Source organism: Primulina huaijiensis, chromosome 6 (assembly GCF_012295235.1).
Source record: "Primulina huaijiensis isolate GDHJ02 chromosome 6, ASM1229523v2, whole genome shotgun sequence".
Taxonomy (NCBI): domain Eukaryota; kingdom Viridiplantae; phylum Streptophyta; class Magnoliopsida; order Lamiales; family Gesneriaceae; genus Primulina; species Primulina huaijiensis.
In genome coordinates, this window is record NC_133311.1 from 16,610,624 (window position 1) to 16,672,636 (window position 62,013).

Sequence of the window (62,013 nt, forward strand, 5' to 3'; positions counted from 1 at the left end):
AAGAGTTATAAAACCCGAATGAGCTACATTTCTTTGAATCCTAAACCAAATTTCATATCACAAATCATGACATTATAGTTTCCGACTTTTAATTTCTTGATCTTTATACATAAAATCCTTTTGTGGGTATAAAATTATTCTCCTGTTGCAACAGTTTCCAAATTCTTGCAAAGATATATATCGCCATGGCAGTTGACATATGCTCTGAACTCTCAAGTCCATTCGCCACCCCAAGAACTCCACTTTCTCATGATCCGATAAGAGAAGAAGACGAGGAGAACATCGCGGCCTTTGATTTCAACTTCTGCATCATCCAAAACTTGTCGCAACCAATCTCCTCCGCCGATGAACTCTTCGCCAATGGGAAAATCCTGCCTCTCAAATTCAAGAAAGTTCAAACCCATCAATCAGATCCAATACAACCCCATTCTAAACCCAGAAAAATCACAATTACTCCACCACACCAAACCATCGAGAATCCAATCCGAAACACAGAGAAAAAGCGATTGATCGAGTTCTTATCCACCAGTTTCGATTCTGATGATCAAGAGTATAATAACAGGCGATTCACAAAACCCTTTTGGAAGTTCAGAAGAAGCAGCAGCGCCTGTGAAAATGGAAGAAATAGTATTAGCAACGGCGGGTTACTTCGATCTTTACATTTTTTAACACGAAGCAACTCAACAGGTTCTGCTCCGAATCCAAATCCAAAACACAAAGTTATGCAGAAGCAGCATTCAATGAAAGAATCTTCAAATCTACGTTCATTTCCGATTCAATACTACCCTTATTACAACAAATCCGAAAGACCTTATTTGAACAAGAGTTCCAGCAGATCATATGGCAATGGTGTTAGAATTAGTCCCGTTTTGAATATCCCTCCTACTTACGTTGCTAAAGGTACAGTAAGTTTCTTTGGGATCGGTTCTTTTTTCTGTAGTAAAAAATCTAAGAAGAAGAAGAAATGATTCTTGAAATAATCAATCAAGTTTATGGTTTTGTGTACAGTTCACTCTTTTTTCTTTTTCTTTTTTAGTTTTTGTACAATGAATTATATCCATCCCTAATTAATTTTTGTAAATATTGATCTCACATAAAATTATATCGATTCTCATCACGAGTTATAGTACATGTCTCAAGTGTATTGAAAAACAAAGAAATAATTTCTTTTATTTTAATTATTTGCCAAATGAATTATTGAATGGCTGGCATTTGTTGTTACTTGAATTTAGAGGGTTTCTTCTTTGCTGGCCATATGACATGGATTAGTTAAAAATGTATGGTTAGAGTTTACCTTTAATTCAGGCCAATCATGTACCACCAAAGGAACAGAACAAGACAAGAGTAGTGAGTCTTACATATAATATATGAGATCACAAGGCACACCTTGCACAACTAGTACTCAACTATCAACGTGCCAATATTGATCTTCGATCTTTAATAATACGGATTTGATACTTGCTAGCTATTTTAAATGGATTTATCTTGCCTAAGAGTGAGAAAAAAATATCGAAATTTTTGATATATCGAAGTTATCGTGTCGAAAAATATCAAATTTATCGAAATTCTCGTTATACCGAATATTAAAATAAGATATGATATGAAATTTGATAAATTTCGATATATATCGAAATATAAAAATAATATATAAAATATATATGTAAATTAAAAAATATATAATATTTTTAAATAATAAAGTTATGAATTAAAAAGAATATAAGGTCTTTTCGGTATAAAACGATATATATTGATATCGTACTGAAATCTCGGTATACCTCAAAATTTTGATATAATCAGTATACTAGTTATACATACCGAAAATTTCGGTATACCGAGATTGGGTATACCAAAAATTTGAACACGATATCGGTATATATTTTTTTATACCATAATTTTCAATATAGTATACTGCCATTGAAAATTTTGGCATAAATATATAGTTGTTGAAAAATTATTTAAAAATGTGTTAAATATTTGTGTTNATATATAGTTAGAATAAATTCACTTTTGGTGAATTAATTAAATCGATGTATTTAATATTATATATACTTATGTTAAATATATAAAATTGATGTATTTAATTAGTTCTCCCTAATTAAATATTATGGTTATGTTTTTACATTCTTGTTTCACTCAAGTTTTATGTGTCATTAGAATCATACATCAATATAATTACAATTATATATAAGTTATGTAAGGATTCGAGCTACAAATTTCATTTCGTCAATATATTTGGGAGTTTAATAATATTATAAAAATAACAGAAATAAATTTTTTATATGGATTATTAAAAATACGAGTGTAATTACAAGGGCGAGCTGTTTGATAGGTTGTAATAACTTGGAAGCCAAACAAACAGATGCCTAGAAACGAACATAGGGAAAGGTCAACACGTAGGGGTCGTTCAAGAAACAATCTCTACCACACGTGAAATTTTGCATGAAATCGTCAAAGCTTGTGGAAGTGAAACTTAAGCGAAAATTCCATTGTCCCATTCCCCTCCCTCACACATCATTCAAATATTCAGGGCTGAAATTCACAAGATTGTCATACTAGGAATAGGGGGAAGTGAGCAACAGTCCCCCATGCATGCATAAAACCGAGCAGGATAATATTCAAGAATTAGTTGATTTGTGCTCCATCCTTATGGAATCACACCTCCTTTCACCTCTATCTCAACATTTTGGATTAGTTTATGTTCATCCGAACTCGAATTTCTGGGGTTCACGGTTCACCTCACTCTACGAGCTCACGACAACATTTTGCTTTTGTTGATCCGTCCGATGATATCTTGATTTCATGAAACAAGACTGTTGTGCTAGAAATTTAGCATCATGGCGAAAACAGGATCAGTGAAAAAATATCAGAGAACCTGTTCAGAGATCACCAGCCTAAGAAATTTAATCTCCATATTTTCTTTCTAGGGAGGTGTGTTACTAAAACCAAGAAAGCCCATTTGAATGTAAAATAACTTAAAATTCACATTTTGGTTCAAGAGAACTAACTGTGATTATCGTTGATCAGTATTCTGATGCAAAAGGATCATTACTCCAAACCCAGAAAACAGAGATGTCCCCAATCAAACAAGTCCAATAAACCATTGAGCTGAACTTAGAGTAGGAATACTCATAATAAGCAGATGAAATTTTGTGGCGGTATATTGATGTCATTACGCCAACACAAGCCCAAGCCAATCACAGATTATACAAGCACAACAAATAGGAATACATGCAAAGATATGCTGTTAGCGAGAAAACTTTCGCAACACGAAGCATCGTGTTCTTTGTTAATTAAGAAAGAAAGAAAGAAAAACCTGTTGCATATCTCTTTCACTATGTTGGTTTTATTTCTACCAAAGAAAACAAGAAATATAAACAATTGATCAGAACTAAATAAACAATAGCTTTCATAGAGCAAGTAATCCTTCCTTGGCCACCAAATTTTTACCAGAGGATTCGATATTTTGATAGAATTCCCCATCCAATCAATACTAGTCCGTCCTTTACAATCAACCAATTTCTTCAAGGAAAAAGGGACATCATCCAACTCCAGAGTAACTTCAGATTAAGCCAACGATTCAAAATTCAACTTTAGAATCACATCAATAAGAAATGGAAACTCTATCAAAGATTTAGAAGATTACCTTTTTGTTTTGTCACGGAGCACCTTCAGAAACTTTATACGTATCTGCCGTAATTTCTGTCAAACTCAATCCTGGGAATAGTGTCTACCCAAAACAAGAAGAAGATTTGATGAAACAGAGATTAAATGTAGTATAATCAATCGAATGATTAAATAACCAAAAACTCCGATTTCGATTGTGAGAATGAAATCAATATGAGATGCAATAAAGGGAATTCGGGATCGTGGTCTTACATCCAATTCTCTCTGGACAATTTTAGCTCTCTTCTTGGGTCTGCGCGCTGGTTTGTGACCAGTGAATGAAAAAAAATCCTCTCCGATTTCTCTCTTTGAGAGGGCAACTGAAAATTTCTCCCGCGTTAACTTCTCTGCGCAAATCGCCGCCACGTTACCACCACTTCTAAGCCTGGACAATTCGTCAGTTGCCTCCGTCGCCCCATCCGCCCTCAAAGTTTTCCCGCTAACCCCGGCGGCAGAAGAACCACCATTTGTACCGAAAATAAACCCACTTACCGGAGTCTTACAGGCAGCTCGCCTCTTCCTCAGATTCCACGGATTTTTGGCCTCTCCTTCACCAGGCATCACCGCAGAATGCCGCGGTACCGGCGGGTGCGGCGGCAGAAGAGATACAGAAACCGAACAATCCTCATGACTATCCTTAAAGGTCGCAGCTTTCAATTTATCAGCAGCCGTCTGAACATCAAGCTTCACGTTCTCTCTCATGGAGGCAAACCCGTCATCTGACACCGGCGGTGGAGCAGAACCCATTTGGAGGGATCCAAAAGGAAGCAATTTGGAAGCAGAAGAGTCTTTGTCTCTCTTTCTATCACTTGTAGTCTGCCGCTGATTGATTGATTGCTGCTGCTGGTGGTGGTGGTGGTGATCAGATGAACCAGCTTCATTGATGAATTGTCCATCAGAATCGACCTTAATGCAGCGGAGAAATTTCTGATTCCCCCACCTCAAACCGACGGGAAACGTGAAATTATGTAAAGCCTTGGATCTTTCTGTCCCCATAGCCATATCCTGCACATTCAAATTTCACACTCAATCACACGCTCAAAGGTAGAAGCTTTAGGTATTTCTTGGATGTTCCAATGGATGGAAGAAGCGGTGAGATGGAAAAAGCAGACGAAAGAAGGATTACTTGCCGTGTTTTTCCTTCTATATTTTATTTATGTTTAAAAAATGAAATTAAGAAAATCGCCGGGAAGGAGCAGCAGCATCATCATCATCATCATCATCATCAAACAATCAAAGGTACGTGGTATCAAAAGTACGTGGTTTCGGGTCGGGTCGGGTTCGCTAACCTGCGCACGGAAAATTGAAACCAACTATTTTCACCTGAAACGCCTTTTTTATATATATAAATATTTTGTTTTTGTGAAGAAATCAGCCAATTAGGTTATTTATGCTTTTGTCAGATGGAACTGTGATTTAGTTTAATATAAATTTAGACAACATTATTATAGAATGTAAATTCGGATGGGAGACTTGATATTAATCTAATCCAATCTTAATATATAAACTCTAATCGAGTTTAGTGTTATTTGAAATTCACATTAAATAATTAAATAAGGTGTTTGAATTTTATTCGGTTTATCGATTATTTTTATGTGTTCGGCATCATTTGAAAAATTGTCAAAAAAATAGATGATCTAGTAGTCGCAAATATATATTACAAGATTTTGAGGGTAAAGTAGGATACATTTTGATTATTCAAACAACGGAAATTGACTCTAAACATGATTCATTAGTATGATTTTATGTAATGTTTACATAGATTTTTGAGTTCTTTTTTTAATTATTATTTGAATAGTTTTTTTATTTAATTTGTATCTTTTCAAGAAAGTTAATCTCATATATATTTTTTCTTTTTTGAGGGTGGCGTTTTTTCCTTTGGCGGATATTTTTTTAGAAGACAAAATTTGGTGAAGTATGGTAACTTTTAAAACTTTTAATATGTTTTTTTAAAAAATTTAAAATCGATTCTTAGATTCTTTTATATATAATAATATGTACCAAAATAAAATTTGAATTTAAAAAATTAACAATCATAAAAAGTACAAATACACACACACACCATTGTGAGTTAGAAAAGTAAAAATCATATATAAGCATGTACATTTATATGTTGCATGTATTATTATTTTTTTTAATTTGATCAAATAATACTAAATAATTAACATGAAATTATTTTCAATTTAGAAGAGTTGCTCGATTTAAAAGAAAAATTTTGTTTAGATTTTTTTCTTTGATTGACTTGAGGAAGTTTTTAGTAAGGTAAAAAAGATAATTATGGAATTAAATATTTTGATGTTCTCTAAAGTAGTTACTCTAAGGGTCTAATACTTAATAATATAATAATAATAATAATAATATAGATGTGTACATATATTTACTCGTATACTCTAAGGGTGTGTTTGGTTGAGTCGATTAAACAAGGATAGATTAATAGTCAAACACTTATAAAATTTTTGGTTAAAATTTTAAAATGTTTTAATAATCATTTTGACCGGGTTTAAGAACCAATTTTGTGGATAACTATTTGATTATTAATATAACAAATCAAGTGGGATACACTATCAAAATTCAATAAATTACATTTTTCTCCTCTGATTTCTTAGAGTGTTAAGTTATTTATTGAATAAAAAATTTATTTTAAAGTGTTGTACGTTAGATGTCGAGCCCGATATTTAATATATATCATTATTATTTAATTTGATTTAAACTTTAAAGAATATAAAGATATACTTTTATTTTGAAAAAAAAATTTATTTGTATATATTTTAATAAAATAATAAAAACTAAATTTTAATGTTGGTTATGCTTATCAATAATATTTTTATTTTTATTATATTTAATTTTATGATATTTACACTTATTAATTCAAAGATTATTAATATCTTTATTATTAACATTATTATTATTATTATTATTATTATTATTATTATTATTATTATTATTTATTACTTTCAGATGTGTACAACAAATAAATAAACTTAGCAAGAGCATAATCTTAAATTTATTAATATATAAAAGTTAATCACATATTCAAATTTTTGAACCAAACCATCTTAATAGTATCACATAATGTTTGATTAATAATATATCAATCTTGTTATCTATAGCATAATCAATTATATATTTATCCATCATTTGTACCAAACACATCTTCAAGGTCTCACACGAATGAGGAAATTTCGGAAGATTACGAAGTCTTTTGAACAAGTTTTAAGCTTGACCGAAGAATCCATATCCAATCCAACATTAAATATTCCTAATAATAATGGAAAATACCATAACAAACTTTTATTAAAATTAGGTCCAACTTGCGGGGGGCAATTTAGTACATAAATTAAATATAATAATGAACTAGCCGAAGAGGATTATTTTACCTTTCCAAAATAAACCAAAAGAAGACTTTTTTTTTGAATAGAAATATTTTCGTAACTCAAATAACCGACAAGTCTCGGGTTATAATATTAATGAGCCACGACGGAAGAACGCCATCGGTCCATCTAAATAACAAAGAAAACATTAGAGCTCGTCGAGGTAGAGTATGAGTGACGTTGTTAGCCGTACGTCTCATATGTTGTATCGAAAGGAATGACTCATCCTCAAGCATCGCTCTAACTTCGGAAGCCACTCCGCCGCTGTGACTTAGATCGAAATTCTCTTCCCTCACCGCCTTAACCGCTACCAGAGAGTCAGAAAATATGCACACATTGTCCAGCCCAAGCGCCAAGCTGAAGTCCATTCTCATCCTTACAGCCAGAAGTTCTGCACAAACCACACTTCCAGGAAACCGAATTGGACAAGCTTTCGCCCCACGGACTCTCCCCTGCGCATCCCCACACCATATTTATCTCTGATAGAATCAAATCCCGCATCGACATCGAGTCTATACTGAGAGTTGAGTGGAGGTGCCCATGTAGTACACCACGCAGAATTTGTTCAATACGATTAATTAGATTAACCTGATTTGTAATATAGCCAAATTATTTATGTAATTTGCTTCATAGCTTAGCGATTGTGGGTTACATCTATGTTAAAAAAAAAAAAGACAGTTGATTTATTGACCAAGGTGATGTTAAATCTTAATATTTGATATAGTTCAAAAGAAAGTTGTTGGAACAATGATTGTTAAATGATCGATTTCTTTTCCTGAACTAATTTATTCATGATGTGGAGATGTTTATATTAAATTTTCAAACCCAAAGGCATAATATATGATTTAAATTTCTTATATATTTTTTTTATAAATCAAGTCAACAAAATTATTTATTTTCAGACTTCAAGAAACAGTTAAGTTGGCTATTTATTTTGATACTTGAAATATATGTACTCTATGAACATTGGACATGAAGTTCTATTTTGGAACAAGAAAATTTAATTGTTTCGTCATATAAAATCAGTAGTCGGCTAACAAATTTATCAACTCAATCATGATTACGTTGATGAATTCAGTGCAAAAATATGGAATCATGATTATGTTGATGGATTCTGCTTTGCTTAGTGCCTTCAGTTGTACAATCTGAAAAATACCTGGCCCTTACATCTCGAGCATCAAATTTGCTCGACTTTAACTATGTATTAGCAAATACATCAAATTTGGCACTCGAACTTTGAGGGAGCTGCTTGTGAGCTGCTCCCGAAACCACTCGATAGTCGTTGGCTCGCTTACACTCTTACTCGCTGCGGTCTACGCTTCGTAAGCTTGTGAAAGGATGTCCATAAAGCATCAAACACAGAATGAGCAGGACAAACAATGGGGTCTAATTAAAAGGAGCATTCAATGAACTTAACACGGATTGAGCAAAGCATTCTGTTCAATTGTATTAATATAAAGAGGAAGAACAAAAACAATACCCCCACCAATATTTTTCCCTATACTACCTTCCTTGTTTACCTGAATCATAACAAGAATGTTAAACAACTATCTATAATCAGAAATAACTGAAATTAACATTCTTAAAGCCACCAACTCTTCCTAGTACACCACGTTTTACCAGAAGAACATTATGATCAGATTCCCAGTTCAAAACAGCAATGCTGCGCACCATATCACACTATATTTCTCCATCCTGTGCAATGAATCAGTATCTGCAAGCACAAAAGGCATCTTCTAGCAACTGCAAATTCACCAATGATATCAAATTTTAGCACCAAGTTTAAAATAATCAAGTAGTAGTAATCAATCTATATATATTATTTCAGCATCCTTAGATAGGATAACACGTCACCTCTTTTGTCATGGAGCAGCTCCAGAAACTTTATACAAGTTCGGTGTAATTTCTGTCAACCGCAATCCAGGGAACAATGTCTGCACAAAATCAGAACCAGACTCAATGAAACAGTTATTATATACATTCTCATGAATCAAATGGTCAAATAACCAAAAACCCTTAATTTTCAGTGTTTTGATAAAATCAAATTTGAGTTTTCAATTAAACGTGTCATTGAAGTTTTCATGTGCTTACATCCAATTCCCTCTGAACAATCTTGTTTCTCTTCTTGGGTCTGCGTGGTGGTTTACGACCAGTAAATGACAAGAAATCCTCTTCGATTTCTCTCCTTGACAGGGCAACTAAGACCTTCTCCCGTTTCCTTTTCTCTCCGCACCCGTTGCCACCGCTCCGCAGCGACTTGTCAGTTACCGCGGCGGCGGCTTTAATTAGAGAAATTGCAGAACTGCGTTTCGCCCCATCTGCCCTCTTACCCATCCCCGCGACGTCGGCGCAAGAAGCTCCTTCATTTACACCGACGACAAACCCACGTGTCGGTGTCTTACACGCAGCTCGCCTCTTCCTCAGATTCCACGGCATATTGGCGTCACCTCCCACTGACATCGACGCAGGATGAGGCGTTAGCAACGGCGGAGACACAGAAACCTCTTCTCCCTCATGACCCTCCTTGAAAATCGACTCTTTCAATTCATCAGCAATCTTCTGACGATCGAACATAACGTTCTCTCTCACAGTGGTGATTCCATTTCTCTCATCTTCTCCGATTCCCCGGACACTATGTGTTACCAGTGGCGGAGTAGAACCCATCTGGTGGGATCCGAGAAACACAAAATCAGAATCAGGAGAGCCTTTCGCTCTACCTCTATCTCCCGAGGTCTGCCGCAATTGGCTTGATTGCTGATGGTGGCGGTTACCGGAAGAATCAGAACCATTTGAGGTAAATTCCAAAAGCGACGAGACCTGGCTATCAGAATTGACCTTCATGCAGCGGAGAGATCTCTGATTCCCCCACCTTAAACTGCCCGGAAACGTAAATTTATGCAACGCCTTGGAACTTTGTGCGTCCATGGCCATATCCTGGAATTCAAAGTTCACACTGAACCCACACGTTCGATGGAAAAAACTATACCGTGGAATGTATTTCTTTGATATTAGAAGAAGATGGAGAAAAGGATTTGCTTGCTCTGGTTTTCTTAATTTCTCAGGTTTATTTTGACGAAAACACCGGGGAATGCTGGGATTTATAGGCTCAGGGGCAGGGGTGGTTTCGACATTTCGTACTCTCATCTTTGAACGTTGGGCTTTGATTTGGAGCAGGACTCATTATGCGCTTTTCCGTATTTGCCCCCTATTCCACAAAACGCGAACGCGCGTTACGATTGCAATGCGCTTTTCAGTGTTAAATAACCCATGTTTTTTCTGCAAAATTCTTAATTAAACTTTTTTAATCAGAATGATCGATTTTTTGCTCAATTCATAATCCTTAAATATTCATAAAATGGAAAAAACAAAAGTCAATCTATTCAATCTTTTTTATGGAGATTAACTCTATAAACTCAAATTAAAAAAAAAACGTTTATTTTAGTAAGGTGTATTCAATCCAAAGTTTTCATTACTTTTAATACTTTTTTTAAATGATGGAGTTTAGTGAATTTGATATATTTTTATTGAATTTTACAGAATCTCATAGATTTACAAACAGATTTCTTTAGATTTCTCTAGATTTTTTTTAGAAAATTTAGTGTTTGTATGTTAATGAATTCATGGAATTATTAAAAATTTATTGAAAATGTAAATGCAAAAACTCTATGAAAGTCATTAAAAGTGATATGATATATTGAATACACATATTTTATGTTGATATGGATTAGTAACGCTGTTAAATCGAGTATTAAATTTAAGAAATTTTTAAATTTTTTATTGCCTTCATAAAAATTAGGGTTGCACTAATCGGACCTCTTCTTCGGTTGACCCCAGTGATTATAAAAAGTGTTTTTTTGCATTAACTTCATATCAAATATATTTAAAATTTATATATTAAAATAAATTATTTACTAAATGATTTATAAAATCATATTTATAATTTAAATTTATATTTAGGAAAATTAAAATAGTTATATTTATAATTCTTGAAAATATGAAAATAATATTTACAAGAAAATCAAATATAAAAGTTTTAAATAATTATTACTAACCAAAAATGTTGGACTTCTATTTGATATATATAGTGCAATATTATCCCATATATCGTATCATAAAAATATTAAGCACTTTAAAAATATTAAGTATTTATTTTGAATTAAAATATTATTTTTTAAAAATTCAAGTAACACTATAAAATATTTTTAAAAGCAAGGAAAATTAAATTTATAATATAAAAATGTAAAAATAATATTTTTCAACTATAATTTTTAATTAATTTTATTATAGAAGATATATTGATCAAAAGGGTAAATTAAGGAATCATAATTTAATTTTAATATCGATGGTAATCATAATCAATCAGAATAAACATATTATTATTTATCTATCATTATTCCAAACCCTATTTAATTGCTTTAATAATCACGTTATAATTTATATATACAATCCAATCATTTAAAGTAAACGCAGACTAGTATAATTGTAAGTTTGTTTAATATTACTCTACTCACACACAAATATTATTTTATATTAAAAAAAGTTAATTTAAACTTCTGTTTTTTTATATTAAAAAAAGTTAATTTGAACTTCTGTTAAGAGTTTAATTGGTTGACCTTCACCAAATTCCATCAATTTCTTAGAGAAATTTGGGTTAAATACCTAATTTAACCTCATGTAGAATAATAAAATGTTTGATTTAACTTTTAATCACTCCTTATTTTTTCAATAACTCAAATATTTCTTCAGTTAAAAAATATTATCCTCAAATCAATGTAATTATATAAATACCATTAAAAAATATAGTATTTCTAAAAAAAAAAATGTGGAATAATCGTAATGGAAAGAGATGAAAGCGGTAGCGGAGACAAACAAACATTCTTATCGAGCTAAATCCCATTTCAAGAATAGTTTATGCATGATCTTTTAACAATTCACCAATCAAGGTATGTTGGGTGCAATAATTGTCTTTGTTTGGTAGAGCGATCGAACCGTGATGCTTAAGCTGCTGTGCGGTTTAAAAGATTTGAGTTGTACCATTACTACCAGCTATAGCTTTTGGTAAAACGGCAAGCGTTCGGTCCTACAATTGGTATCAGAGTCAAAGTCACGGGTTCGATTCACATTGATTGTAAGGAGTGCAATTATTGGGAGGGAGATTGTTGGGTGCAATAATTGTCCTTACTTGGTAGAGCGATAGAACCGTGGTGCTTGAACTGCTGTGCGGTTTAAAAGATTTGATTTGCACCATTACCATCAGCTATAGCTTTTGATAAGACAGTAAGCACTCGGTTCTACAAGGTACCAAACAAGTATCTTTGCTATTGTGGTACCAAGGTCGATCAAAAGCATATACAACAATATGGATTGTTAATTGCAAAATAATTTTCGTCTTTTTTTTTAAGTTAACTTGTTCAAGTGTATTAGAATTACACTCGAGAGTTATTTTTCGAAAACTTAGTTAGATCGGTGTCATGTTTCGAAAATTTCCCGCGAAAACAGTATCTTCATATTTGTTTAACAAAGAATGGAAACATATTGGAATAAGACCATTAATTATGTAAAAGAGCTCTTTTGACATTCACTTGTATTGTACCATAGAATTAAGTGCAATATTGAAGTGATATTTGTATGAAACATTAATCAATGTGCGTTAGTGCAACATTAATAGCATTCTCGAGGCACACTGTTCCTAGCTTGTACCTTAATTTCTTGTCATGGAGCAGCTCCAGGAGTTGCAACTTCTGCCAACCACAACCCTGGAATCAGTGCCTGCCCAATTTTGTGAAGCATCCATCATCGATAAAACCGTGACTGAATGCACTTTCACGAGTCTGAACTTTCTTAGCTCTCTTTTTGATTCTGCCTGGTGGTCTGTGGAGGTCTGTGGATCGTAAATGCCGAGAAGTACTCTTGGATTTCTGTTTTTGATGGGGAAACTGAGAACTTCGTCTCCTTCCTCTTCTCCCATGCACGATTGCTACCTGGTTACCGCCCCTTCTCCGCCTAGAGGACTTGTCATTCGCAGACACATCCCCATCCACCCTCAAACTGTTCCCGCTGAATCCCGAGGCAGAAGGGCAGCCATTTGCACCGACGACAAACCCACTCATAACCGGCGTCTTACACGTGGCTTGCCACTTTCTGATCAGACTCCTAGGCCTACATGTTTCACCTTTCACAGGCATCACCGCAGTATCATGCGTCAGCGGAGGTACAGAAACCTCGCCTCCCTCATGATCCTCCGCGAAAACCGTGTCTTTCAATTTACCCCCATCGTCTGCAATTAATCCACGGGTATCAGTCTCTATTTGTTGGATAGAACGTATCATCTTACTAATTGTTGATGATATACAATTTTAATAGCACAAATACTCTTGTGAGACGGTCTACAAGTCAATTTTACGAGAAATATTTTATTTTGATCAAAAAATATATTATTTTTTATGTCATAAATATTGATTTTTATTATAAATATGTGCATGATTGACCATCTCAAGAATAAAGATTTATGAGAACATCTCACAAAATACATACTATTTTAATAAATTGGGATTACTTTTTTGTTTTCCAATAAAATTCGACAACATATTTGTGTGTTGGAGAGAATGTAGTGTGTGAGTAGTGATCGTTAAGAATTAAGATAGAATTACTAGTTTGAGAATTGAGATGTGAGTGATTAGGGCTGTTTTCAAGAGTGATTAAGGCCCACTACATCTGAAAAAGATAGGCCCAGTAGCTCATACACGTGGGTTAGTTCGGAAATAAAAAAATAGTCGATAAGACACTGTAATGTCTAGTAAGGACGATGTTTTTCAAAAATATTTTCTAATAAAAAAAATAGTTCTCTAAATTAGTTTTTTTATAATGTCAATCATGTTATTACAATGCTATTTTCACCATTGTACTACTATTATTTACCGTATATATGTATACGTTTACATAAATTTATATATCAAATAAGTGCTTATCAAATATTTTTAATTTGTCACGTTGATCTTTACAGATTAATTTAAAAGCTTTATTATTATTTTTATTATATTACGAGAGAGTAGTAACATATAAGTGATTAGATAAACGTCTTTTTTCTTAATTATGAAATTTAGAATCTAATGAAACATACAAGAAAACTATATAAAGTACAGCATATATTTAGAAAAAATTGTTGAGAATGAGAGGTTTTTTTTCCAGCTAATGAAACAAAGAATATGGAGGTTGATTTAGAATACCAAAATTCCAACGGGACAAATATTTCTTTATCGATATCTCAATCAACCTATCGAATATTCATTAATACGTAATTGAGAATACTATGAAAAAGTTTTTATGCGTAGAAACAAGATTAGGTCTTTTATGAGACGGTCTCACGAATCTTTATCTTTAAAATGGGTTAATCCTACCGCTATTCATAATAAAAAGTAATACCCTTAACATAAAAAATAATATTTTTTATGGATGACCTAAATAAAAGATCTGTCTCACAAAATACGACCCGTAACCGTCTCACACAAGTTTTTACCTAGAAAACAAAGTATTAAAATTTTTTCTCCCATACTTGATATTTTTCTTTTTCCGACACAAGCGACTTGTAAACTTTTCCACATCATTGTTTTTAGGGAAATCTTGGAATGTATAGGTAAATAGGATATTCACTAAATATGTAAATTTACATTTCACATTCCATTATGAAAATACAGTAAACTAATCAATGCATTTGAGAAATTCTCCCCTTGTAAAAATAAATAAATAAATCAGAAAATATACAAAAATCGATCGCAAATAATTTATACGTGGCTTCACAGCTGATTCTCAAAGATGGGCTCCAAAAACTTACGGCCCGGCTGGAGCTAAGCTGAGGTGCAAATCTAGCCCAAATGTATCATCCAGACTGAGCCCATCATCAGCTGTTGAAAATCTGCTCAAACAAGGCCCGTCTAATCTTCCTTTGCCGGCCTTGATCTGTTGTTGGGGCCCAATGGTCGTTATGCTAGACACCCCTGTGCCGCCGGCGCAAGATGAGTTCACCCCACTCCTGCCACTTGTCGAAGGCGAAAACACACTGCTATGCGAAACGTGGAAGGATGGCGCAGAGCGGGGGACGTAAACCCACGAAGGAGAAGCACCCACCGCTGCAGGGATCACCATAGAGCCGGTGGCTGGCAGAAGGTGCGTCGGCGGAGCGAAGGCGGAGACCATAGGGTTACGCATGTACGAGACGGCGGCGTTTCGACTGGCCTGTAACTGTGCACGCTTGAGCTGCTGCCTTTCTTTCTTGTGAGCGTTTTGGTGGCCGCCCAAAGCCTGCGAGTTGGAGAATTCTCGGCAGCAGTATTGGCACTCGTACTTTCGGTTGTCGGACGACGGAAAAACGCCCGTTTCCGGCAGGGCTGAGATGGATTTGGTGGAGTCAACTTCTTGATGATCTTCTGCCACGTTGAAACCGAAGAGTTTCAAGCGGCCATTACTGTTGCCTGTTGTGCTGTTGCATGTTTCTTTTCGATGATCAAGATGATCTGCCATGCTGTACATATACATACAGCTGCTATTCGTGTGTGTATAGATGAGTGGCTTGTGTTATGATCTATGACAGATGAAAGGGAGACAGAAAGAGGAAGCAAATTGCTTGAGATATGGATCAAGAAAGATTTGGCATCTGAGAGGGTATTTATACAAGTTTTAATGAATTAATTATATATTAATTAGTATATAATAAGAGTTACGCTGATTATGAACAGATCTAATGATTTTTTTAGAATCCGATGGTGAAATTATGATAAAAGATTTGATTATTCTCATTTCAAGCGCTACCTTTTCTTTCTTTTTTTCAACACCAAAAGAAAGAAGAAAGATAGCTCGAGATAAACATGGGGACCCAATGAAATTGCATCTGTCTTTGGGTCACCATCATTTTTATATTTTTGTCTCAAATTCATGTATGGGAACTTACTAGATTGCCATTGAATTCTTGATACCTTTGTTTTATCCATAAATGTACTTTCACCAAAAAAAGAGATGCATGAACATGGGAGGGCAATAACCAAATTTTTAATTTGCTATTTTTGTGTGTAATTAATTAACAATTAGTGGAGTGTGCAAGTGAGAGAATGCGATGCATGTGAAGTGGTTGAACTATCAAAAGATTAAGCTTTGCCTTATTGTTTTGAGTAAGAAATCATGTCTTCCACCTCTTTCTTGTTCTTTCTTGTTAGCAAGTGCAATCAAAAACACATCCATGAAGTCTTTCTTTTAGTCCAAAAGAGAGTAGAAAAAAATTCTAATTTTCCGGATATAATTAATTTAAAAGAACATTCTTTTATTGATTCATATAATAAAATAAATCGTACGTCCCTTGTATTCCGAATTCGAGGCCTTCCTCTAGTTGCTAATAAACCCTCGTACGTCTCAATCATCATTAATTGTTTACGTTAATAAACCCTCGTGGTAGGATAAAAATTCCAAGGAAATCATTAAAAAAGGTTTATTTGAAGTTTAAGATTTGGCAAATATTTTTTGAAATGAATATATAATAAAATTAAATAAGCTAGTAAACATGTTGTTTTGTCTTGTTTCATGTTAAAAACGTAGCTTTTAAAGAAGGCGCTGTTGTTTAATTATCAATAATTGTCCAATAATCAATTAGTACGTACGATATCCATTTATATGAAATTTATCAAAAGTTGTACTAAAATTTATACGGGTAAAAGTGAAACTCAAATCCTTTTAAATCTTATAGTCTAAGCGTAACGTTTCGATTACTCTCTCGACAGAGATAATTATATATTGCACCCCAACAATCTCTCTCAATAATTGCAGTCTTTGCAATCAATTAGAATCGAACTCATGATATTGGCTTTAATAAATATCAATTGTAAGACCAAATGTTTGTTGTTTTACCAAAAGCTATAAATATTGGTAATAGTGCATCTTAAATCTTTTTAAATTGTATAATAGTCAGCTCAAACATCATATTTCGATTGCTTTCCTAACAACTTGTACTTAAGAGATTTCATTGGTTTAACTTTGTAGACATTTACTAAACGTTATAATTTACTCGATCCAATCCTTTTCCTTGACATTTTTCGTGAAGAAAAAAATGGATCATGGAAGAAATCTTGGCCTGGCCCCGTGATACCCCATGGATGGGCCCATCTCTAGGCCCAAACTCCCGGCCCATCTCTAGGGCCCACAGGTGAAGGACCCATGAGCAGCTCAGATATTCTCCTATAAATACCAGGTTTGAGCGTATGATTATTCATTCACTATATTGTTTTCAGCAGCACCTTTAGCTGCTCCCCCATATATCCTCAGTCTCTGACTTGAGCGTCGGAGGGGCTACGCCAGGACACCCTCCTGGCCCTCTTCTAACGGTCTTATTTGTGATTTCAGGCTCAGGACAATTTCAAACCTGCGTCTGGATTAGTGACCCTCGCCGAGATCGGACCCTAAATTTCCCGTGAGTATCACCCCGTTTAACTGCGTCTATTTGATCAACTCATGATGCATCGATTGAATATTCACAGCTCCATACCCTACTTATTATTTATTTTTATCTTATCTACATACGGATAGTTGAAGACTTCTACACTAACTAATCCATACGCCAAATTGTGAAGTAAAAGATATTGTCTATTTTTGGGCGTTGCTTTCTGATTAATTATATTATGTATTTGTATTATATATAATAATAAAATAAGAGGCTCTCATACTTATTTCTTAATATATCAATCAAATATATAATGTAGGACCAGACATTTGTTTGGTGCAGCTTATGCACTACGTTTCGATTTTCATACCTAACACGGACAATTATTGTACCTAACAATCTACCTCTCAATAATTACACTTCTTGAAATCAATAAAAATCAAATATGTTACATTGATTCTGATACCAATTGTAGAACCGAACAGTTACCGTATGATCAAAAGCGATAGCTGGTACGTAGTAAATGTGCGACTCTAATATTTAAAACCCCAGAGAAACTCAAACATCATGTTTCGATTATTTTACTTAGCTAAGACAGTTATTACACCAAACATATAAAAACAAAAAAATTAGAATTTCATATCCAACCATTTTACACTTTGATTTTTTTCTCCAAGAGTAGGTCAGGGTTAGCCTGGTACAATATTATTTTTTAATGATTGAGTCGGATAGGAGATCTGTCTCATAAGATTTACTGGTGAGATGATATCATATACATTTTTGTGTTTCTCCAAAGGTCGTTGTATTTTATTGTCCAATCAGGAATTAGAAGTGATAAATATTCTCTTTCAAATAAATAACATTCTTAAATCTTAAGAAACTAGTTAATCAAGTGAACTTTTATCAAGCTCATATTAATAGATGTACTTAAAGTAAGTTCTCATTTGAAAAATTAATACTTGTATAAAAAATTAAATAGTAAATATACACATGAATAGAGAGAATGCCTTGTAATGAAAACTAGGTCTTTTTTCCAATTGCATTTCAACGTTTGTAAGCCATGAGGAACCGACACAAAATGATTGTCCGGCATAGATTCCTTAGTTCAATAAAATATACATAATAAATATTTAAATATTACAAAGTCGTGGATCGGATTCAATGAGGAGATCATACCCATTTTAATTTATACAAGTTTTAAAATTATATATCTGTGTGTGTGTGATTGTGTGTATGAACCTAAATATCTTTTGAGTAATTATTCTTACATTTTTTTAAAAAAATGGAGCACCTTCGGTACGTTTCATTTAAATAAAAGAATAATCATATGTATATACCCTATTTACAATTGCAATTTTAGTCATTAAAATTAATTTGTTTTGGATTTTATATTATATTTGTAACTTGTCAATTTTTAATTTTCATTTACCAAATTCAATTTTTTGTTTTAGTATTTTTAATCTTAAGTCCCTAAATATAAAGAATATTGATTATTTGACATTTATTTTCTCATATATGCTAATGTAGCGAGAGTAAAACATATATTACACACACTAAAATTTATTGAACCAAAAATAGAGAAAAACAACAAGTTTTTTTTGTTTACTCTTATTTTAAAATATCGAGTGATGTTTTTTTTTATTTTTCCATTTTATTTTTGTTTAGATGGATTTAATGTATGTAACATAGACATTTTTTGTCACATGAACAGTGTACAATAGCATTGGTGTTAAATAAGAAACAGTCGATAGCTTTAATAACTTCTAACGGAAAAATAGTCAAATTTATTGGATGAAAATCAAACTTTGAAAACTTACAAGATTAAAATCCAAAACAAGTAAACTTGTCGACAAAGAAATTAATAGGTGAGACCAGTCAAAGAAAATTAAAAAAAACGTGGGAGAAGGAAATTTCGAGGAATTTTCAGAAGACGCGTTTTATACGCGTCTTCACACTTACATAGGCTCTATAAATAGAGCTCCCCCCTTCATTCTGAAATCATCCCTTCTTCGAGTTTTCTCTCATCTTATAACATTCTATAATATTTGTGAGGTGTTTGTTCTCCTGTATTAAGAGATTGTGTGTTCTCTTTGGAAACACAGTGAGTGAGTTGTACACCACAAAATATTATAGTGGAAATTCTTTTCATCTTGCCCGTGGTTTTTACCCTAATAATTTTTAGGGGTTTTCCACGTAAATCTCGGTGTCCAGTTTATTCTTTATTTTCGGGTTTTATTATCTCAAATTCCGCACGTGAGACCAACAAGTGGTATCAGAGCCTTGGTTTAAAATTTCTTAAAATTCTGAGTATGCTCTGTGGTTGCAGCCTAGACTGATCTTCCACATCAGAAAAGATTTTTTGAGATTTTTAATTTAAGGCGGGATTATTTTGTCCAGTCTACTAAAATTGTTGTAGACATAATGACGAGTAGGTACGAGATAGCAAAGTTCAACGAAAGCAATTTTATGCTGTGGAAAATAAAGATACAAGCAGTTTTAAGAAAGGAGAATTGCTTGGCGGATATTGGAGATAGACCGGTGGAGATTACGGATGATGGAAAGTAGAATGAGATGAATGACAACGCTGTTGTCAATTTACTCTTGGCTATAGCAGACAAAGTATTGTCAAGTATCTCTGAGATAAAAACAGCAAAAATTATCTGGGATACTCTGACAAAGATGTACGAGATCAAGTCGTTACACAACATGATTTTCCTAAATAAAAGGCTTTATACTCTTTGGATGGTGGAATCCTCATCGATGACCGACCATATCAACACACTAAATACTCTATTTGCCAAACTCACTTCCATGGGGCATAAAATAGGGGAAAATGAACGTGCAGAGCTTCTACTTCAAAGTCTACCAGATTCATATGATCAACTTATCATCAACATTACCAACAATATTCTTATGGGATTTCTAAGATTCGATGATGTCTTAATTGCGGTTCTCGGTGAAGAAAGCCGACGCAAGAATAAGGAAGATAGGTTGGTAACATCGAAGCAGGCGGAGGCTTTACCGATGATAAGAGAAAGATTATGGACCGTGACTCCAGTGGGAGCCAAAGACGAGGTAGATCAAAGTCGAGAAGTAAGAAGAAAAATATTTACTGCTTCAAATGTGGCGGTAAAGGGCACTTCAAGAAAGAGTGTACGAGTATTGACAAAAGTTCTCAAGGAAATGTGGCCAGTACTTTAGGCAGTGGTGAAATATTATTCAGCGAAGTAGCAACTGTTGCAGAAGGCAGACACAAATTTTGTGACACATGGATTATGGATTCAGGAGCGACGTGGCACATGACGTCTCGGAGAGAATGGTTTGACCATTATGAACCAGTCTCAGGAGGATCTGTATTCATGGGAAATGATCATGCCTTGGAAATCGCTGGGGTCGGTACTATCAAAATTAAAATGTTTGATGGCACCATTCGCACCATACAGGAGGTACGACATGTGAAAGGACTGACGAAAAATCTTTTGTCCTTGGGGCAATTGGATGACATCGGGTGCAAAACTCGGATCGAGAACGGGATCATGAAAATTGTGAAGGGTGCTCTTGTGGTTATGAAGGCGAAAAAGATTGCTGCAAATCTGTATGTACTTTTGGGAGAAACACACAAGGAGGCAGAACTAGCTGTTGCATCAAATGGTTCAGGAGAAGAATTAACAGTTTTGTGGCATAGAAAGCTCGGGCATATGTCAGAACGGGGGTTGAAAATTCTCTCAGAACGGAAGCTGCGCTGCCAGTACTTACAAAAGTGTCATTACCCTTTTGTGAGCATTGTGTTACCAGTAAACAACACAGATTAAAGTTTGGCACTTCTACTGCCAGGAGCAACATATTGGAGCTGATTCATTCAGATGTTTGGCAAGCACCGGTTGTATCCCTAGGAGGAGCGAGATACTTTGTCTCGTTCATTGATGATTTCTCTAGGAGATGTTGGGTGTATCCAATCAAGAAGAAAGCAGATGTTTTCCAGATCTTCAAAGATTTCAAAGCACGGGTTGAACTTGATTCTGAGAAGAAAATCAAGTGTCTGAGGACAGACAATGGAGGAGAATATACCAGTGACGAATTTGATGCATATTGTCAACATGAGCGCATCAAAAGACAGTTCACAATGGCTTACACACCTCAACAAAATGGAGTGGCGGAGCGGATGAACAAGACCTTGTTGGACAGAACAAGAGCTATGTTGAGGACTGCGGGTCTAGACAAGTCATTTTGGGCAGAAGCAGTCAAAACCGCTTGTTATATTATCAATCGTTCTCCTTCAGTGGCGATTGATCTGAAGACTCCGATGGAGATGTGGACTGGGAAGCCGACAGATTATTCTCATTTGCATACATTTGGAAGTCAGGTGTACGTTCTGTACAATGAGCAAGAAAGATCAAAGTTGGATTCGAAATCCAGAAAATGTATCTTCTTGGGTTATGCTGATGGAGTAAAGGGGTTTCGCGTGTGGGATCCTACTGTTCACAAGCTTGTCCTCCGAAACTACTATATTTCAGGTGGAAAATAAGACGGATGAAGGTCAAGGTTCTTGTGAAGCAGTACCAGAGCACGAAGAACAAGAACAAGTTGAGTCTGAGGTTTCCAATGTGAGGCAGTCAACTCGAGACAGAAGATCACCAGGTTGGCTTTCAAATTATATCACTGAAAGCAACATTGCATATTGTCTATTATCAGAGGATGATGAGCCATAGAGTTTCCACGAGGCTACTCAAAGATCGGATGTATCTTTGTGGATGATAGCAATGCAAGAAGAGTTGGAGGCATTAGACAGGAATAAAACTTGGGATCTTGTTACACTACCACGAGGGAGGAAAGCCATTGGAAACAGATGGGTCTATAAGATCAAGCGTGGTGGCAATAACCAAGTGAAGCGGTATCGTGCTAGGTTGGTGGTGAAAGGGTATGCTCAGAAAGAAGGTATTGAATTCAATGAGATATTTTCTCCTGTAGTTCGGCTTACAACAGTCAGAGTAGTGTTGGCATTGTGTGCGGTGTTTGACCTACATCTAGAACAGCTAGATGTGAAAACAGCGTTTCTTCATGGAGATCTTCAAGAAGAAATTTATATGCTCCAGCCAGAAGGTTTTGCGGAAAAAGGCAAAGAGAACTTAGTTTGTAGGTTGAACAAATCTCTGTACGGTCTCAAACAGGCGCCGAGGTGTTGGTACAAGAGATTTGATTCCTATATCATGAGCCTTGGATACAACAGACTGAGTGCAGACTTTTGTACGTATTTCAAGAGGTCTGATGATGATTATATCATTTTGCTGTTGTATGTGGACGATATGTTGGTAGCAGGCCCCAACAAAGATCATGTCCAAGGATTGAAGGCACAGTTGGCTAGAGAATTTGATATGAAGGACTTAGGACCAGCAAACAAGATTCTAGGGATGCAAGTTCACTGAGAAAGAAGTAACAGAAAGATTTGGCTTTCCCAGAAAAATTATTTGAAGAAAGTCTTGCAACGCTTCAACATGCAAGATAGTAAGCCGATTTCGACCCATCTTCCTTTTAACTTCAAGTTATCCTCTGAGATGTGTCCTAGCAGTGAAGCAGAGAGGATGGAGATGTCTCGAGTACCATATGCATCAGCAGCGGGAAGTTTGAAGTTCGCCATGATCTGTACAAGACCAGACATTGCTCAAGCAGTGGGAGCAGTTAGTCGGCATATGACGAATCCTGGACAAGAGCATTGGAGCACTGTTAAGAGGATCCTTAGATACATTAAGGGTACCTCGAATGCTGCATTATGTTATGGATGATCGGATTTTACACTCAATGGCTATGTCGATTCAGATTATGCTGATGATCCTGATAAGAGGAAATCTACCACTGGTTATGTGTTTACACTTGCAAGGGGAGCAGTAAGCTGGGTTTCAAAACTGCAGACAGTTGTGGCGTTATCTACAACATAGGCAGAATATATGGCATCTACTCAAGGTTGCAAGGAGGCAATATGGATTAAAAGGTTATTGGAGGAGATCGGACACAAACAAGAAAATGTTTCTTTGTTTTGTGATTGTCAGAGTGCCTTGCACATTGCAAGGAATCCAGCCTTTCATTCCAGGACGAAACACATTGGAGTACAATTTCACTTTGTGCGGGAAGTAGTAGAAGAAGGAAGCGTGGATATGCAGAATATCCATACAAAGGATAACATTGCTGATTTTCTGACCAAGCCAGTGAACACTGATAAGCTTGAGTGGTGCAGATCCTTAAGTGGCCTAGCAGAAACGTAAGCAGCAGGGAATGACAAGATTGAAATGATGTGTGGAGATGTGTTTGATTCTCAATCAAATCTCCAAGTGGGAGCAATGTCGACAAAGAAATTAATAGGTGAGACCAGTCAAAGAAAATAAAAAAAAACGTGGGAGAAGGAAATTTCGAGGAATTTTCAGAAGACGCGTTTTAGACGCGTCTTCACACTTACAGAGGCTCTATAAATAGAGCTCCCCCCTTCATTCTGAAATCATCCATTCTTCGAGTTATCTCTCATCTTATAACATTCTATAATATATGTGAGGTGTTTGTTCTCCTGTATTAAGAGAGTGTGTGTTCTCTTTGGAAACACAGTGAGTGAGTTGTACACCACAAAATATTATAGTGGAAATTCTTTTCATCTTGTCCGTGGTTTTTACACTAATAATTTTTAGGGGTTTTCCACGTAAATCTCGGTGTCGTCCAGTTTATTCTTTATTTTCTGGTTTTATTATCTCAAATTTTGCACGTGAGACCAACAAAACTTACCGAAGTAAAATTGTAATTTTTCTCTCGTAAAAACACATATGAATATAATCTAAATTTTCTTATATGAATCTATTTGAATCCAAACTATGTGGTAATTCAAATATTTCTAAGACTTTTCTTGAAGGGTCTCAAATTCGCACTGCCGTAGATTTTTGCGTACTCATCTTCTTTGGCTATAAAAGAAGTAAATTTTTGCATTAGGGTGAATTATGCACTGCTGTAGATCTGTGACCTTGTGGGGGTGGCAGCTCAGAGCTCTAGTTATTGCTTTTGTTGTGATTTGAAATGCTTACACGTAGTTTTCTCAAATCGTTATCAAACTCTGGCTAATGAAGTGGCATATTCTCTAGGAGTGAAATGAGGGCCCAAAAAGGTTTGGTTTTAGAGTATGAAATGTCCAAAATGAACAATCAAGTTAGTGAGTGTTCTACGAATGATCAGCAGTCAATAGCTAAGTTTTGAAGCTCAACTACTCTAAACGAAAAGTGTATCTTCCGGTCTCCGAGTTGCTAAAGTAAATGAATACATTAACAATAATCATGATTTTGATTTTCATTACTAACACATTCTCAAACGATTCTATCTTATAGAGTTTGTACAGTGCAGTTTACATATGTGTTTAGCGTGATTTGCAAATTATTATGTTATAACTAAGAGAATTTATCCAATGTACATCCAATCATCATAGTGGAAAAAAAAAAACTCTAACCCATATATAAAGTCAAGAATTTTGAAGTACTCCCATAAAGAGATGCTAATCGACTAAGACAAATCTAAGCTAAAGCAAATCACCTAATATAGCCAAAATTGAGTGGAGATGCGTAGCTACAGGTTTATATAATTATTGCAAATATTTTTAAAAAATTATTATGGATTTTTTGTTTAAAAATCTGGAAAACTTTGTAAATAAAAAATCCATGATCATTTGCAAGTATTACCTTAAAAGAATCAAATCAGAACTAAACTAGGATTCTATTCAAACAATGTTTGTATTAGAAAAATTTATAATCTTTTTTTCTAAACATTTACAAATATTACTTTAATAGAATAAATCGAAAGAAAAGCTAAGATTCTACTCAAACAATTTTTTCCTAATTCTACCCATCGATTTTACGACATTAATGGTCAAACCTACTTACTGCTCACCCAAGTATTTCTTTTCCTATCGATGTTTCTAGTACTTGGGATAACATTACGTGTTAAGCAATTTCAGGTTTAATTTTAAACGAGGGAAAATTACGAAAACATCCCAAAAGAAAACATTCTCGTGCAAAATATTAGTAACCAGTTCATTAATTTGATTTAGATAAAATTTCAACTCGAGATTGGATAAAATCTTTACAAAATAAGCTACTTTAATTTAATAATATTGAAATAATGAAGCTATGTGTTCAGATCTATATATATATATTAATTATTTTGGATGTTTGCGTGATTGACGTTGATATTAAGCTTTGGTTTCTATGGGAAGATCTCCCCAAATCTTACTAACCACATCTTGAAAGTGAGAGATATGATGAAATCAAGAAAGAAACACATTTTGGTCACTTATTTAACCAAAAAAAAAAAAAAAATCATGCATAGTTGATTGAAATATATTTGTTTAGCTAGCTAGAAACTTCATTATTATATGCATATGTAGGACTTTTCCAAAAAATTTTAAAAAAAGGGACAAATAAATAAAAATCAATCATAATATATTAAATTCTAAAATTTACAATTTTTATTAATTAAAAAATAAATAAATAAGAGACAAATTTTGAAAAGTCTTCACAACTCCATGTATGACCCCACCATGTCTCCTCTTTCTAAGTGATTCAATTTCATATCATAACTGGCAGTCGAAAATTTCGTTTCTAATAAAGATAAGCAAGGAAATTTTTGTTCCTTTTCAAAATCTATCTTTTCCTACTTTGAATTATTTGATTATCTTAATTAGCTCTTCAACATTACATTCCGAAGATGATTAATTTGCTATTATTGCTTCTAATGAAAACTTATTGATTCTCGTTTCATTTTATTCTTAGTGTTTGTAATATATATATATATATAAAAGTCTTGATAATGAGAGTACTCACTGCAGGCATTTATGATTAGATGTTCATGACATCACATCAACGATGCTCGCATAGATATCGATATTAGGCGCTTGCCATATCCGAAGATATGCTTGATAAGGTTGGTTACTCAATTATTGGGGTGGATCGGTCGAAGATTCACATCATTATGCGAGTTAAGCAGATTATCAATTACACCAAATTTTTTTTCCAATGCATCATATTTTATGTTTATTTTTTTAAGAACAATGCAGCAAATTTAATCGTCGAGAAATCATAAATAAATTCATGTGTAATGTTCGTTGAACCAACTTGTAATGCTGGATGTTGAGTTCCATAAACATCTTAAAGCATTAATATAAAGCATAATTATGACAAATAGATCTAGACTCTAGGTTAGATTAGTATCCGATTATTAGAAAATAATAAACAGTGATAAAACCTATCTAGCTACTTGTTACCTTTTTTTAAAAAAAAAAAAGAGAGAGAGAAATTCAATGTTATAGACGACAAAGCAACGTTCTAACTATACATCCAACGATACACATTGAACCAAACACGTGAGATCTACAAATAAATAAAGCATAACATTTAATCGCTAAAAAAATATTCTAGTATAATCATACTTTGTATTAAAATTTAATGTATGCAAATCATATGTGGGTTGATTACATCCTACATGTAGAGACACTAACCCCATGATAGAATCAAGTGTCCAAATTTAGCCACACATACATGAGGTCCACTAATTTTTTTAAAATCACATATATGTGTGAATCTTGTTCATCCAAACCATGTGAGGCAGTGCCCTCACATGTAACATCGAAGCTACCATCATATGTGCCACAAACTACTAGTACAATTTATTTTTTAAACACACGAGTCGATGGGTGTTCCTTTGTGGAGGGACTTTTTTTAGAAAAAAAAAAAAAAAAACCATGGTTAGTCAAGAACTCAAATTACAGTAAAGTACGGGTATCATAGGACACGACACGTTAATGTCAACTTGTTCCATTTAACATATTTCGCTTTGCTTTATGAGAATGACGTTAGTTGCTGCCTCTCATGAGTTATAAGACTCAATTCAATTACTTAGTCCATAAAATTGGACTTAATCTTTATTTAGTTATTGGGATCTTTAATTATCAAGACTCATAAATTCGAATACGCTCACATGCATATCCCTCTCTCAATATCATTCATTTTGATTTGTGATGCAGATAGCAATCTAAGAAGTTCGTTTTTTTGGACTATCGAGCATTAGTCTGTCAACCAGATATCTGTATTTTCTCTAGTTTGATAATATCTTTTTTCGACTACGTGATCTTGCTCTTGATATTCATCAATAGATTATAACTAAAAACTTTGGGCAATTATAGGATTTTTTTTTTGACAACATATATGGCCGAGGCATGAAAAAAATAGAGCTGGTAACAGATATTTTGATAATTTTATTGAAATAAATTATCATATTATCCAAATTTCTGAAATTAATAAATATGCTTATTGATTGAAATTTTCTCACATATATTATATAGAGAAAATTACATTTTTAAGCTAGAATTTGTATTTTTTTAACTTGTTGTCCTGTTAACATGAATTTACATTATTTATCTTGTAACTTACATTTGTTTTTCCATTTTTGGCACTATTATGATGATTTTTCATTTTTACTCTTGTAATTTGTTTTTTTTTTCATTTTAATTTTTTTTTATCCAAGTCCATAGTGTTTTCCGGTAAAAAAAAATAATCGAACATGAAAAAAACATATAATTTAAATGAAAATTTCAAATTACATGAGTAAAAATGAAAATTCATCGTAACATGATAAAAAAACATACAAGTTATATATGAGACATTTTCACTAGCCATTTAATCCAATATATAAATTACATAACGCATATTGTAAATGATGCCTTATATTGCACGATATTTAAATTATTATATATTGTCTGTGCATGTTCGTACGCTTTAGAGTTTAATTAATTTGGATTGACGTGTCTAAGTCTAATCTAATTTGTCAAGCTTGTTGATTAAACTAAAAATGGCCTTAAGCAATCATTTAGTTAAATAATTAGGAATGTCTTTTCTTGTTATCAATGGTTTCCACCACCTAATTTAAAACGTTTTAAGGACTTAATCATGCTTACTTTTGGTGTCTAAGTGATGTAGATATAATATCATTTGGGATCATCGAATCGCAAGCCTGGCCCGCAAATATGTATTTATTTCCAAAGTTAAATTATTATGACAACAATTGCTTATTATAATTTATTTTTGTTCCATCATACGTAAAACAACGAGTCAATTTTATAATATGGATATTCTATTTTATCATTATTTATATTATAATGTCTTTTTTTTAAAAAAAAAAGAAGTTTTGGTAAATATGAAGTGAATATTATTATGTCCATAAAAAATAATGGTTTAATAAATGTCTAATTAATTAATGTGATAATGCAAAATAAAGCTTTTTTTAGTTGGAAGAAAGTCTATTATAATTTTGTATTGAATATTATATGTCGATCCAGATTTAAGATATTGGTGTCAGATCACCTATAAATCATCGATGAGTCCAGTAAAGTTGGATCCATGAATATATGAAGTTTTTATATTGGGTGGAGTTAGCTTTAAGTTATTTAAAGTGACATTTTCTCTCCATCCAGAATTGTCAATTAAAGTCTAACTAATTAAATATTATGATTGTTATATAATTAACCTAATCTGATGTCCCAACCCCTGTCCTAAGCCTAGATTACTGTCTAGAATGTCTACTCATGATTTTTTTTTTTAAAAAAAGATTGATTAAGTAGTCCACTGGGGTTTTGAGATTCATTTAATCTGTTAAAAAGAGATTGGTCAATTGATGAGAAAAATTAATTACGTTTTTAATAATTAAATTACATTTGTTTTTGGATTGCCAATTTTAAATTGGACAATAGACGGCAACACCGACACCGCTTAACATGTGCACATGAACCTGTCATGATATAAAATTATACAGCAGGTATTCATTAATTAACCTGATCATTAATTTATCTAAATATTGGAATTAATTGTAATAACTAAATTTTAATTGATTTTGTGAAATCTTATTTAAAATTACAAATTTTACCCTCATTATATAACTTTATTGAATATATTTTTTTCCTATAAGAATCTTTCTTTTTAAATTCAATCTTATCTTTATTTATAGTTTTAAGTTTTTAGATAGTTTATCAGTCTTATGATAAAAAAAAAAAGTGTAAAAATCATTTATTTGAAAGCAAAAAAGCTATCATGTTTAGACAAACACAAAAACTCTTGCGAGACAGTCTCACGGATCAATTTCGTGGGTCGAATATCTTATTTGGGTTATCCATGAAAAAGAATTACTTTTTATGCTAAGAGTATTACTTTTTATTGTGAATATCGATAGGGTTGATCCGTCTCACAAATAAAAATTCGTGAGATCGTTCACACAAAACTTACTCTTAGACAAATATTTCAACTTTATTAGCACAACAATGCCAAGTTGATAGATTCCAGTGGCTCTGAGGTGGCAAGACGTGGACTTGAACTTACGTACTTCTTATATATGTCTGTATGCGGTGTTGTTTTACATTGAATATTAAACCTGAGATCTCTCTATATGAAAAATCAGATGTTATTATGAATTAGATTTGAATAAACTAATATATTCTAAATGAATCATGTAGTTTGAGTTCAAGTCGAGATCACAAATTCGATTAAATATTTGAGCTACGATTGATAATTGTCGATGTTTGCGTCGTAAGAACTTTAAATAAATCGAAATAAGATATTTGGGTTGATAATCTATCTCTTCATAAGACTATTTGTGACAAATCCAAGAAAACAGTTGATTTATTAATGTTGAGATCCGATTTAATAGTCATATGCATGTGAATGACTTCGGCTTGTAAGCTTTCGTATTTACCTTTAACACATGCTCAGCTTAATTAATTGCCAAAGAATCTTACGTTAAAAATCAATTATTTTACAAAATATTGAAGTTAAAATCTTTGGATTCGTGCTAGATGTCGGCAAAAGTGGGAGAGTTATCTCAAATTACAGCAAGTGGGACCAATACCAGAATCTAGATGTACAGTACATTTAGATCGACACACATGTTGATATTTTTCTTTTTCAAGAGCAATAAAGAATAAAAAATAAATAAATAAAGATTTAATTAGATTCAAGATTATTTTGGTAATTCATCATACAAAATGTAAGTTTTAATATAATCTAAAGTGTATATCCAACAATTTTCAAATTATAAAAGGTTTATTTAAATATCTAAACTTTGTTCTCTACCTAAAAAATATTAAATAGTATAGACACACTATTTTGCAGTATTGATATTTCTATGGTGTAGTTAAATAATAATAAAGTTTTAGCCAGTAAACTGTGTTTTCAAGTCTAAGAATAGATAACCTAAGATGACGTTTTCTGATCGATATGTATATACAACTTACAGTTTTTATATGCTGCATACACATCGTACACACTTATATGAGCATCGATGAGATGATACTCATCTATTGGATATGATGGAACATAGAAAAATTATACATTCGATAAGTGAGTGTCACTTCATTGATACTCACATAAGTTTACACGTTAAGTATGAAGCATGTCAAAACTGATATACACTTTTAGATGTTGATTGTCATTAATTAATCGTAGGTTTCCTGTCAATGTGCCAATATTTTAGGCCGGCTTTACGGTATTACATACAATAATATGGTTTATTTCATCCTACCCATGTGGGCATTGCCCCTATGATAGGATGGATGACCAAGATTTGCCATGTATATATAGGACCCACTTTTTTTTTTGGAAATTATATGTGTGGCAAGATCTTACCCGTTTGAAATGAAATGAGGGTATTGCCCACGTAGGTAGGATTTCATATACCCAATAATATGCATATAGAAGTAACTTAATTATGGTAGAGTATTAAATTAATTGAAGGATGGGCCTAGCTAGTAGAATCTAGCTTAGGAACTATTCTGAGATATTAATTTATGCAAGTTTATGAGACAAAGTTTGGTTCGAAGAAGACATGATGATAAATTATATATAATATAGATATCAAGATAAATCAATATATGTGGATAAAATAAATTATTATGACTAATTATTTATGAAATTTGAGACGAACGTTGCATGAAAGAATGATGTATAATATATATATATATTTTTCCGAAATACTAACAGTTTTGAGTTTATATAGAGAACAACTCTTCAATTCTGTTTTCTTGATTATATGTAGTGTCGGAAAATAATCGAGTTAATTTACAATGATAGTTCGAATTAATTTGGATATTAACCAAATTCGAATGTATTTGAAATATATTCTAAGTCAAAGTGTATTTATATTTGATAGCTTGATTTGGGCACAATTATTTATTTATCAAAATTGTGCTTTAGCACGCATTGGGCTACAAACAAATAGAATGGGCTAAAATGGAGTTCGAAACCCGGCTCAGTAGCCCATCATATGTAAGAAATTTTCTTCAAACTGAAATGCCCGGGTTTAATCAATGGATAAAACATAATTTTATTATGAGAGAGTTATGCACTCTTAACAATTTTTTTTTAAAAAAAACATAATTAAAATATCGAATCATATTTTGTATAATTTTTATTCGAATAAAATGCAGTGTTCTAAAAGACGTCGTCTAAGGTGTCGACGGTGGCCTAGCGCCTCGATTTTTACAAAAACGATGTCTATGAGCATTGTTACATTAATCGACCGCCTAGATTTATATATAATTTTTTTTAAAATTTTAATTTTTTAAGAATTATTTGTCATATTTACTCGTCAATTTGCATTGGATGAAAATAAAAAATGTATCATGAATTTTGAGTTTGATGAGAAATATGAAATTGAACAAGAATTATTAAATGTTTAAGCTAAAAAAACGCATAGGAGCCACCTAGGCAACAGTACAAGCTCACTTAGATGTTAGGCGGTGGGTGGCCGTCAAGATACCACATTTTAAAACACTGATAAAATGATACAAAATATGAAAATATAAAATTTTTAATAACATAAAATGATACGAAATTTAATCGGTTAAGCCATAAAAGGAGCATGTCTTTTATGATCAGATGGGTCGATCTGATTCATATATACATGAAAAAATAATATTTTTGATATAAAAATAATATTATTTCATGAATCGAGTTTGGTCGGAAATTCGGCTCATAAAATTAATCAATGAAACTGCCTCATTTGAGTTTTTTGTATAATAAAAATTAGAATTTACTACTTTATAATTTAAAATATTAACTGCATTGTACGTTTAGCATCCTCCTATCTGATAAATAGCGGTGGATGAACAACTTTGACATGTGTTAATAATTCCTTATTTGCACCAAGCCAACTAATTTAAGCGGTATTAAATCTCTTGTAAGTAAGTCTAACTGATATTTATCCATGATACAGATCAATTTTATTCATATTTACAATAATAAGTAATATTTTTAGTATAAAAAGTAATAATTTTTCATGAGGACCCAAATAATAGATCAGTCTCACAAAATTAACTTCTTATATCTCACACAAAAGTTTTTTTGTTCAAGCGGTTGGGCTTACGTTTTAGATGCAAGTTTTTCCTTTTTTTTTTAATCATTCCAATATAATTTTCTTAAATAAGATGTAAATCTGAAAATGATATCAATGNATGATACATATATCAAGAAAGAGAGTCGATTCACGCCGAGACTAACGAGTATAATGGATCAATCAATGGTATAATCACATCTAATTTGATATTATTTTACAGAGATTATTATTTAATCTTCGGATCGTATCTAATCATCGGCATTTTTATCCACTTAACCAAAATTATTCAAAACTTCTTTCATTCACTTAAAATTATTGGTACGAACCTTTATACATTATCTTCTTTAAAAAAAAAAACAACAATAATATTAAAACAATAATTATTGTATAATATCAAGAGCTAACCATAGCCAGTTAAGAGTGCAATGTTCCATTATACCACTAGCTATAGTCTATAGAGTATGCCATATTATTTATAATAATTTTGAATATATAATTAGACATATTAAAATTAGTTTCTAGTATAAAATTTTAATGAATAATCTTTTGAAAAATTAAGGAAAAAATAATAAATAATTTAATGTTATATTTAATTTCTTAGAGTAAAAGTTGACAAAAATATTAGTAATATATTATTTAATGCATGAAATATTATTTCAAATAGTTATTATAATATAAGAAAGAACAAATGGAGAGAGTCCAATAGAAGCTGTTTTACTTGAGCACAGCCAACCATCAAAAGGTGTCATTCACCATCGTCAACCAGTTAATTAATGGCCACCGAAGAAGTGAACCTTGCAGCGATCATCAAGAATCCATCAAACAACGCCGAGTTCATTCTTGTAAAGCAAGAGCCACCCCCGAAATTCAATGACCCTGAGTATGATTCTTATCAAGATTCGGACCTCTGGGACTTGCCTTCTGTGCAATTAAAATTAATTCTTGACAAACCATCGAGTACTTCTCCAAGGGTTCAGATTGAAGTCGAGGGCTCTTCAAGAAACTTCTGTTCCTTGAATCAATTTGACTTTGATTCAGCTCTTGATCAGGTACTTCACTTTACTGCCATTTGAGTGGTGTTTCTTTGTGGGTTCGATTGATAATTCTGACATTGTTGTTGTTAAACATGTTCTTGAAATAATGTCTTATGGAAATGATATATTGTGGAATTTTAATAATGATCGGGCTTAGAAGTGGCTCTGAGGTGTGGCTTTGTAATATCCTGTTCACTTATCACTTTTCTCATTCTTGTTAATGATTGCTGATGAGCTCTGAGAAATTTTCTCTTTTGTTCCTATATTTTCAATCGGACAGGAAAAACAATTCGGTTTTTACGTATTTTAGGTGAGTAGGCTGGGAACTGAGAAAGGCGTAACGAGGTTTGCTGATGGCAAAATTAATTTTTGCTATTTTGAAATTAAGTTGATAGGGTAAGCTATATCTGTTTTATCTTCCTTAATTATTTCACTTTTCAGGCCAGAATCGAATCGAATGGTTCTGTGAATGGATTAAATCCATTGAGTAATGTTGTTTCAAAAGTTTGTTTTTTTTAAAACTGTTACATTGTATATCTACTTGGATGCTTGTGATTGATGAACTTTTAAAATTACATTTGCACCCATCGTGCTTCCCCTTTTCGATCCAGTTTCATCATTCTACATTTGCTACTGACCCAATAGATTTGTTAGACTGAAGATATCATATATTGGAACTATTGTTTTCCGTTACTTTTAACCATTTGATAGATTGCTTATAATATGAGTAAGGCGATGCAATTAGAAGATATAATCAATCACATGAATTAGATGGGCTTAACGTCATATAAATGATCTGTTGTTTGTCTAAATATTCTCTCGCTTTAGTGTAGATTCTGGGACAAGTTGCGTTTGAGATAGCCAATGAGGTTAAGTGGAAGTTCTTAAAGCTTGTAGAGGAGCCTGAATTTGGACCTGGAATTTCTGTGAAAACTGTTTATCTTGTTGGAGAATTGGAACTTCATGATGGGAAATTAAAAGGTTTGATCGGGTTAATATTCCTGGTAACATTTATTGAATAATGAGTACTCTGATGACACATTTTGATGTCAACTTTCTTTAAGTTGAAGTCTCTGTCAAGTTTACGGGCAAGTGTATTCATAAGTTTCTTTTATGCATCAGCAAAATGCCTTGAAATTTTTATCTTAGACATTGAGTTAGAGTTATAAACTCGAGTTTGTCTGGTTTTTGAAGTTTATTGGTTCTGCTTTCTCAGGTTACTTAAAGTTGTGATTTTGTTCTTTGAAAATATTATACGGTTTTGATGTGATCAACACTCGGGGATTGATGAAATTGCAGTGTGCCAGTTGTCTTTGCTATTTTTACAATATTATAAAGCAGGAAGGTATTGGAGAAACTAACTACTTCGGTATATTTAATTGAACTTTCAAAATTAGCTCTCACTAAATAAAGTAAAAATAGATCAAAATGTGTAATTAGTACTTTCATTCATGCTCCTAATAATTTCTCATAACTTCCATAGTATATTTGTTATTCTATAAATTTCCCTTACATACCATAAATATCATTGGTTTTATTTAGATTTATTTTTTAGATGGTTATTATTATTAGCCTCTTGATGAATATTTCAAAATCGATATTTTAAAAAACATTTATGAGGTATGCACATATGCTAGTATATTTATGTGGATCACATAATTACACATGCTTTCTCTTAGGAGCGAACACACTAGAGTTTCATATTTTTTCAGATACCTTTAATTTATGTCATGTAAAAAATGACTGATGAAATCTAAATAGGAAATGGATCACTAACGAGATTTCTGTTATATGCCGCTACTATTACCACAGGTTTCTGTAAGTGGATGAGCACGGAAAGTTGTGTTGCTAAGCTTCTAGAAGTGAGGCCTAATAGTGAACGTGTAGGGCCGTTAGTTGTTCTTGGTTCAGATGGCATTCTGAACCGGTCAATGCAATCTTCAAAGCTGAACATTCCTCCCACCTTGAAATCTCAGGTATGTTTATTCGCGGCGAGGTTATGTCTGATAAGCGAAAGCAATTCTAATTTCGATGTTGATTTTAAGCTTATTTTACCCCTACATGATATCTTTCGTAAATAATCTGAACTTTTTTGAGTCAACGTCATGTTAAGTTGGCTTCATAACCAATCTACCAATTTTGACTATCACAACTATTTGTCTTTATCAACTCGTAACCTTTTCACTCGTGGCTTCGATCATCCTATGGCTGTGGTAAACCTGCGTTCAATGCTAATGTCTTGATGAACTGGATGTCCCAGTTAGAAATATCACCATGAAAAAGGGAATGCTAAGCGACTTCCAGTGTCCCTAGAGTGGAAAATGCAAAGAAGAGTCTAATCGTATGTCTTGCTTATGCTAAAATTAACTATCTTTATTGCATATTATGTTAAAAAAACATTGTAATGCATAAGAAATTTCCTGATATTGAATTATTGATATATTTAATCTTCGGGAGTATAATGTACTGGGTAAGCTCTAGTGCTCATAAAAGGATGATTTATGATTCAAATTTGCAGTAGTTTCTTCCTACATCTGAGAAAATGTAGGTGGTACATTATTATAATTTATATCCACATTCCACGGCTCCGTAACTGGGAAGACAAAATTCATGTCATATATGCTGCTGTCTTAGAGCTTTCGTTTGATTTTCACAGGAATATCCTCCTGGAGTTAAACTTATTCCCATGGCAAGCAGAACAGTGAAGCCTTTCTGCACCACAAACTTGATTGTATTTTTTCCTGAGACTAGTAGTGATGGAAGTCATGGTGATGGTTTTATTGCGTGTGGAGAAGCACTTGTTGTAGATCCTGGATGCAAATCTGCTTTATACAAAGAGGTATAAATTTTACATACATTTTTTCATACAGATGCAAGTACAACTAGTGTGATTCAAACACAATATCTTAGTTTTAGAAGATCATCTGTACCTTACTAATAGGCTACTTAGTTGTCCTATATACAGATATAGTTTGCTCAACGAGGAAAAACCAGAAAAGAGAAATGTATGATTTTGGTGATTGGTCGAACTTGCTTGCAATCCTTCTGGTACAATTTAGGTCAGTCATCTCAATGTGGAGAAACGTTTGGAAGTTGGAACAAATGTCAAACTATTATAATAATTAACTTTCCATACATGAATGAACCACAATGAAAACTGATGTTATGGAATTAAACCACATAATGTTGCTTTCTGTGACGAATAATTTATTTCAAAATATTTTTTACAAAAATTCAAGAACCATCTGGATTAACTATGATATCCGAGTTGTTACTTATAGAGGCAAAATGCTCTTCAAAAGCAATCCACATTCCAGTTCAGTAATTCTTTGATACTGGTGGATGATTAGGAATGAGATAAGACCTTGAGAGAGTATATATTGTTATAGAATATTCTAAATTTATCGTAAACAGATATATTTTAATGGCCTTTGAAATGGCTGTATTAGGATTTAGGTATTAATATTATATTTCAAATCTCGAGTACATGCTCTTTCTTTTACCTGAATTTGGTACATAAATCTGACCATTGTGTACACCCAACAGATGGATGCATTACCATTATGGCACATCTTTTCTTTCATTGACCCCATTACTAAATGTTTTATTGTGAACTATCAGCTTGAGCAAATTGTTGCTGCGCTCCCACGAAAGTTAGTTGTGTTTGTTACCCATCATCATAGTGATCACGTCGATGGTAAGGATTCCATACAGTATTCTAAACCTGAAATCTTTACTTTTGTGTCAGTCTTTTTCTTTTTATGTGATTACTCATTATTTGTGGCAATCAAGCTTCACTTGTATTATTTCTCTGAAAATTTTGTTATTTTTCCTTCTATCTCCTCTGAAGAATTGTTGAAAGGTGTCCTTTGGTTTTTGATATCTAGCTTTCTGTTACTTCCACTTCATGCTTTCCTTGTGCATGGTCATTCATCGGTCTCAACATTCTTTTAGGTCTCAAAATCATTCAGAAGTGCAATCCTGATGCGACTCTCTTGGCTCATGAAAATACTTTTGGCCGAATTAGAAAAGGTGAGATGAGCTGACTTGTAGCTTAAGTTTTTTTCCCTGTATTTTTTCTATTGCATAAAGATATCAAAGAACAAATGCTATTCTTATCGACTAGTTTGCTTTGTGCTTTCAAGCACAAACTTGTATTTTGACAAGAAAAAAGCATTGATAATCCAAATAACGTAATGAAGATCATGTTTACTTTTCAAGATCCGAAAAAGACTGATGACTTTAAAACTTGATTAACATATCTAGTTAATTAATGACCTTGATTAACATTTCTAGTTGATCAACGATCTTACAGTCACTTCTCGAGTACATTAGTCACATCTGTGTAGAAGAATGTGTAAGTTTTCTTTTTGTTCTTGTTTTTCATACGGAAATTTGGTTGAGGAGAATTCACTTCTTCTGCAGTAGATTTGATTTCACTACCAGGCCAGCTATGCCTTTGAGGCTGCATTCTCCTCGTGCCAGTTAGATCAGATATCGAAGATTTTATTAAATTTATTAAGTCAACTTGTATTCATAACTTATTTGGTTTGTCAGATCTCAATTAATTTTATTTCATTTTAAATGAAGAATGCTATTTGAAGATAACTTAATCTTTTTACAGAACAAATTTTTTTATCCTAATTTCTGAAATATTGTTTCTGGATGCAGATGATTGGTCTCTTGGGTATGTCCCAGTCCTTGGATCTGAAGAAATATGTATTGGTGGTCAATCTTTGAGACTCATTTCTGCTCCAGTAAGGTTCTTCGGTTCTTTAATCTTTATCTTCTGGTTTTGCCCTCAGATTTTTTGGTATATACAGCATTGCTATGCTGCCTCATGGTTTTTGCTGTCTTGAATCCTTTATGCTAATTCTTTTCACTCCGTTCCTCAGCATCTGTTGTACAATGTTCTTTTTATTGTTCCTTGAAGACTTATCTAACTTATGAGCTTCACTCTAATATTTTTAACAGGGGCACACAGATGGTCATATGGCTCTTCTTCATGTCAGTACAAACTCATTGATAATTGGCGATCACTGTGTAGGGTAAGAATTTTTATCATAATCTTGATGTGGCTGTTAACATGTGCATCTGATCGTCCAGCTGAAGTTTTCATGTCCAACATTTATAATATCTATATACTTGATGAACTGATCTGTGGATGTATGGTGTGTAATCAATCTCAGTCAAGGAAGTGCGGTCTTGGATGCTGCTTCTGGGGGAAATATGAGTGTAAGTGTACTGAATTATCTCTTTATTCTTGTTATGCTCTGTCGGAATTTGTGTTTGACTTCTTCGGTTTGATTTTCAGGATTATTTCCAAACATCGTACAACTTGATGGATCTCTCCCCACATGCATTGATTCCCATGCATGGTAGAGTTAATATGTGGCCGAAACACATGCTCTGTGGGAATCTCAAGTAAGAATGACAATTACCTGCTCGGTTTGCCTTTATATTTATGTTATCAAATGATCTTGGGAAGCAAGAGGTAACCACATTGTATGTACAACCGTTTATGTGGCACAACCACTAAAAATGTGTGCCTTCGGTGACTATGCAATTTAAAAGTTTTAATTTGCATTGTTGCTAAAAAATATAGCTTGTGGTGAAGCGACAGCTGCCAGATTGTACAAATTGCGTAACAAGCCTTTTGGACTATCTTTTGAAATTTCAGGAACCGAAGAAGCAGAGAATCTACCATTTTGAAGGCTATAAATGATGGAGCAAGAACTTTGTTCGACATAGTTTCATATACGTATGCTGATGTTGATCGTAGAGTCTGGTTTCATGCTTCATCAAATGTAAAACTCCATGTTGAACATCTTGCCCAACAGAATAAACTACCTGAGGTTGGTGTAGTTGCCTTTCTTCTAGAATTAACATGTTTCATATTTGCGGATGTGCCTAGATGGATTTCAAGCTCGTAAACAATTCTTCTTGCATATTGTCATCTAACTCTATGTAGTGAATGCGTTCCTTCTTTTCTGGTGATGTTTCACATTTTAAGGGTACGAATCTAAAAGTTTGGAACGAGGGTGAGACTGAGTGACTCCATAGATATTTTGGGAGTGAAACATGATCTTTGACACTCTGTTAATTTTTCAATTGGGACTTTGAATTCCAAAATAGAGCAAATAAATGTAAGTAGGTAAAATCGAGGAACTGCACAGAAACAGGAAATAGATGACGGGAGCATTCTGGATTCCTTTAACGTAAACAGAAACAAGTCGATAATCAACTTGTTGTGATCAGATCTTATGTTTCTTTTATTGTTTATTCTAGTGGAAAGTTCAACTATCTATCCATTGTCACCTGAAAATAGCGTATGAAAGTAGACTCGATTCCTCTGGAACTTGCAGGATTTCTCAATACAAAACTTCAACCGCAGTTTAGCTGAATTTGCAAAAAGTATGGGTAAACTATAAGACTTCGCAACGAAAATACTTCTCGGAACACATCGCCTACACCATCTTCTCTTAGGTTAGATGACTTACTCGTATTTTTTTAATGCAAAATCTTGTCCTCATTTATATGACATAATCAGACCAAATTCTAAACTAGCCGAGTTTTGTCCCCTTATTTTTCTGCATCTGTTGCTTTACTTCTTTATGTTTTGGTTCATATCTGATCTTGAACTCTGCTATGTCTAGGAATTCTCGATGCAGATGTTTCAATCTAGTTGTGGGTTTAAATTCGTATCACAGTGGATGGGATCATATCTGTGTAATGGATTGACTGTTAAGATTCGCCAGCTGCGGACCGGTGAAGTTGTGGGCGTCGGAGTGGTGGTGATCGCCATTGCTGCTGCTATGTACTCTGTTCGAGTTATACCAAAGTCCAAATAAACTAGTTTAGTTTAGTCAGGAAATTTAAGAATGTTGGGTAGTTTGTTGTGCTTGATATTTGTAAGAATAATGGGATCTATTTATATTTATCTAATTCTTTTTAAAACATTAGTAATTTAATACTTGGATCACCAAAATCTCAAATTTAAAACGATATCGTATTCCAAAAATTTGGACATTTCCAAGAAATTATCGTTAAATTGTAAACGGATCCTTAAGGAGCAAATAGGGACAGACAATCATAAATTTCAATGAAAATTTTTGCACCTCATGTGAATTTATTTAATATATTAATTTGGACGTCTGTAAAATAAATTAACATAATATATGGTTTTCGTTAACATATTTTACTTGTAACGACGGGCAGTGTCGTGAAATCCAATAAAAAGGAAATGAGATATTTAAATATCTTGGAAGTTATATTGTTAGACATTAAATAAAAGTGCATTACGGTGACAGTTTTTTTATAGGAAATTATTCTTAATCTGAAATTTATCATTAGCAAAGTTTGGAAAAATATTGAAATTCAAGTTTCGACCATCATTTTAAATTAAATTTTTAAAGTTTGTTTTACCAAATGAAAATATTAACTTTTGAATCTTTAGGCATCTTGAGCCCTGACAAAAGTAATTAATTAATAAGTAGATATCACGAATATTTATTTGTGAGACGCGTCAACTCTATCGATATTCACAATAAAAAATAACACTCTTAACATAAAAAGTAATATTTTTTCATGGATGATCCAAATAAGAGATCCATCTCACAAAATACAACCTGTGAGACCGGCTCACACAAGTTTTCGCCTTAATTAATTTGGTCGAAAAATGAATCATTTAATTAATTAATTGGGATGGTTAGGAACATTATATTGAAATTTTTTATGAAAGAATTTGTTAACAGGAGATTATAAATTCAAAAATTATGGGCAAAATTTTACACAATTTCTTCGACAGTTATACCAAAATTTAACTTCTTTATAATATATGATCACGCACAAATTGTGGCGTGTCAAGGTCCCCTTGTTTTCGACTTTGGAAAGTTCAAGCTATCAAATTCTGACAACTACCACGTAGCTTGACGGCCAATTGAATTCAACATTTCAATTATTATTTTATAATTGTCCAAGCACATACTATATTTCATGAAAACTATATATATGTCAAATAATTTAGTTTCCGAGCAATTTAATTGTATGTATAGTATGATAGCTAGTTTAGTTAAAATATAGCAATTTCAATCTTTTACATTTTATAACGATTCAAGTGTTATATGTTGATTATTTTTTAATATGGACAATTATTTCACTCCAATATTTACCTTCTCTTCCTCATGACCCAACCAAAAATGTTACGAGTCAGTGACAACACCTTCTTGGGTAAACATGTCGCACATGATTTGTCAAGCACGATTTATCTTATTAACGTGATTTACATGATATCATGTTAGTTTTTAAGTTTACCTTGTGTGCACTGAATGGTAGCAGCTGCGGGTTTCCATGTTATCAAAAAGAATGTTAAGATTTAGCCTTTGAGAGGATGTCTGAGTTGATGAAATAAGTGAACATTGACTAATGATCAAGAGTTCAATTCTCGTCACCAATACTTTCTTTGAGAAGCTAATATGTCGCACAAGATTTGTCCAATACGATTTAATATATTAATATGATTTGTAAACTATTACATACGCCGGGAGGTTTCTGATTGCGCAACGAAGGTGACTGCATGTTCTATCCTATTTTTAAAAAAATGTATAAATATGTTACGATTTAAACAGTATATAATTGTATCTTAAAAGTTAACACTACCGAATATCAATGTTTTATCTCTTACAGATTATTCAACTTATAAGCCACGTCAAATATATGTTGTCTTAGTCCACAAGCCTGTCCATATAAGACTAGCAAGTCAACATCAATTTCATCCTCCACAAAGGCGACTAACAAGAAATCATTGGCCGGCTATAACTAGCAAGCCTCTTCCCGTAATCTCACCACCGCAGCCGCAGCCGCAGCCGCAGCCGCAGCCGTGAAATGAAAACTCACAACCAGAATCCATTCTTCCTCGCCGGGAAACTCATAAAAACCTCATACCCACTTCGTCTGAATCTCCTCTCCTACCTCTTCCCGTTCATTTTGGGCTTAACTTGCCTCATTTTCTGCTTCCATTACAAAAGATTATCACTAAATCTCAAATATTTCACCAATGGCCAACCCTTCATCATCGTTTCTCAATCATCTCTATATCTCCAACCTGCAGCTGATCGAATCATCGTGAATACTTCGAACACAAGCAATAGATGGAGGGAGTTCCTAAAACCACCCGCCGTAATGCATGGCATGAATGATGAAGAGCTGCTGTGGAAAGCATCAATGGTTCCTAAGATTCAAGAATTTCCATTCCAGAAAGTGCGGAAGGTCGCATTCATGTTCTTGACAAGAGGGCCGGTGATTTTGGCACCGCTTTGGGAGTTGTTCTTCAAAGGGCATAAAGGGTTGTATTCAATATACGTGCATTCGGATCCATGTTTTAACGGGTCGGAGCCGAAGGGTTCTGTGTTTCATGGCAGGAGAATTCCGAGTAAGGTCAGCAAATTACATTAAGTTATCTACAATATTACATTAAATAGTTTATATTATAGTTCTCTCTCATTAATTGATTGCAAACAACAACAGCATTATAGTTCAAAGCATTATTTGCTCCAAAACAAGTCTTTCATCCAAATACAATAATGTAATTTTGATTTTACTTCATATTTTCCTTGAAAGAGAAGAATATTATTTGTAAAACACAAAAAATCATATAAGACTATGTCACATTTCAATTGTATGAGATGAATCTTCGATCCGACCCACCTCATAAAAAAAGGCATAGAACAAATCAACTAGTCTCATATGTATAATTATGTGAGACTTCTGAAAAGATATTTAATATTCATATTTGTCATTTTGGCTTGCCAATTCTGGACAGTGTCGATCCATAGCTAGTCCAATAATTGGAAAAGCTGGTATGATCAATTAAACAATAATTCAAAGATAGATATGGAGCTTAAGGCCCATTAATAATTACGTTATTTTTGTGGAGAGAAGATTTAGAATAAAGCAGGGGTTTTGGTATCTGTCTGGCTTCGTAGTCCAGCATTCTACTGTCAACATTTAAAGTCATAGCAAAATATGAACGACAACTCTCTGAAATAAGATTCAATTCCACATTCTGATACAACTTCTGTTATGAGCTGTAATTAGAGACTTTACATTTTTGCAAATTAAACTTTGTATCTAATAATTTTAAAAAATAGAATTCTAAATTATATATGCAAATAATATCAACCAAATATAGTTTTACGGTTTTTTGGGTAGAAAAACCCGCTTAGTTAAATTAGAATTTAAATAATTTTTACACACATATGTTTGCATTGGGAAAAAAATATTCTTATTCGAATTTACGATTGAAATAAGGTTGCATGGATTGATGGATTGAAAGCGAAGGATTTCAAAATCATAATAATAAAAACATTAGTTTTTTTAGGTAAACTCGTCTGACAGTGGATTTTAAACACTCAACCAGTCATTTATTTATCTTTTGAATCATTATAAAGGATTTCAGTTTAATTTCAAATCTTTCCTTCAAATACTCTCTTAAATTCAAATCTCATCGATTTAAATGCAATCTAACTTAATTTAGAATAGTTTGTAGAGCATACACTAGGTCGGTTGTAGAAATAATTAATTGTTAGTAATTAATCAAGGTGGGCATGGGTGGCCTAAATCAGCCATTTTCCATTGACTTTGTGGCTGCGCTGGACTTGCTTGTGATGCTTCCACCCCTTTTCATCAATATATATAGAAATTAGGTGAAACACAATAAATGCCCTTATTCATAAAAAGTCTATCTCTAGTGAGACTGTCTCACGGATCTATATACGTGGACAGATTGATTCGGCCTATATTTACAATGAAAAAATAATATGTTTTCGAAAAAAAGTAATATTTTTCATTATCAGAGTCAGTTTTAAGATTTATCTTATAAAATTGACGTGTGAAACAAATAGTGATATATGAATTTGTGTGTCATAGAAAACCAACTTTACTTAATATATATAAAACTTTTATCGTTTTTGGGGCTCTATCATTGGCTAAGAAGGAAGAGCAATGGCATTCATCAATTTGGTGGTATTTTAATGGAAGAATTGAGGGTATGCACAATAAAAAGAAGAAGGCGAAACACATGTGCTCTTTAATTAATGGCACACTACTTTGGCATTGGATGTTGAATATTGACAAGCACGAATCCCTACCCTTTCCATCGAACATGGGGTAGCCTTTAACCGGGATCACTTAGTGACAACTTATTAACTATTTGTTGCCCCCCACAACCTTTTGGACCACACCATATCTTTCAACTAGTAACAAAATAAGATTTTTTTTCTTTGAATCTTGTATATAGGGTGTAAACGAAGTGAATCAAATTGAATCGAATGTTGGTATAAATATAAAGTTTGAATTCTATTCGAATTAAGTATATTCGAGTTCGAGCTCGATTTGAAGCTCGAAATTTTTAATTTTTTTTGCACAAATTCGACTCGAAATGAAGTTTGAGTTTGCATTCGGCTCAAAATGTAAGAACTTATTTGCGGGCTATTTGAAATATTTCTCGGATATTAAAGTTCGATAATAAATGTTTAAAAACTCGAAATATATATATTTATAATATAAGAATATTATATTAGCGGTTCGCGAACTACCAAACAAAATAATTTTAGCTCATGTTCGGCTCGAATTTTTTTTGAAAATGTTCGAGCTCTATAAATTCAAATAAAAATCAAATATTTATCGAGTCGACTCGAAAAGCTAGCGAACTGGCTTGATTCGTTTATTACAAATGTCACATTGGTAAGGAATTTTTGTATCAATTTATTAATTGTAAAACATAGTTATGCATGCGACTAATTTTTTTAGAGATCTTTTTTTAACTTGCTGGAATATTTATTTGATGCAACTTATGAAAATTGTTAGAGATTATAAGTTACAGTACTTTGTGGATCGATGCAGGAAGTTGAATGGGGCAACGTTAACATGATTGAAGCAGAACGCAGGTTACTAGCCAATGCCCTTCTCGATTTCTCAAATCAACACTTTGTACTCCTCTCCGAGTCTTGCATTCCCCTTTACAATTTTTCAACTATCTACTCTTACTTGATGAATTCTACCCGAAGTTTCGTCGAGGTGATTGATCTACCCGGCCCTGTTGGGCGTGGTCGATACAGCCACCAGATGAATCCCATCATCAAACTTGATCAATGGAGAAAAGGATCCCAATGGTTCGGGATGAAGAGAGATCTTGCGGTAGAAGTTGTCGCGGACAACACTTATTTCCCGGTTTTCAAAAATTATTGCAATGGTTCATGTTACGCTGACGAACACTACTTGCCCACTCTCGTGAACATAAAATTTGGAGAGAGGAATTCAAACCGAGGTCTGACTTGGGTCGACTGGACGAGGGGTGGGCCCCACCCGTCGAAGTTTATAAGACCGGACGTGACTCCGGTGTTCTTGGAGAAACTTAGGAATGGTAGCGATTGTGAGTACAACGGGAAGCCGGCTCGTGTTTGTTTCTTGTTTGCAAGAAAATTCACACACCATGCATTGGAGAGGTTAATAAGGTTCGCACCAAAAGTTATGCACTTTACTGTATAGACATTTGAATAGGAAAAAAAATTACATTTTTTGTATTGTAGCTCGGATGTTATCCTTCTTTATTCATGTTGTAAGTAAATCTAAAGTCATTGTTCAATAATTTGTATTTTTTCCAATTTTAATCGTATTGTATCGTAATGACGACATGGATCCGGAAAATCATGATTTGTCACCTAAATTAAATTGCTCATATGTCTCATGCAATGTCGGCAATATGATGAAAAATATCTAAAATCGGAAGAAAAAAATACAAATTAGTGGACTAAAACCGCAAAACCGAAAACATGACAAAAAATGAACAACATGAAAGTTATGTGATCAAAAAATATAATTTATTTTGTCTTGACACTAATTTTTGGTGGGAATATGACCCCTTCAAGATATGTTAATTTTTAACTAGACCATGAGTTTAGTTATATTTTACAAGGAAAATGTACAAATTCTTAAATATGCTATTTTATTCCATAGGTTCAATATATTGTTACAATAAATTATATGTAACTGTGAATTGAAAAACGTGATTATTGACAATACAGTTGTTTTACGTTACAAGCTAAGGCATTTCAATGCAGTGTTGAAAATTTAAAGATATATATAAAATGATATTCAACTGTATAGAAGACTTAACACATGCATCAGATATATGATAATTACGTCAAATTATTATTATTATTTTGCAATTTTTCTCTTTTTTTTCTTTGAGATTATTTTGACTTCGTCGTATCGACATCTTGAGATGGAAATATTTAGATTGTATTTTATACTATAATAATATTATTATTATAGTTTTGGGAACTTACTCCTACTACCAATTACGTAATTGATTTAACACCAAGTATTACTTTATTAATTATAGATTTTGGTATGCTGACTGCATTTTTCTCACGTATCATATATCAAAATAGTGCAAAAATTTTGATAAACCGAGTTATAATCAACATCTTTTCCTAGTTCTGAACCAAATGCAACTACACATCTGATCTAAACAAAGTAAATACACAAAACCCGGCACCAAACCGATGGAAACAAGTTCTCTGGCTAAAGCATTGATAGTTCATTCGCTCGCTCTGCATGTGTCTTCAGAAACCGAGGGCGATTCTGAAACCGAATCAAGATTTTCATGAGGAGATACCTCCAATCCCCTTAACTCTTCTATCATTTTCAACACATAGTTCATCTTCGGCCTTTGATCCGGCGTAGCTTGAGTACAAGACAACGCTATCTGCAACAGCCCCACCATTTCTTCTTCGATGTCTTTATACCTCATAAGCTCCAAATCGAACACCTCAGCCGTCCATTCTTCTCTCACAACAGACTGAACCCACCTCGGTAAATCAATAACCCCACTGTAACCCGAGGCAGGACCATTATTTTCAACAGCTGAGGGGGATTTTCCAGTCAGCAGCTCTAACAACAGTACTCCAAATGAATAAACATCAGATTTTTGGGTTAGTTTACGGCCATCAAGAGCTGCTTCCGGGGCACGGTAGCCATTGGATTTTGGGACCAGAGAAGGTGAGGCAAAGACAGAGAGACCAAAATCGGACACTCTGGCGTTACCAGCTTTGTCGATAAGAATGTTTGTAGATTTGATGTTACCGTGTGTAAGTTTAAGGGATTTGCATGGGTTATGAATGAAGGCCAGTCCTCGAGCTGCTCCAGCTGCTATCTTTAATCTTGTGGTCCAGTCTAATGGTGTTCTTCCGGGCCCTCTGTTGCCTGTAAACATTCACAAAAAAAATTTGATGTGCGATGAATCAAGGTACCTCATTTATTACATAGTAACGGCTGCAACATGGTTCTTCGGATATCCGACCACATTAGAAAGCATGAGAACAAACAGCCTGAGAATTGTCGATAATAATTATAGGGGTTGTGCATACAATAAATATACACGGTATCTCTATTGTCCAACAAAACCCCAAAGGCCCAAATCACTGACCACGGCTACCAGGAATGGTATTTCAGGCAAGCCCAGGTAGACACAGGTTTCGTGTAATTTTGAAACAAATTAAAATGCTTGCCTAACTTGTTCCGTGGGGGCCGAATCAAACAGCAGAGATTCCAAGAATAAGGCAAGATTCAGCTATCAAAGGTATCAGACAAGACCATAATGCCAATAAAGTGGAACATTGACCTTATAATATACCATGAAAAAAGAACAAGAATAGCTAAACAACATAAACAGAGACACCTAACCCCTCAATCAATTTTTTAACTTTTTCCTAGGTTCAGGCTATTAATAGGATATTTTTGGATACATTTTGAGTCCAAAGCATATAGACTGAAACATAAACACTGTAGCAATTATAAAGTATCTTGTAAAGCCAATTTCAAGAAAATGAGATAGAAATTAAAAACATATTATATCAAGTAGCGTTATCATCTCCCATGACCCATATGCATCAAGATCATGACTTCATAATACCAAGCTAGTATGATCAATTCAAAAGGTACAAAAAACTTTTCTTCGTCTCCAACAAGTTTGAAAGATAACCATCATCTTCCTCTAAATAACTGAAAGTAAAGCAGGTCTAGAATTCAACCGAGAGAGCTAAATTGCATTTTCACCAACTCAGGCAAGTTACATTATAATCTAGGCATACAAATTTCTCAAGAAAATTTATTTCGAATCCGCACATATGAGAGGTTGAAAAACTTACCATGGAGTAGCCAAAACAAGTTTCCATTGGGCATGTAATCATAAACAAGCAACTTCTCATCCCTAGCAAAATAGTAAGCCTTCAAGCTCACCAAATTTGAATGCCTAAGCCTCCCCAGAATCTCCATTTGCTGTTCAAATTCCTTCTTCCCATTCACATTCAAATCTTTCAATCTCTTCACTGCCATTACATTGCCATCATCCAGTACAGCCTTATAAGCTGTCCCGAATCCACCTTTCCCTAGCATTTCAGCTGAAGCCCGCAATAAATCCTCCAGTTCAAACCTCCTTTCTCCGTCAAAGAACACCATTTTGCCCCTCTCGTTCCCCTGCTGTGCAGGATTTGGGTATGGACTCGAGGAGTACACTATTTTCTCCGCGTCCGACCCACTATTCTTTCCCGCTAGCAGTTTGTGTGAATAATTTTGCCAGAAATAGCAGTACAAAAGCAATGAAACCAATCCCAGAACCAAAACATCGCCGAGTATTATGGCTATTAAGGCCAACGAGCTGATTTTGTTCCGATGACTACTTCTAGATTTAACAGGTGGCCTAGTTTCCATCGGCATTGCTGTTGGAGATGACGCCACCGTCGTCCTCGGGCTCAGCGGCGACGCCATTGCCCCGCCGGGCCGGCTTGGGTCGCTGGAGAGCACTTTACATTTCTTCAACGGAGGCCCACAAAGAGCGGGGTTATTCAAAAACGATGATGCCGGAAAACCGGCCAGAGAAACAGGAATCTCCCCCGTTAGCCTATTACCGGAAACGTTAAAATCCTGCAGATTCGGCAGGCTCAAACCAGAAATAGGACCCGTGAACAAGTTTTCTTCCAGCTTCAACGTCAGCAAATGCGTCAACCGGTTTAAGCCCAAAGGAATACCACCCGAAAAATCGTTGTAAGACAGATCGAGGCGATATAGTTTCGTGAGCAAGGCAACTGAAACCGGGAACTCGCCAGAGAACTTGTTGTGAGAAACGAAGAGTAGTTTAAGACTAGTTAGGCTCGAAAGATCCGGAATGGGACCCGAGAACCCGTTTCCCTTCAAGCTCAGAACCCGGAGCTGAGTCAAAAGAGTGAGGGAATGCGGGAAGGTGCCGTTGAAGTTGAAATTCTCAAGGACCAAATGGGTAACCCGGTTACGAAGGCACGAAACCCCAACCCATGACCTCGTGCATGGGTCGGTTGAAGAGTTCCAGGAGGTCAGAACAACGCCGTTGGGGTCAGCAATGGATTTAAAGCGAAGAAGGGATTGGATGTCGGAATTTCCCACTGCTGCGGCGCAGTAAAACAGGAGGAGGAGGAGGAAGAAGGCCGTGGCCATTAAAGGGTTTGGTTTTCCTGCTGCCATTGTTGGTAATGATGCGTGCTTTTGTGTGTATATGTGAAACAGAAAGAGGGATGCACACTGGAAAGTGAGATGAGTGAGGAAGAAATAAAGTCGGCACTTTATTTTTAAAAAAAAAACTAAATATTATTCCATTGACAGTATTTTTCTATTCTATAATAGATGATTTTTTTACAAAACTGAACTTGATGAATCTATAAATAACAAAATAATTCAATTTATGGATCGAATCGACAAATTAATCCATGTTTTTAAAAAATGTTAATACGTAATTTTTGGAAATAATCAATTAGATGGGAAATAATTAAATCAGGAATTTTTTTCTTCCACGATTAAACATGAAAAGCCTAAAACCCACAAGCTGGTCGTGCTGGTATTCAATGTCGTAGGGTTGGGAGAAGATACTGTCAATCCATGTTTGCGAGTACAACCTTTGGATCACCGACTCTCATATGAAAACATATAGGACTTGTGTTGCACTTCACTTTGACCTTCAAAAAACAAAAAACTATCAAATCCATTCTATTCTCGTATGTCTTTCGACTCTTTCCTTTACTAAAAATTAGGATGCAATTTATTTGTTTTGTGTATTCTCAATATCATGGGTGCGAAATGGAGGGTCGGGAGTCGAAAATATATGATGTGATCGAATAAATTTGAGAATGAATTGAAAAATAATTGAAATCGGATGATACAACATGCACACTATAGAGTCGTTAGATCACGTGGTCTTACGTGAGATATTTTTGATCCAACTATGATGTTGATGTATGTGCTCTAGTAGTCCATGTTAATTTGATCTCCTAGCTCAAGCAAACACTACACAAATCTCTCATAATCATATCCCCGATGCTTGGCAGGAGACTGTGGCACTAGGGGATCCAATGTGGTGCGTGAACTTAATGCCAAGTGTGTGGGAATTTTTTTTTAAAAAAAGGGTAAAATTGTCCCAAAAGTACAATTCAGTTGGGACCACAACGAGGGAAGTGCGCTTGTGACTGATAACGGATAAAGCTGGCAATAATGCTCATTTATATATCGTGTAATATCAGGTGTGGTAATTATTATTTTCTTCAGAGCAGTTACAGACGTATATTACTACTTATTATACAATATACACATAAATAAAATAAACTACAAATTATAAGAAAACCAAAAATTCATTTCACAAAAAAAAAAGAAAACCAATATTTAATTTAATATATATACATTATTTTTACATATTCATAGGGACGAGGCATTAAATTATTAAATAATGGTGATGGCCTTTTAACTTATTTTATATGTAATTTAGCTAATTTTTAAATATCTATCTGTATATAAATACAAATATACACTCTAAAAATATAGTACCATATCTGTGCTTATATGTGTTCAAATTATACAGCTTGTTGAAATTTTTTTATAACGTGAGAATTCGTGGTTATTATTTTTTTTCATGTATAGGATAAATTCTCGGTCTAAGCCTATAGCATGAAAATCATGCTAGTTAGGTAAAGTGCTTAGTTAAAAGAGATCTAATTGTTTACAAATGAATGATGATTCCTCGATTTTTTAGAGTGTGAGTTAATATATAGAAAAATATTTTGGGCTCAAGTGTTTTTAGGAAAAATAGGAACATAAGTATAACTTTTTTGTGACGACATAACCCATAGATATAATTTTTCGATGTGTATATTAGATAAATCTTTAAACTAACGTTATAATATATAAATCATATTAAACTTTGCGAGACATGCTCCATCTAAAAATATTGATTGATAAAATGAGTCTTCTGGCCATTAAATCAAACGTAACATACATGTAACTTTAACACGTCATAGAGGCCATGAAATGGTAAAGATCCAATGATTTTGTTAGTGTCCCATAATAAAGCGCCCAATATCTTTAGGAATCCTCGAAACCTGAAAGCAACACATGAAGCTATAATAACTCGATTTCTTGTCTTCGGACAATAATATTTCAAAATTTTTTTCATTCTTATCATATGATGATCTAATTATTATATTATATTATATGTTAGGGGAAATATTTAGAAGAAATCCACGATTCTACTAATAAATTAAAGGCAAAAACTTGTGTGAGACGGTCTCACGGGTCGTATTTTGTGAGACGGATCTTTTATTTGGATCATCCATGAAAAATTGTTACTTTTTATGTCTTTTTATTGTGAATATCGGTATTGTTAACCCGTTTCACAGATAAATATTCGTGAGACCGTCTCACAAGAGACCTACTCTAAATTAAAATCCATAATTGCTTTTGAGTGGTGAAGATTTTGTTTTTCCAAAATAAATATTTTGATAGATTTTTTATATATATGATATAGTGGAAAATTCAAATGTAATAATGAGAACAAAAAGTGCAGCATGTTGGTAGTAGCAAATGTCGATGTTTTTTTTTAAGGAAAAAAAAAACGAGATCCTATACATGTGGTTGAACCATGGTCATATCGCTATTTTGATTTAGAAATAATTATGTTATTAATATCATTTATTTATTTATCTTCGTGTGATATGAAACTTGTCATCAGGGCCGTACCTCTTACGAGATGAGAGAGACCATCGTCTCAGGGTCCGGCCCTCACAGGAGCCCAAAAAAAAATCATGCACCTAAATAGTACGTGCATTGGACATTTAAAAAAAATGGACATTGACCCATCGAAAACATGATTAAATATGATGATTCTGTTCGTTTTGGATTTAATCAAATTATGTAGAGCACAAACAATAAAGCTACACGGCTCATTAATTAAATTTTTAAAAATTTTGTATGCATAAATTGTTAATATTTGTCCAATATATTTATTGTTTTATCTTGTGTCCATTCATGTTTTAAACTTTTATACTTTACTTGTCGATTATTTGGTCTCTTTTCTTGAATTTATGTAGTTGCATTTGAAAAAATAAAACACCAAAATTGTGATGCTTACCTATTTTACATATTTTTATTTTTATTTTCTTGAATAAAAAATTATATTTATTATTTAAAACAAATCATATATTTTTACAATATTGGTTCATTATATTTATCATTTTGATAGTTTATATCGATAAATTTAAATTTTAGCAACATATCTTACAATTTTTGTCAATTTCAATCTTTTTCCAATATAATTGTTTATATGACACTGCATTACGTTAGAGCCATATTGATGTTGTGACGCACGAAGAAAAAAATCGCAAAGAGATAAATATATAACTCGTAAAATATATTTTTCCTTATATTTATTGTTTGGTTATTTTTAATTTGCAAACTGAGCTTTCCGATTATTTATCACAATAAGATTTTTTTTAACATATCGCTTTAGGTCCTGTAAATCACATGTACGACTCTGCTCGTCATGATATACGAAATCATGCTTCACGAACACGATCACTTCATCCAACATATATGGGATTCTCCGTGCATGGGAAATTGTAAGAAGAGAGCGAATTAAAGTGAAATAAAGTTGGTAATGGTAAGTACAAGTGCAGCATCATTAACGTTGAATGGAATTTAGATATTGTTAAATATACATCATGTGAGCGAGGGGCCATCGTTTGGTCTAACGACAAAAGAGACAAAGTTAAGATTGTCTGATTTAATATTTATGATTATTTTACATTGAATGTCGTACTATTTCAAATTATGGCTTTACTTTTTCTTTTTTTTGGGGTCTAAAATGAGTTAATCTCATGATTTAAAGACTGGTAATTTACTTCTTTTTCGCACTTTTAACGAGCCATGAATTTATTTTCTGGTCAAAAATATATTCGAGGCCTTTATGGGTTGTAGGAGTCGGGGACTTCATGCGAAATTTACACTTTTAAACAATTCACATTAAAATGGTTAAATTAAATGTAATTACCATGAGAAATTTAAATAAAATTAATTATTATTATTTCACCATCTCACACGTACACATTTCGTTCACAAAAATAACTTTTTTCAATGCTTAATATGTTGTCTTTTTTTAATAGAAATTCAAGTAGACAAGAATAAAACTTTGTTTTCATTTTTTAAACAAAAAATTAGTACATCAACTAATGAGCATCATTCTCCAACTAATGCTGAGATTTCGGATTATGATCAACATCTCATCAAGTACCAAAGAGTTGACAGCGATGTTAATGGTTTTGTTTAATTAGATCCGGTGAAATGTATTTTATTGCGGCAATGTCATGTCAATGAAAGATATGCAATTATTCAAGCTATATTAAAGGACGTATCAACCTGTTATGAAGTATTAATGAACCAAATTAGAATAACAATATCAATGATTTCAAAAATGTTAGTTCGACAAATTTCATTTGTTTATCAGATCAGTCAGCCCAGGGTCAAAATATTTTTTGTCTACACCTCATGTCATGAAATAATTTTGGATTTGTCTAAAATACCTTTTACTAGAATGTATTCGATTGATTTCTTAAACGAAAACTGCATTTTCATTAATGAAATTAATATTTTGATTTCTGTAATGTCACATAATTTGTAGAAAAAATGTACTATTTTGGTATTTGCTCTTTAATGTTAAAAATCGTTTGTATCGAAATAGTAAGCTCGTGCTTAGTATTTATAAATAATTGTTAATATCCAATAATTAACCGTTGCTTATGAGGGAATTGGGATTGGAGAAGGTTTCCAGCCCAAGTGAAAAAATAACAGAAGCCCATCTCTTGTTAGGAACCACAAATAACAATACAATTTTGAATATGGGCTTCCCAGTGGTCGAATTCGTTGGATCCAGCCCAAATCTGGTTAGCTACACACCAGCGTTCGAAACAAGATCACAGAATAAACTCGTAACTTCTCTGTATCATTTTGCCACCGAACACCTCACTATATGCACGTGTACATTTTCTGAAACCTAACTAAGAAATTTGAAGGTGTAATATACATATACATCTATATTTGTACAACACAAAAAATTCAATGTAAAAATTCAATTTGTCAAAATCTCGTTATGTATTGAATACAAAATCTCGCGATATAACAATAAAATCTCGCGATATAATGGTTATAAATATCGTTGTAACGATATATTGATTGTATCTTTAGCATTATTCAATTAATAACAAAACGTCAGGCGTCGAGTATGCTCGTCTGAAAAGTAATCTCATACCAGAGTCCAGCAAGAACATTTTGTTTTTGTTTGATATATGATTTGTTATATAGATGATACATGTAACATGTAATTAGGCGCATGCTGCATATTTGAGAAAATTATATTTTTGAAATCATAAATGATATGTTTTTAAATTTTTTTTAGAATAGGACTAATAAATTGAGAGAGATGAAATATATATTTTCTAAAAATAAAAAATTAGGAGTCACATTCTGAATCTTCTATACGCGCAGGGTCAAAAAAGCAAGCACTTGTTACAGGTTCCATTCAACTGAAGTGTCAATCCCGTCCGCGACTCATCGGGGACCCAATGTTACATTTTTCAATAATTACGCGCGCATTTAAATTCGATGCGAGTGGAAATTTTTAATTCAGTCAGATTTTGATTCCGTGGCGTAGCTTTTCTTCTCCTTGGAATTTATTTATAAAACCAACTAACTATTGATATGGCCGCCGCGGGCGGCTGCCGGAGCTGCAAAGAGATCCTATATGACGCCTCCGCCGGCGCCTCAGCTGGTAATTTGCTGCGATTTGGCCAAATTACGATTTTTTTTACATTGGGGGTTTGTTATTTGTGTTTTTCTTTTGATGTTCAGGTGCTATCGCGGCAACTTTTGTGTGCCCGTTGGACGTGATTAAAACGAGGCTTCAAGTCCATGTCCTGCCTGAAATTCATACTTCTGGCCATAGAGGTTCGTGTGCTGATGGGATCAGACTATTTTCTTTTTAGCTTTTGCTGAAGTAGATTGATGGAACTGAATTTTTCATTAAATTTTTTTTCCTATTTGTGCTCTTGTGGTTTTGAGAAGCAAGAGTTTCATGTTTGTGATTGGGGTGTATTTCGAAGCTTAGTGGTTTGATATTGCGTGCCATGTGTTGTTAATGTTATCGCTTGCTTGCGTATTAATATTACAGCATCTTAAAGTATCTGATTAGAAAATGTTGGATCTCTCGAGTTTGGTAGAATTAGGGTGGGGTATGTGTACAATTATTATTTAGTTTTAGCATATTGTGTTGTTTGTGTTGATCTCTAACTTGCTTGAATGAAGAAAGTCAGGGATTTTCTCAACTACTTTTTGCATTCTCTCTCCATTGACATTAACAATCTAAGCACAACCTTATGCATAAATTAGATGAGGTGAAAGACAGTGTCTCGTTATGTTACTTCATCATGAGATTGAACGACATAGCTATGAGGATTTTATTTGGTTTCCCCCATTGTCTGCATAATGCGTGTACCAATACTCGGTCACTATTTCTCTATAATTTAGGAAAATAGGTGCAATGTAAGCTCCTTTTTGTACATAAGTGAGTTTAATAGGTGAAGTGAAGCATAATAAGTCGTGGTTCATATCGATTTTGAAGCACAGACATTTTATAAATCTTACCTCTGGGCCATGATTAAACTTTATAGGCATTGAATCCTTTTGTTGCATGAACATACTTGTACTTGCCGAAATGTGGTATTGAGATCAAATTGAAATAGGCAAAGAATACAATGGATTTCATGTGTCAATCAAAGTATTTTACTCAAATTACGTCATCCTACATCATATTATCTTATTAATAGAATTGTTTCCAATGTTTTTCGTGGAAAAATTGAGCTTGTGTTATAAGCCCCTTAAGTTATAAAAGAAATCAAGAGTAGGAAGAGCTATGCACCATAATCTTTGAGTCTCTTCGTTCATTTGACAACTGACACTGTATCTAAAAGGGTGAAGCTCTGTTAGATTAGATTACACATATTTTTTCACTCTGCTTCAGTACCAGGAAAGTGTCTAATTTTTGTCATTTCCCTCCTAACAATCAGGAAGTGTAATTATGACACTCCTGCGAAACATTGTCCGAAATGAAGGTTTCAGGGGACTTTACCGTGGCCTTACACCGACCCTAGCAGCATTACTTCCGAATTGGGCTGTGAGTACTGCATTAAACACATTTGCCTTTGGGGTTATTTTTCTACATTTTACTTTGTATATTTTCAAATAATTCTGCCCAGGTGATTGGTATGGTTCCAAATTTTCTAGACAACATTCTGATTTCTTTCACAATCAAAAGGTTATAACTTGGGTCGGTTAGGCTTTTCAGTGGAGCTTTCTCCTACCAAAACCCCTCATTTTTGGTCTCACAGTTTATTTTTAAAATATATCAAGTAACACAACACTTTATATTTTAAATGAATTATTCAAAATACAAATTATATTTGGTGAGTCAGAACCATATCTTTTCTCTCTGCTATTTTCGACTACTCATATATAGCCATTATTTTCATATAATTATTATGTAACATAACTTCATCAATAACACCTCAATCTTTTGATATTGATGTCCTATCATGATTCATTTATAAATATAAGCCCCCGCCCCCGTGAGCATAAACATTTTACGTGATTAATCCTACCATATATAGGTTATTAGTATATCTTAAAGCTTGGTTAGTAAAGTCCTTTACTGTGAACGCATGTTGCATGTGTTGAGCTGCCTTTTAAAAGGTCGTCTTTCCATGTTAATCTCGTGATGACTGGAATGGTTCAGTTCAGTATGTGGCAATACTTTTAACTGTTTTTGTGTTTTATCCCTCAAATAGGCTAATTGCCTTTCCTTCTTATAATAGAGCTAATAGACTTCTTTTCTGCGTGATTTTACAATTGACAAAATGAGCAAACTACTATTTTTCAATGTATCCTAAAAATGCATTACAAATTTTCGTTTTCATTCACACTAAAGACTTGGAGTGCTTCAGTGTTCTTTAGTTGAACAAACACATGAAAATCCATCATTTATCCTTTTTTCCCCCTCGGCCCTCCACAATGATGAAATATAAATATTTTATAGGTTTACTTCACAGTTTATGGACATCTCAAAGAGCTGCTCCATTCATATGGTAGGTTTTCCCACTTGCATAACTGGGGAATATTTTATGTTGTACTTTTTTTTTGGGTTAACATATATAAACTGTCCTTACTGTAGATCGCGAAAGCTTTTAAAAAACTGAAAACTTGTTATTTTTTTTCATGTTAACCTTTAGATGTATGCTTGTTAAACTTTCATAAATACAGAGGGTAGCAGTGACCAGCTTTCAATTACGTCAAACATGATAGCCGCCTCGGGAGCGGGTGCTGCAACATCTATTGCGACAAATCCTTTATGGGTTGTTAAGACGAGACTTCAGGTAGGTTGGAATGTCCTTCTAACCTGAACGGCATAAGAAATTTTGAGAATATCTGTAGTCTTTGGACCATGCTTAGTGGTAAATTTAAAAATGGTTGTTTTTAAGTTTTTGAAAACTAGTTATGCTTAGTCTAAATCACCTTATGATATGTGTAATTCACCAAAATATCTATATAATTGGTAATTTTTGGTACAATACCCTTTTTCAAGCATAGAAATTTTGATATGGTATCTCTGAGGACGGCTGATTTAATATTTCATGCATGTACTGCGTTAGGTAGTGACTGAGTTAACTTACACTATGTTTTTCAGATATTATAATATATATTTATCTCTGAGTTTGGTTCGGTTGATTTAAACTTCATCTCTTTGTTTAGACACAAGGAATGAGGCAAGATGTGGTTCCCTATAAGAATATAGTTTCTGCTTTGAGACGAATTGTACACGAAGAAGGATTTCGTGGATGGTATAGGTTAGTTCTTACCTCAGTGACCAAAACATTTAACAAATGTTATTGTCTTTCAGAACCATTTTTTATTGTGTCCAGCTTTATTGGTCAAGCTTCTTGGCACAAAATAATTTTGATGATCTTAAGGAAACAAGAAATGTTAGTTTCCAGATGGCCAGTAAATTGTGTATATGAATATTTTCCTTCCATTTCTTTTGCAGTGGCCTTCTACCTTCTCTTGCTGGGATCAGTCATGTTGCTATCCAGTTCCCATCATACGAAAGAATAAAATTCCACTTGGCAAAACGAGGTAAGATTATGAATATTTATGTTGCTGCTTCTACTGCTGCTATTGCTAACAATTTTTTAAAATTTACCCAAATTTGAAGGAAATAAGAGCAGTGACAAGCTCAGCCCTGGGGAGGTGGCAATTGCTTCGTCATTCTCAAAAGTAGTTGCTTCTTTATTGACTTACCCTCATGAGGTATGACTCCCTTTTTGCCCGTCGATCTAAATTTCTCAATTGCCTTCGCAATTTTGTTTTCATGCTGATCTGTTCTCTTGGAAGGTCTGTTTCTTGCTATTTTTAATGATGTTATGTGACCTCCAGTTATGTCCCTTTGGTAACACTTCAACTCCCCACCAGGTAGTACGTTCAAGGTTACAAGAACAAGGTCAAGTTCGGAATTCTGAATTGCAGTACGCAGGCGTCATCGACTGCATTAAAAAGATATCAAGAAAAGAAGGTGTTCCCGGTTTTTATCGAGGTTGTGGTACTAATCTCTTGAGAACAACTCCATCTGCTGTGATAACATTTACCAGTTACGAAATGATACATAGATTCTTGTCACACTTATCGGCTCCTGATGGAAAGCATTCAAAACCGAATTCTAATCCCGATACTCGAATCAAATCCCAAAAAGGATCCGAAACTCCAGGAGAGAACAAGACATTACACCAATCCCTAAACCCATCTTCTAATCATAGAACCACGTATATTCCTCTACATAAACAGGCTAAACCGGATAATCTAACTGCTAAGCATTGAGTTGAGTTCTCTACTTCCACACGATTGCTTGGAATTGTTCTTAGAATAGACTTCAATAAGCAACATCTTGAATGAGTTTAAATTATTTTGCCCCCACTGATTAATGTGTTGTATTTTGTTTGCTTCTTTCTTGTTCCGAAGATTTCGCCATTGTTTAGCTGCAGTCATATTTGCTGTTCTGCAAAGGAACTCTTTTTGTTATACATGTGTAACGGTGGGAAAAATATCGAATTTTCTGTATACTAAGATTACTGTATCGAAAAAATGTCGTATACCGAAGATTTTGGTATGGTACGGTAACAATACCAAATTTTTCGGTACGGTAACGGTATGCAATTTGAAAATTTCGTTATATGTCGAAATACTGAAAAAATATACAAAAATTTTAAAATATATAATATTTTAAAAGAATAAATGTATAAACAATTTAAAATATAAGGTTTTTTTCGGTATAAAATGATATATATCGACACTGTATCGAAATATCGGTATACCGTACAATTTCGGTATAATCGGTATGCTAGTTATATGTATCGAAATTTTCGGTATACCAAAAATCGATACTCAGAAATTTTCGGTATGGTATCTAAATGAATTTTTTATATCGTAATTTTCGATACGATATACGATATATGATTTTCGGTACGATACGGTATATTATCCTTATACATGTAGCCCAGCCGTCTCTTGTCTTGAATATCTCCCAATGCTGAATTTTATTTTTTTTTACGTCAAACTTAGCATTTACTCGAATGTCGTAATAGTTTTTGCTTATGTTAGATATAATTAAAAAAAAAAAGAATCAAATTGGAACATATAAAATAATAAATGTAAAAATAAAAATTTAAAATTCAATGGAGTATCCTTGTCGGCACGGCTCAATTTCAATCCAACCTCTTTATATTTAATATCCGGTTTAGTCAAGTTGATTTTGTTTTTACAATGGGTTAGCGTACAATTTAATCAAGATTAATGCGTTAAATAAATATGTATTTATTTAATCATTTTTCTTATACAGACTAACAGAGATCAGCTACATTTATCACTCTCCACTTGAGAATTTTATGTTTAATTAACTTGAATAAATTTTATTACAAGATCCTAAATAATTAAACTGTTCTGATTTCTTTCGATAGGGTTAGGTCCACAATTTTGTAATAATTAATAAAAAAAATCATCGTGCATTTGTGCTAATGGAAGAAATTAATAGTCTTTATCAGATTGATATAGTCACCATTTGTACTATTTTATTCCAAATATTTAACATCTTTTGTCCAATTTATAGATTTAATCGTGATCTTTGATTTGGTCTGATACGCTCGAGTCAAGAAAATGGACCTATAAATCACGGCACTCCGACTAATACATCAAATCAAACTACATAAAAAATAGTTAATCTACTAAGCTCGAATATTATAAATCGCATAATTCTTTTGAATTACGACCCTATTTTTCCACACTAACTAATTAGTTACGACTACTTGATCATCCATTTCAAATAGGATTTTTCCATTTCNAACTAATATTCTAAATAATTTAATTATTATTGATCATATTTTTAACCGTAATATTATAATTGTTATCAAGCATTATTTAATATTCAAATTCGTATTAATATTTTAATTATTACAATAAATTCATATTTATATTATTATCAAATTTAATTATTTTCTATAAAATTAATCGATTTTTTAGTTTTTTCCAAAATTGAAATTAATAAAATTTAATAATTAATATAATATTTTAATTTTATTTATAATTTATTAAATCAATTAATTCTAGAAATTTTATTTATTTATTC

The 62,013-nt window shown here is 33.4% G+C and overlaps 8 protein-coding genes across 11 annotated transcripts; 4 read left to right on the forward strand and 4 right to left on the reverse strand.

Moving 5' to 3' along the window:
* The first annotated feature begins 185 nt into the window (after positions 1-185).
* Positions 186-968, forward strand: LOC140979134 (uncharacterized). Its single transcript, XM_073444480.1, has one exon. The coding sequence runs from the start codon at positions 186-188 to the stop codon at positions 966-968; it is 783 nt and encodes a 260-aa protein (XP_073300581.1).
* A 2,102-nt stretch (positions 969-3,070) lies between these two features.
* On the reverse strand, positions 3,071-4,867 carry LOC140978727 (uncharacterized). The gene is made up of 3 exons (XM_073443941.1): positions 3,877-4,867; positions 3,644-3,727; positions 3,071-3,557 (listed from the first exon to the last, which is right to left on the reverse strand). The coding sequence occupies exons 1-2, from the start codon at positions 4,663-4,665 to the stop codon at positions 3,656-3,658; spliced, it is 861 nt and encodes a 286-aa protein (XP_073300042.1). The 5' UTR covers positions 4,666-4,867; the 3' UTR covers positions 3,071-3,557; positions 3,644-3,655.
* A 3,415-nt stretch (positions 4,868-8,282) lies between these two features.
* LOC140979325 (uncharacterized) lies at positions 8,283-10,173 on the reverse strand. Of its 3 annotated transcripts, none has more exons than XM_073444678.1 (3): positions 9,126-10,173; positions 8,884-8,968; positions 8,283-8,767 (listed from the first exon to the last, which is right to left on the reverse strand). In XM_073444678.1, exons 1-2 carry the CDS (start codon positions 9,963-9,965, stop codon positions 8,897-8,899), a joined length of 912 nt encoding a protein of 303 aa, XP_073300779.1. In that variant the 5' UTR covers positions 9,966-10,173; the 3' UTR covers positions 8,283-8,767; positions 8,884-8,896. The 3 variants fall into 3 exon arrangements, with proteins under 3 accessions (XP_073300779.1, XP_073300778.1, XP_073300777.1); XM_073444677.1 differs by having other exon boundaries at positions 8,285-8,748; positions 8,889-8,968; positions 9,126-10,172; XM_073444676.1 differs by having other exon boundaries at positions 8,287-8,777; positions 8,889-8,968; positions 9,126-10,172.
* A 4,506-nt stretch (positions 10,174-14,679) lies between these two features.
* LOC140979244 (zinc finger protein GIS3-like) lies at positions 14,680-15,892 on the reverse strand. Its single transcript, XM_073444574.1, has one exon. It carries the CDS (start codon positions 15,564-15,566, stop codon positions 14,862-14,864), a length of 705 nt encoding a protein of 234 aa, XP_073300675.1. The 5' UTR covers positions 15,567-15,892; the 3' UTR covers positions 14,680-14,861.
* Positions 15,893-33,542: 17,650 nt separating this feature from the next.
* On the forward strand, positions 33,543-40,872 carry LOC140979754 (uncharacterized). Of its 2 annotated transcripts, XR_012175802.1 has the most exons (13): positions 33,543-33,899; positions 34,718-34,865; positions 35,697-35,860; positions 36,541-36,723; positions 37,506-37,581; positions 37,839-37,916; positions 38,556-38,641; positions 38,859-38,932; positions 39,074-39,119; positions 39,199-39,308; positions 39,565-39,739; positions 40,250-40,370; positions 40,541-40,872. XR_012175802.1 is itself a non-coding variant. In XM_073445309.1 (12 exons), exons 1-12 carry the CDS (start codon positions 33,624-33,626, stop codon positions 40,733-40,735), a joined length of 1,611 nt encoding a protein of 536 aa, XP_073301410.1. In that variant the 5' UTR covers positions 33,543-33,623; the 3' UTR covers positions 40,736-40,872. The 2 variants fall into 2 exon arrangements, 1 of the variants encoding a protein (XP_073301410.1); XM_073445309.1 differs by lacking the exon at positions 40,250-40,370.
* Positions 40,873-42,651: 1,779 nt separating this feature from the next.
* LOC140978767 (glycosyltransferase BC10-like) lies at positions 42,652-46,620 on the forward strand. Its single transcript, XM_073443991.1, has 2 exons — positions 42,652-43,319; positions 45,786-46,620. Exons 1-2 carry the CDS (start codon positions 42,768-42,770, stop codon positions 46,428-46,430), a joined length of 1,197 nt encoding a protein of 398 aa, XP_073300092.1. The 5' UTR covers positions 42,652-42,767; the 3' UTR covers positions 46,431-46,620.
* A 683-nt stretch (positions 46,621-47,303) lies between these two features.
* Positions 47,304-50,515, reverse strand: LOC140979755 (probable leucine-rich repeat receptor-like protein kinase At1g68400). Its single transcript, XM_073445310.1, has 2 exons — positions 49,094-50,515; positions 47,304-48,149 (listed from the first exon to the last, which is right to left on the reverse strand). The coding sequence occupies exons 1-2, from the start codon at positions 50,439-50,441 to the stop codon at positions 47,485-47,487; spliced, it is 2,013 nt and encodes a 670-aa protein (XP_073301411.1). The 5' UTR covers positions 50,442-50,515; the 3' UTR covers positions 47,304-47,484.
* A 5,245-nt stretch (positions 50,516-55,760) lies between these two features.
* LOC140979756 (nicotinamide adenine dinucleotide transporter 1, chloroplastic) lies at positions 55,761-60,986 on the forward strand. The gene is made up of 10 exons (XM_073445311.1): positions 55,761-56,061; positions 56,142-56,237; positions 57,356-57,462; positions 58,381-58,429; positions 58,605-58,717; positions 59,094-59,188; positions 59,386-59,474; positions 59,554-59,648; positions 59,811-60,426; positions 60,893-60,986. The coding sequence occupies exons 1-9, from the start codon at positions 55,992-55,994 to the stop codon at positions 60,210-60,212; spliced, it is 1,116 nt and encodes a 371-aa protein (XP_073301412.1). The 5' UTR covers positions 55,761-55,991; the 3' UTR covers positions 60,213-60,426; positions 60,893-60,986.
* The last annotated feature ends 1,027 nt before the right edge of the window (positions 60,987-62,013 follow it).

Excerpts from the sequence above, each read along its gene's own strand:
- LOC140979755 (XM_073445310.1), bottom strand. The coding sequence starts at position 50,441 with ATGGCAGCAGGAAAACCAAACCCTTTAATGGCCACGGCCTTCTTCCTC. Across the intron at positions 48,150-49,093 it reads CTTGTTTTGGCTACTCCATG|GCAACAGAGGGCCCGGAAGA; the intron begins GTAAGTTTTTCA and ends GAATGTTTACAG.
- LOC140979244 (XM_073444574.1), bottom strand. The coding sequence starts at position 15,566 with ATGTATATGTACAGCATGGCAGATCATCTTGATCATCGAAAAGAAACA.
- LOC140978727 (XM_073443941.1), bottom strand. The coding sequence starts at position 4,665 with ATGGCTATGGGGACAGAAAGATCCAAGGCTTTACATAATTTCACGTTT. Across the intron at positions 3,728-3,876 it reads TTGTCCAGAGAGAATTGGAT|ACACTATTCCCAGGATTGAG; the intron begins GTAAGACCACGA and ends TGTTTTGGGTAG.
- LOC140978767 (XM_073443991.1), top strand. The coding sequence starts at position 42,768 with ATGAAAACTCACAACCAGAATCCATTCTTCCTCGCCGGGAAACTCATA. Across the intron at positions 43,320-45,785 it reads GCAGGAGAATTCCGAGTAAG|GAAGTTGAATGGGGCAACGT; the intron begins GTCAGCAAATTA and ends GGATCGATGCAG.
- LOC140979754 (XM_073445309.1), top strand. The coding sequence starts at position 33,624 with ATGGCCACCGAAGAAGTGAACCTTGCAGCGATCATCAAGAATCCATCA. Across the intron at positions 33,900-34,717 it reads TTGATTCAGCTCTTGATCAG|ATTCTGGGACAAGTTGCGTT; the intron begins GTACTTCACTTT and ends GCTTTAGTGTAG. Across the intron at positions 37,582-37,838 it reads TCATAGTGATCACGTCGATG|GTCTCAAAATCATTCAGAAG; the intron begins GTAAGGATTCCA and ends ACATTCTTTTAG.
- LOC140979134 (XM_073444480.1), top strand. The coding sequence starts at position 186 with ATGGCAGTTGACATATGCTCTGAACTCTCAAGTCCATTCGCCACCCCA.
- LOC140979325 (XM_073444678.1), bottom strand. The coding sequence starts at position 9,965 with ATGGCCATGGACGCACAAAGTTCCAAGGCGTTGCATAAATTTACGTTT. Across the intron at positions 8,969-9,125 it reads TTGTTCAGAGGGAATTGGAT|ACATTGTTCCCTGGATTGCG; the intron begins GTAAGCACATGA and ends GATTTTGTGCAG.
- LOC140979756 (XM_073445311.1), top strand. The coding sequence starts at position 55,992 with ATGGCCGCCGCGGGCGGCTGCCGGAGCTGCAAAGAGATCCTATATGAC. Across the intron at positions 56,238-57,355 it reads TCATACTTCTGGCCATAGAG|GAAGTGTAATTATGACACTC; the intron begins GTTCGTGTGCTG and ends CCTAACAATCAG. Across the intron at positions 58,718-59,093 it reads TTGTTAAGACGAGACTTCAG|ACACAAGGAATGAGGCAAGA; the intron begins GTAGGTTGGAAT and ends CTCTTTGTTTAG.